General features: G+C 45.3%; 3 protein-coding genes across 3 annotated transcripts; 2 read left to right on the top strand and 1 right to left on the bottom strand.

Annotated features, from left to right (window-relative positions):
• Positions 1–6,267: 6,267 nt before the first annotated feature.
• Positions 6,268–10,591, top strand: LOC311119738 (uncharacterized protein; the record flags this gene model as incomplete). The annotated part of the gene is made up of 4 exons (XM_084194400.1): positions 6,268–6,712; positions 6,878–7,014; positions 7,234–7,343; positions 10,435–10,591. Coding segments are annotated over 4 exons (825 nt in total), but the record flags the coding sequence as incomplete, so codon positions are not given.
• A 16,877-nt stretch (positions 10,592–27,468) lies between these two features.
• On the bottom strand, positions 27,469–31,998 carry LOC311119737 (uncharacterized protein; the record flags this gene model as incomplete). Its single annotated transcript, XM_084194399.1, has 5 exons — positions 27,469–28,785; positions 30,662–30,771; positions 30,937–31,073; positions 31,286–31,591; positions 31,875–31,998. 5 exons carry the CDS (start codon positions 31,996–31,998, stop codon positions 28,653–28,655), a joined length of 810 nt encoding a protein of 269 aa, XP_084050525.1. The 3' UTR covers positions 27,469–28,652.
• A 14,418-nt stretch (positions 31,999–46,416) lies between these two features.
• On the top strand, positions 46,417–52,184 carry LOC311119724 (uncharacterized protein). The gene is made up of 6 exons (XM_084194386.1): positions 46,417–46,572; positions 48,588–48,689; positions 48,999–49,724; positions 49,937–50,073; positions 50,307–50,416; positions 52,001–52,184. The coding sequence occupies exons 1-6, from the start codon at positions 46,425–46,427 to the stop codon at positions 52,131–52,133; spliced, it is 1,356 nt and encodes a 451-aa protein (XP_084050512.1). The 5' UTR covers positions 46,417–46,424; the 3' UTR covers positions 52,134–52,184.
• The last annotated feature ends 19,905 nt before the right edge of the window (positions 52,185–72,089 follow it).

Below are 72,089 nucleotides of genomic sequence, written 5' to 3'. Positions count from 1 at the left end.
GTCTTCTGGACAAGTCTTGAATGTCCTTGAGTGGCCCAGCCAGAGCCCGGACTTGAACCTGATCGAATATCTCTGGAGAGATCTGAAAATAGCTGTGCAGTGACGCTCCCCATCCAACCTGACAGAGCTTGAGAGGATCTGCAGAGAAGACTGGGAGAAACTCCCCAAATACAGGTGTGCCAAATGTTGTAGCGTCATACCCAAGAAGACTCGAGGCTGTAATCGCTGCCAAAAGTGCTTCAACAAAGTACTGAGTATAGGGTATGAATACTTATGTAAATGTAATATTTCATATTTTTATAAATTATAAATTTGCAAACATTTGTAAAAAACGGTTTTTGCTTTATCATTACAGGGTATTGTGTGTAGATTGATGATTTTTAATTTAAAAAAAAATACATTTTAGAATAAGGCTGTAACATAAGAAAATGTGGGAAAAGTCAAGGGGTTTGAATGCTTTCCGAATGCACTGTAATATACAATACTACACTACTGCACTACTAGACTTATTTTGACTTGTTATTCTTCTGTCAGGGTTGAGTGTAGAGGTAGCGTAGAATCACACGCAGGACACACAGAGGTTTCGAACAGACGTCTTTAGTGAAGTCCAAAGAACAAGTCAACCACGGCAACAGGCAACAGGCGAACTTTACGCACAATGGTAAAGTACAAAATAAAGGCGCACAAAGTGCGGGACTCTCTCTAACAAAAATATACAGAGAGAACAGAACAACGAACTAACACAACACGTGACATCGAACAATTACACACAACACCTGACCAAACTCAAGAGAACTAAATAGGACGCATAATGAACACTAACAAGGAACAGGTGTAACAAAACAGACAAAACCAGTCAAACATAGAAACAGAACGGTGGCAGCTAGTACTCCGGAGAAGATGACCACCGAAGCCTGCCCGAACAAGGAGAAGGAGCAGCCTCGGCCGAAACCGTGACAGTACACCCCCCTTGACGCGCGGCTCCAGCCGTGCGCCGACCCCGGCCTCGGGGACGACCAGGAAGACGCGGAGCAGGGCGCGTGGGATGACCACGATGGAACTCGGTCAGAAGAGATGGATCTAGGATGTCCCTCCTCGGCACCCAGCACCGCTCCTCCGGGCCGTACCCCTCCCACTCCACGAGATATTGGAGACCCCCCATCCGGCGTCTCGAATCTAGGATGGACCGAACAGTGTACGCCGGAGCCCCCTCGATGTCCAACGGGGGCGGAGGAGTCTCTTCTATCTCATAGTCCTGGAGTGGACCAGCTACCACCGGCCTGAGGAGAGACACATGGAACGAGGGGTTAATATTCTTGTAATCAATGGGCAGTTGTAACCTGTAACACACCTCGTTCAATCTCCTCAGGACCTTAAAAGGCCCCACAAACCGCCAACCCAGCTTCTGGCAGGGCAGGCGGAGGGGCAGGTTTCTGGTCGAGAGCCAGACTCGATCTCCAGGTGCGTACACTGGCCCCTCACTGCGGTGGAGATCGGCGCTCGTCTTATGTCGACGGATGGCTCGCTGCAGATGGATGTGTGCAGCGTTCCACGTCTCCTCCGAGCGCCGCACCCACTCATCCACCGCAGGGGCCTCGATCTGGCTCTCATGCCAAGGTGCCAGAACCGGCTGGTACCCTAACACACACTGGAAAGGGGTTAGTTTAGTGGAGGAGTGGCGGAGAGAGTTCTGTGCCATCTCGGCCCAGGGAACATATCTCGCCCACTCCTCCGGCCGGCCCTGGCAATACGACCTCAGAAACCTACCCACATCCTGGTTGACACGTTCGACCTGCCCATTACTCTCCGGGTGGTAACCCGAGGTAAGGCTCACCGAAACCCCCAACCGTTCCATAAACGCTCTCCAGACTCTGGAGGTAAACTGGGGCCTCGATCAGACACTATATACTCGGGTACCCCGTAATGCCGGAAGACGTGGGTAAATAGAGCCTCAGCGGTCTGTAGGGCAGTAGGAAGACTCGGCATGGGAAGGAGACGACAGGCCTTCGAGAACCGATCCACAACGACCAGGATGGTGGTATTCCCCTGTGAGGGGGGAAGGTCTGTAACAAAATCCACCGAGAGGTGAGACCAGGGTCGTTGTGGAACGGGCAGGGGTTGTAACTTACCCCTGGGCAAGTGTCTGGGCGCCTTACACTGGGCACACACCGAGCAGGAGGAGACAAAAATCCTCACATCCATGGCTAACGTTGGCCACCAGTACTTTGTGCTAAGGCAGTGCACTGTCCGGCCAATACCTGGATGCCCAGAGGAGGGTGACGTGTGAGCCCAATAAATGAGTCGATCCCGGACCTCGAGCGGGACGTACGTCCGACCCACCGGACACTGTGGAGGGCTAGGGTCGGTGTGTAACGCCCGCTCGATCTCCGTATCGACCTCCCATACCACCGGTGCCACCAGACAAGACTTAGGTAGTATGGGAGTGGGCTCAACGGACCTCTCCTCCGTGTCATACCGCCGAGACAGGGCATCTGCCTTCCCGTTCTGGGACCCAGGGATGTAAGTGATCTTAAACACGAACCGGGCTAGAAACATAGTCCACCGAGCCTGGCGAGGATTCTGTCTCCTAGCTGCCCGAATGTATTCCAGGTTACGGTGGTCAGTCAAAATGAGAAAAGGGTGTTGAGCCCCCTCAAGCCAATGCCTCCACACCTTTAGGGCTTGTACCACGGCTAACAGCTCCCTGTCCCCTACGTCATAATTACGCTCCGCCGGACTGAGCTTTTTCGAATAAAAAGCACAGGGGCGGAGTTTAGGTGGTGTGCCGGACCGTTGTGAGAGAACGGCCCCGATACCGGCTTCAGACGCGTCCACCTCCACTTGGAATGGTAAAGCGGGATCCGGGTGCGCCAGCACCGGAGCTGAGGTAAACAGGTCCTTCAGTCTCCCAAAAGCCCTGTCCGCCTCAGCTGACCACCGCAAGCGCACCGGACCCCCCTTCAGAAGGGACGTTATGGGAGCTGCCACCTGTCCAAAACCCCGGATAAACCTCCGGTTGTAATTCACAAAACCCAAGAACTGCTGCACCTCTTTAACCGTGGTTGGGGTTTGCCAATTACGCACGGCTGACACACGGTCAACCTCCATCTTCACCCCTGACGCAGACAACTGATATCCCAAAAAGGAGACCGACTCCTGGAAGAACAGACATTTCTCTGCCTTGACATACAGGTCATGCTCCAACAGCCTCCTCAACACTTGGCGCACCAGGGCTACATGCTCGGCTCGGGTAGAACTGTACACCAGAATATCGTCTATGTACACGACTACTCCCTGCCCCTGCATGTCCCGGAAAATCTAATCTACAAAGGATTGGAAGACTGATGGAGCATTCATTAACCCGTATGGCATAACGAGATACTCGTAATGACCGGAGGTAGTACTAAATGCTGTCTTCCATTCATCGCCCTCTCTAATGCGCACCAAGTTATATGCGCTCCTGAGGTCCAATTTTGTGAAGAACCGTGCCCCGTGTAATGACTCCGTCATAGTCGCAATCAGAGGGAGTGGATAACTATATTTCACAGTAATCTGATTGAGACCGCGGTAATCAATACACGGGCGCAAACCTCCATCCTTTTTCTTCACAAAAAAGAAGCTCGAGGACGCGGGTGAAGTGGAGGGCCGTATGTATCCCTGTCTCAGAGACTCGGCAATGTATGTCTCCATCGCCCTTTTCTCCTCTTGTGACAAAGGATACACATGGCTCCGTGGGAGCGCAGCTCCTGCCTGGAGGTCTATCGCACAATCCCCCTGTCTATGAGGCGGCAATCGCGCCGCTCTCGTCTTGCTAAACACGAGTGCCAAATCCTCATACTCGGGGGGAATGTGCATTGCGGGCATTTGGTTCGGACTCTCCACCGAGGTCGCCCCTACGGAAACACCCAGACATAGCCCCTCACACTGGGCAGACCACCCCTTAAGAGCCCTCTCTCGCCACGAAATAGTAGGATCATGTGTAATCAACCAGGGAAGCCCCAGCACCACCGGATACGCAGGAGAGTCGATCAGATAGAGCTGAATCGTCTCCTCATGACCCCCCTGCGTCTCCATCCTAAGTGGCACTGTGACCTCCCTAATCAACCCGGATCCTAACGGACGGCTATCTAGGGCATGTACAGGGAAAGGATTATTTACCGGAAGGAGAGGGATCCCTAACTCTACACAGAATTTGCGATCTACAAAATTCCCAGCTGCGCCTGAATCTACTAGCGCCTTATGCTGGGAACGAGGTGCAACCTGTGGAAAACAAACAGGTATGGTTATGTGTACGACAGAAAGCTCTGGGTAAGTGGGGCGCCTACTCACCTGGGAGGACTCCCCAATGTGTGGCCTGCCTTCTCTTCCACCAGGAGACCCTCCCCAGCACCTAGCCGCGGTGTGCCCTCCACGGCCACAGTTGGTGCAGGGGACGGCCCCCCTCGGGCTCCTTCTCCTCCGTTCTCTAGCGCCAGCACCTCCGAGCTCCATAGGGCTCGGCTCGGAGGTGCTGGAGGGTGGAATGGGCGACCCCCACCCGGGACGCCCGCGGGTGGCGAGCAGGGTGTCCAGCCGAATGGCCATGTCAACCAATTGGTCAAACGAAAGCGTGGTATCCCTGCACGCCAACTCTCTACGGACGTCCTCCCGGAGGCTGCAGCGGAAGTGATCTATGAGAGCCCGCTCATTCCACCCTGCATCTGCCGCTAGAGTCCGGAACTCCAGTGCAAACTCCTGAGCGCTCCTCATCCCCTGCCGGAGGTAGAATAGACGCTTCCCCGCCGCCTTCCCCTCCGGTGGATGGTCAAACACTGCACGGAAGCGGCGGGAGAACTCCGCATAGGTGATAGTTGCGGCGTCTATTCTCCTCCATTCGGCGTTGGCCCACTCCAACGCCTTGCCGGTGAGACAGGAGATGAGGGCGGAAACGCTCTCGTGTCCCGAAGGCGCCGGGTGTACGGTGGCGAGGTAGAGTTCAACTTGCAACAGGAACCCCTGACACCCGGCAGCGGTGCCGTCGTACGCCCTCGGGAGCGAGAGCCGAATCCCACTGGGTTCCGGAAGTTGGACAGGCGGGCTGACCGATGGTGATGGTGTGGTAGGTGGGGGTGTGGGTACCCCGCTGGTCTCCCATCGATGGAGGGTGTTCATAACTCTGTCCAGAGCGTGCCCGATTTGGTTAATCCTGTCCTCCTGTCCACGAAGGCGCTCCTCGATGATCTCCGTGGGTGCGATTGCTCCTGCTGATTCCACTGTAATGGTGTGTAATTATGTCAGGGTTGAGTGTAGAGGTAGCGTAGAATCACACGCAGGACACACAGAGGTTTCGAACAGACGTCTTTAGTGAAGTCCAAAGAACAAGTCAACCACGGCAACAGGCAACAGGCGAACTTTACGCACAATGGTCAAGTACAAAATAAAGGCGCACAAAGTGCGGGACTCTCTCTAACGAAAATATACAGAGAGAACAGAACAACGAACTAACACAACACGTGACATCGAACAATTACACACAACACCTGACCAAACTCAAGAGAACTAAATAGGACGCATAATGAACACTAACAAGGAACAGGTGTAACAAAACAGACAAAACCAATCAAACATAGAAACATAGAACGGTGGCAGCTAGTACTCCGGAGACGACGACCGCCGAAGCCTGCCCGAACAAGGAGAAGGAGCAGCCTCGGCCGAAACCGTGACATCTTCTCTGTTCCTTGTATCACTATTTTAAATGTTGTATCTTTAACTCTGCATTGTTGGAGAAGGACCCATAAGTCAGCATTTCACTATTAGCCTACACCTGTTGTTTACAAAGAGCAAATGGACACAAAAGTCGATGCAAATACTACGCTGATAAAGAGCAAGTTCTTATGGTAATAATTTGTGCTTCAGTGTTTTATCAGTGGTGGAAGAGATACTCTGGAGCTGCTGCAGTGAGTCTGGGTCTGCTGTGTGTTCTCCTATTGGCTGGGATCATAGGCCTGTTGCTTTACCGTGAGTTTGATATGTTCTCAATCAAACTTTCTCTTAATCATCAGTGGTGTAATGATCAGGGATCAATTCCATTTCAACTCCATTCAATTCAATTCAGAAAGTACACCAAATTCCAATTCCAATTCCACATTGTCCTCATTGAAAAATATTGAAGAGAATTGGACTTGGAATTCCAGTGTACTTCCTGAATAGACTGGAATTGAAATGCAATTGAACCCAACCCTGGTAATGATAGATTAACTTTTCCACTGTTACCTTGGTCGTTGATGGTATTATTTCACAGAGCGAAACCAATTAACCAGATCCAACACCCTGACCAAAGAGAGAGACCAGTTACAGACCAGCGGCAACAACCTGACTGAAGAGAGAGACCAGTTACAGACTAGCAACAACACCCTGACCAAAGATAGAGACCAGTTACAGACCAGCTACAACACCCTGACCAAAGAGAGAAACCAGCTAAAGACCAAATACAACACCCTGACCAAAGAGAGAGACCAGCTACAGACCAGCAACAACACCCTGACCAAAGAGAGAGACCAGTTACAGACCAGATACAAGACCCTGACCAAAGAGAGAAACCAGCTACAGACCAGATACAACACCCTGACCAAAGAGAGAGACCAGATACAGACCAGATACAACACCCTGACCAAAGAGAGAGACCAGCTACAGAAAGAGACAGAACTTCTGAAACAATCTTTGGTTGAGAAAGGTGAGGGAAATTGTCTAATGACAGGCAATTCAACTTACATTAAAGGAAAAATCTATGACTTCCAAACCGACCATTAGTTAGTGCCCTGTCTTCCTCAAGTGTTTGATTGAGACTTAATTCAATGTGATATTAAAGTGACTAAAGCGAGACATTTTCAACTTAAAGAGTGTCCGCAAGGATGGAAGAAGCTTGGTAGCCGTTGTTACTACATCTCTACTAAGAAGAACACCTGGGAGAGGAGCAGACAGGACTGCAGAGATAGAGGAGCAGACCTGGTGATCATCAACAGCCAAGACAAACAGGTGTGTGAGAGAGAGAGAGAAAAAGAGAGAGAGAGAGAGAGAGAGAGAGAGAGAGAGAGAGAGAGAGAGAGAGAGAGAGAGAGAGAGAGAGAGAGAGAGAGAGAGAGAGAGAGAGAGAGAGAGAGAGAGAGAGAGAGAGAGAGAGAGAGAGAGAGAGAGAGAGAGAGAGAGAGAGAGAGGCTATGTATTAACAATGTTGTCTCTCTCCCACAACTACAGACATTTGTCAATTGGTTATGTGGAGTAAAGAAATATGTCTGGATTGGTCTGACTGACTCTGTTACTGAGGGGACCTGGAAATGGGTGGACGACACACCACTGACCACAAGGTAAGACATTTGTTTAAATCTGTGTCATTATGAAATCACTGTTCAGAGTATTGAAATATACAATAGAGTATATACTGACTGGACATCCTGATTCTACGTGATGTTTCTTCTACAGGTATTGGAAAGGTGGACAGCCTGATTCTATGTGTTGTTTCTTCTACAGGTATTGGAACAGTGGACAGCCTGATTCTATGTGTTGTTTCTTCTACAGGTATTGGAACAGTGGACAGCCGGATTCTATGTGTTGTTTCTTCTACAGGTATTGGAAAAGTGGACAGCCTGATTCTATGTGTTGTTTCTTCTACAGCTATTGGAACAGTGGACAGCCTGATTCTATGTCTTGTTTCTTCTACAGGTACTGGAACAGTGGACAACCTGATTCTAAGTGTTGTTTCTTCTACAGGTATTGGAACAGTGGACAGCCGGATTCTATGTGTTGTTTCTTCTACAGTTACTGGAACAGTGGACAGCCTGATTCTATGTGTTGTTTCTTCTACAGTTATTGGAACAGTGGACAGCCTGATTATATGTGTTGTTTCTTCTACAGGTACTGGAACAGTGGACAGCCTGATTATATGTGTTGTTTCTTCTACAGGTATTGGAACAGAGGACAGCCTGATTCTATGTTTTGTTTCTTCTACAGGTATTGGAACAGTGGACAGCCTGATTCTATGTGTTGTTTCTTCTACAGGTATTGGAACAGTGGACAGCCTGATTCTATGTGTTGTTTCTTCTACAGGTATTGGAACAGTGGACAGCCTGATTCTATGTGTTGTTTCTTCTACAGGTATTGGAACAGTGGACAGCCTGATTCTATGTGATGTTTCTTCTACAGGTATTGGAACAGTGGACAGCCTGATTCTATGTGTTATTTCTTCTACAGGTATTGGAACAGTGGACAGCCTGATTCTATGTGTTGTTTCTTCTACAGGTATTGGAAAAGTGGACAGACTGATTATATTTGTTGGTTCTCCTACAGGTACAGGAACATTGGACAGCCTGATTCTATGTGTTGTTTCTTCTACAGGTATCGGATCAGTGGACAGCCTGATTATATGTGTTGTTTCTTCTACATGTATTGGAACAGTGGACAGCCTGATTCTATGTGTTGTTTCTACTACAGGTATTGGAACAGTGGACAGCCTGATTCTATGTGTTGTTTCCTCTACAGGTATTGGAACAGTGGACAGCCTGATTCTATGTGTTGTTTCCTCTACAGGTATTGGAACAGTGGACAGCCTGATTCTATGTGTTGTTTCTTCTACAGGTATTGGAACAGTGGACAGCCTGATTCTATGTGTTGTTTCTTCTACAGGTATTGGAACAGTGGACAGCCTGATTGTATGTGTTGTTTCCTCTACAGGTATTGGAACAGTGGACAGCCTGATTCTCTGTGTTGTTTCTTCTACAGGTATTGGAACAGTGGACAGCCTGATTCAATGTGTTGTTTCTTCTACAGGTATTGGAACAGTGGACAGCCTGATTCTATGTGTTGTTTCTTCTACAGGTATTGGAACAGTAGAGAGCCTAATGGTGGTGTAGCTGAGAACTGTGCGTATTTCTACTCCTGGTCATCAGACACAGGAGAATGGTGGGACTATGACTGTTCCTATCAATACAGATGGATCTGTGAGAAATAGGATTCTCTGTACTGCTAGAGACCATTTCAGACATATGTTTTAAATCCTTAAACCCAGACTTGGACCAAACAAATAGCGATTGATTCTATGTGTTGTTTCTTCTACAGGTATTGGAAAAGTGGACAGACTGATTATATGTGTTGGTTCTCCTACAGGTACAGGAACAGTGGACAGCCTGATTCTATGTGTTGTTTCCTCTACAGGTATTGGAACAGTGGACAGCCTGATTCTATGTGTTGTTTCTTCTACAGGTATTGGAAAAGTGGACAGACTGATTAGATGTGTTCGTTCTCCTACAGGTACAGGAACATTGGACAGCCTGATTCTATGTGTTGTTTCTTCTACAGGTATCGGATCAGTGGACAGCCTGATTCTATGTGTTGTTTCTTCTACATGTATTGGAACAGTGGACAGCCTGATTCTATGTTTTGTTTCTACTACAGGTATTGGAACAGTGGACAGCCTGATTCTATGTGTTGTTTCCTCTACAGGTATTGGAACAGTGGACAGCCTGATTCTATTTGTTGTTTCCTCCACAGGTATTGGAACAGTGGACAGCCTGATTCTATGTGTTGTTTCTTCTACATGTATTGGAACAGTGGACAGCCTGATTCTATGTGTTGTTTCTTCTACAGGTATTGGAACAGTGGACAGCCTGATTCTATGTGTTGTTTCTTCTACAGGTATTGGAACAGTAGAGAGCCTAATGGTGGTGTAGCTGAGAACTGTGTGTATTTCTACTCCCGGTCATCAGACACAGGAGAATGGTGGGACTATGACTGTTCCTATCAATACAGATGGATCTGTGAGAAATAGGATTCTCTGTACTGCTAGAGACCATTTCAGACATATGTTTTAAATCCTTAAACCCAGACTTGGACCAAACAAATAGCGATTGATTCTATATGTTGTTTCTTCTACAGGTATTGGAACATTGGACAGCCTGATTCTATGTGTTGTTTCCTCTACAGGTATTGGAACAGTGGACAGCCTGATTCTATGTGTTGTTTCTTCTACAGGTATTGGAACAGTGGACAGCCTGATTGTATGTGTTGTTTCTTCTACAGGTATTGGAACAGTGGACAGCCTGATTCTATGTGTTGTTTCTTCTACAGGTATTGGAACAGTGGAGAGCCTGATTCTATGTGTTGTTTCTTCTACAGGTATTGGAACAGTGGACAGCCTGATTCTATGTGTTGTTTCTTCTACAGGTATTGGAACAGTGGACAGCCTGATTCTATGTGTTGTTTCTTCTACAGGTATTGGAACAGTGGACAGCCTGATTCTATGTGTTGTTTCCTCTACAGGTATTGGAAAAGTGGACAGCCTGATTATATGTGTTGTTTCTTCTACAGGTATTGGAACAGTGGACAGCCTCATTCTATGTGTTGTTTCTTCTACAGGTATTGGAACAGTGGAACGCCTGATTCTATGTGTTGTTTCTTCTACAGGTATTGGAACAGTGGAGAGCCTAATGGTGGTGTAGCTGAGAACTGTGCGTATTTCTACTCCCGGTCATCAGACACAGGAGCATGGTGGGACTATGACTGTTCCTATCAATACAGATGGATCTGTGAGAAATAGGATTCTCTGTACTGCTAGAGACCATTTCAGACAGATGTTTTCAATCTTTAAACCCAGACTTGGACGAAACAAAATAGCGATTGATTTGCAACGCTTGTAGTTAACCATTGATTCCTTCCAAACCACTCATTGTTGAATTTCTGATTTCCTACTTGATGTGTAATGGTTATGTCCAATGACGATGAGCACCGATACCTTGTATCTATAATTTGTTCTTAACTGACTTGCCTAGTTAAATTAAAAATAAATGCAAATTCTGCGGTGATATAGTGAGTGACAGAACACTGAACCAATCACGGCGCAACTAGAGAACATTACCAAAGCGTACGCTCTGTATATTCCGCTGGCTGCCCCACCACCCCAGAAAGCACTGAGCGAGGCTGAAACACCTGCATTTAGGAGCTGCCTTACTCAAGAAAGAGAACATGTCGTAGTCGGCCGCGACCGGAGACCCATGGGGCGGAGCACAATTGGCCCAGTGTCGTCCAGGGAAAGAATGGCTGGCAGGGATGTAGCTCAGTTGGTAGAGCATGGCGTTTGCAACGCCAGGGTTGTGGGTTCGATTCCCATGGGGGGCCAATATGAAAAATAAAAAAATTATGTATGGACTCACTAACTGTAAGTCGCTCTGGATAAGAGCGTCTGCTAAATGACTAAAATGTAAAAATGTATGCGGCTTCATTAACTCAAATGTATATATATATATTTACATTGTTTGCAAACTGATATGTGACATGAATTAATGCCAAAATAACATGCAAAACAGGCAAAAATATTAAATCAATGATTATTATATATATATATATATATATATATATATATATATATATATATATATATATATATATATATATATATATATATGTATATATGTGTATTTAAAAAAAAAATTCTAAACAGGTTAGGCCCTGAATTGTGTTCATTTCTTGTGGAATTGAAAAAAGTTAGCGTTTAATACGGTTGAAATGTTTACAAACTAGATGCGCTGAAATGAAAGCAACTTCTGACAATGAACACTCGGATTATAGTGATATTATGTCTCATCAAACCAAACAAACAATGTAAAGTGTGTTTAGAGATATAACCTAGAGCCAGGCTTGTTGATTTTTAATCCGAGGGTATCCTGCTATTGAGGGAGTTCTATTACGCTGGCCCGGGTTGAACTGGACAATGGGCCGTCACGTCATTGGGCTAAAGCGGGGAGGGAGGAGTACCCTTCTCAAATCAAACAGTAATCTGCGCCCCACGGTCATGTTGTCAACAAAGCAGCATCATGCATCGTCAAGAAACATACAACATCTCTTTTTCCATTAAATAAATGTTTGAATATTCAAACTAGATTTACTTTGGAAGGCATTTAAAGCCGAATGCTACTAATTTCTCCATGTGCTTATTTACGTCACTTTTGTTTTGAGCTGACTTTGCCGTCGGCCAGAGCGGAGCACCTGATTCATGCCTGGGAGGCAGCCCGGCTCCAAAAGGAATGCAATCACTTTTCACCCGGGTTCAAACTCCTCCCAACGTGGTAACCCGGGCCAGATAAACCAACCCCCTCACTGACACACTTGTTGAATTATGCAAGAGAACAAGACAACACAGTAATTCAGAGGTGACTGAAATTTTATTTTCTTTATTTAAAAAAAAAATACAAAATACCTGATACAATAACAAAATGTACATATGAGTGCATTCTTACATGAAATGAGCGCCCGAAGTTGCACAGAATGTTCACAACGTTGAAGTTTGCGGTCAGCAGACCTGAAATTTGCTCAGTGACATTATTTTTTTTGGGAGGGAACATTGCTCATCATTACCCGGGAACATGGGACTAATCTGAAATCCTTCCTCGGAATGTATCCTGCCAAGCGGAAGGATACTATATTGGAGTAATCCAATAGCTAACGTAACCGTGGTTACACATGTAAACCTTCGTTTTGTTTGTATAGCTTGTTTGACCCGAGTTGTGTCAAGTCACTCCGGATCACACTAACCGTGTGCAGAAAGTAGTCCGTCATAACTTTTTCCCCACTGATCTTTGTCGATAGCGCCTGCTAAATTCAGGGCAGCCATGTTGTTGAGAGCAGTAGCAACACTTTTGCAGTTCTCCAATGGCTAACGTTATATCTTTCAAAAAAGCAGCGGTAGCAAGGATTATCTAAGTATACTGAGCAGCTCATGTTATAGACAGAAGCATGCTACATGGCAGACCAATCCGAACTCATCTCTCGGCACGTCCGGCCCATCCATTATCTCAGCCAATCATGGCTAGCGGGAAGGTTCCTGTCTTTTTCCATGGGCTCTATGCCGACCTTCGAGGCATAACGTGGTCCCGGTTCCAGGGACATCACTGGATAGAAAAGCCAATATGGCTGCCAACGCAATGCCATATATGGACATGTGTTTGTGACGTCCGAACTCAGTAGCTCTCCTCTCATTGGTCCAAACGATTTGTTAGCTTTTTTTTTTTAGCTTGCAACACAGCCATCAAGGCGTCATAAATGAGATGAATTGATCATCAGAAATGGTTACAGTTAGATTGGCTAGTTAGTTTGAAAATACATGTAAAGTTTTTTTCAAATAAAAAAAACTAATCTGAATGCGATGCACAATAGTTCTATTCACAAAACGCTCAGCTGGCGACTGTTTAGCTAATGCTAATTAGCTAGCTACAAATAGCTAGCATTAGCTACAAATAGCTAGCTAGATGGGTGATGCATATTTAAGGTGTTAAACAGGAACTCTGGAGCTCAGGCCCAGATCAACACTGCATTTATATGGTCTAATGGCCAACACCACAATAACAAAAGACTCTATCTGTGCTATTAAGTATAGTAGGGCTGCCTATACTAGGGTTAGTAGGGATCAGACTTTCCTGACCTGTCAGTAATCTTGCTCTGATTTGTCATCCTAAGGGTCCCAGAGATAAAATGTAGCATAGTTTTGTTTGATCAAATCAATTTTTATATTCAAATCTAGGAACTGGGTTCTACAGTTTGAACCCCTGTTGTGTCTGGCTCCACACCCACCCCGCCAGGCCATCTAGATGTGTGAAAGTTAGTGTATAAGCAAATGATCCATCATGTATGACATTCCTGGGAGTTTGTAAACTTACATTTTGTTTTACCATATCATTTTTGTATGTTGTCTATAGTTATGTACTTGAAAATGTATCAATTGACCAATTCGGCACATTTGGGCAGACTTCATACAAAATAGTCCAGTATTGCAATGCTTCACTGGATCAATCTGAAACTTTGCACACACACTGCTGCCATCTAGTGGCCACAATCTAAATTGCGTCTAAACTGCAATATTATATTGTGGCCTTTCTCTTGCATTTAAAAAGTGATGGAATAAAACATATATAGAAAATGCATATTTTTTTGTTTGTATTATCTTTTACCAGATCTAATGTGTTATATTCTCCTACATTAATTTCACATTTCCACAAAGTCTATGCATATCCTTGCTTCAGGTCCTGATCTACAGGCAGTTAGATTTGGGTATGTCATTTTAGGGGCGTGGAGAGGAGGGCCTGTGGAGAGGCGGGGCCTGTGGAGAGGCGGGGCGTGGAGAGGAGGGGCGTGGAGAGGAGGGCCGGTGGAGAGGAGGGCCGGTGGAGAGGAGGGCCGGTGGAGAGGAGGGGCGTGGAGAGGAGGGGCTGTGGAGAGGAAGGGCTGTGGAGAGGAGGGGCGTGGAGAGGAGGGCCGGATGAGAGAAGGGGCGTGGAGAGAAAGATGTACGTTAAGTACCATGTCACCAATCTGAAATGGTGGCAGCATCTCACACTATGCTGTGAGATATCCACCATTCAAAGCACATTGCACAACATGGCCTGGTAGTAGCCTTCACACTGGGAGATTTCATAAGCCGATTGTTTACACTGTGTTAGCTGTAAAAACATTGGGAGAGGATACAGCCCATTCTCCTAACGTTGTTGACCCTGTCATACTATGATAGGAAAGGAGGCTTGTCTGCTGGATACGGCGTGTGAATGACAATCTAGGAATGTTAGTGGGATGCTCTGGCTTGTTTCATGGCTATATCTATTAGACATGACTAGGGCTTTGTCAATTTTTTAAATTAAATATTACAAGTTCAAATAATGTAATTCATTCACATGGCAGAATACAATTGAATTGCATGATAAAACTACAAATCTAACATAAATGCAACATACATTTAGGGAACTATTGTTGTGGATGTTGTTATGAGTTGCCGTTCAATAATGGAGTCATGTAGGGGATGGATGGTGTTCAGTTGGGGGTGAAGACTACTGGGAGTTCTGGTAACCTTTATTGTTGAGTGTTAAATGACTTTGAGATTTTTATTGTGTGATTGAGACTGAGTTTAAGCTACACTTTATGAACGGACAAACTTTGCGCGACTGATGTCACTTGAGTAGATTTGAACTCGTTTACCGGGCTGGACGGGACTTTTCTCGAGGAACCAGAGATCATTGTGTTGTGACGTTATTATGTGTGTGATCATTTCTTTTACAACCGACGCAAAAGAACACAGTGGTTTTGAAGTTATTTGCAATGTTTTAAGGGTTAATGAAAAGTTTTATTTCCATACTGACTTTTACGTGAGTCCTTTGTATTGGTGTAGACTTGACGGACCAGACGGGACTCACTCCCTCACAAACAAAAAAGGAGAAATCAATATTTTCTCTGGTAGGCACAACCTACCTGGCATCCATAACAAACAATAACTTTGAAGTCAAAACCGTTACAGCGAAACTGTCAGCCACCTTATCTCCAGAATTCCAGAATTGTTCCAGAGTTCTAGTTGTAGAACCAATCAGACTGTGTTCAGGATGATTCTTATTCTACTGGATGTTTCTTAATTATATTTACTTCTGTCTACAAGAAACCCGAGTTCCGGACAGATAAAATGAGATCCAGAAACAACGGAGGTTCCATTTGTCACGCTGGCAGTCTATTGGTCAATGTCATTATGACCATTACAATTCCACAGTAGCCTGGCAAGTACAATATAATGTGTTATTTGACAGATATAGTGACAATATACAGTGGGGGAAAAAAGTATTTAGTCAGCCGCCAAATGTGCAAGTTCTCCCACTTGTTCTTTGGATGCAACTAAGCATTCTTTGTCCTCCAAACACGACGAGTTGAGTTTTTACCAAAAAGTTCTATTTTGGTTTCATCTGCCATATGACATTCTCCCAATCCTCTTCTGGATCATCCAAATGCACTCTAGCAAACTTCAGACGGGCCTGGACATGTACTGGCTTAAGCAGGGGGACACGTCTGGCACTGCAGGATTTGAGTCCCTGGCGGGGTAGTGTGTTACTGATGGCAGGCTTTGTTACTTTGGTCCCAGCTCTCTACAGGTCATTCACTAGGTCCCCCCGTGTGGTTCTGGGATTTTTGCTCACCGTTCTTGTGATCATTTTGACCCCACGGGGTGAGATCTTGCGTGGAGCCCCAGATCGAGGGAGATTATCAGTGATCTTGTATGTCTTCCATTTCCTAATAATTGATCCCACAGTTGATTTCTTCAAACCAAGCTGCTTACCTATTGCAGATTCAGTCTTCCCAGCATGGTGCAGGTCTACAATTTTGTTTCTGGTGTCCTTTGACAGCTCTTTGGTCTTGGCCATAGTGGAGTTCGGAGTGTGACTGATTGAGGTTGTGGACAGGTGTATTTTATACTGATAACAAGTTCAAACAGGTGCCATTAATACAGGTAACGAGTGGAGGACAGAGGAGCCTCTTAAAGAAGTTGTTACAGGTCTGTGAGAGCCAGAAATCTTGCTTGTTTGTAGTTGACCAAATACTTATTTTCCACCATCATTTGCAAATAAATTCATTAAAAATCCTACAATGTGATTTTCTGGATTTTTTTTCTCTCAATTTGTCTGTCATAGTTGATGTGTACCTATGATGAAAATTACAGGCCTCTCTCATCTTTTTAAGTGGGAGAACTTGCACAATTGGTGGCTGACTAAATACTTTTTTTCCGCACTGTAGGTCTGTAAAGAAAAGCAATAAATTAAGGCTAAAATATAATTTTACTTAATCTAACTAAGAACGTTGTCAAATAGAACATATTAGATCACATTGATAAAAGGACAGGATATCTTGTGGTTCACTAAGCAGTGTCATGTATGTTAGATGACTGCATCCTCGTTCCACAAACCCTCTTCTGCTAAATGATTTTCCCCATAAACCATCTATCCGGGTGCAGAATGCCTGCAATCTTTTCTGGACTACATGCGAGAGGAAGAGCGACCTGATAACGGTGTTTTCAGAAAAGACAGGGGTATGATTTCCTCATCTCTATAAGGTTTATCAACAACCCCCCCGGGGCCACAAAAAAATAACTGGAGCTGGAGTTTATTTATGAACCTTTATTTTGACAGGGAAGACATATTGAAACCTAGGTCTCTTTTCCAAATGTGCCCTGTATAATACAATATAAAACACACATTAAACATGTATACAGCTCCCTCCACTAATATTGGCACCCTTTGGTAAATATGAGCAAAACGGGGTGTGAACAAAAAACGTCTTTATTGTTTATCCTCCTGGTCTTTCGTTCTAAATATTCACAAAAAACGAACCTTTAAGTTAAGGTACATTTTTTTTACATTTTTAGTCATTTAGCAGACGCTCTTATCCAGAGCGACTTACAGTTAGGGAATACATTTTTTTTTTAATAAAAAAAATAATAATAATAATAATTAATTTTTTTTTTTATACTGGTCAAAAAAAAAGAACCTTTAATTCAAGTAAAATTTAAAAAGAAAATGTTTATTCTTATCATAAAACAAATATTTTTTTTCTCAAATAAATGTGATGCCACAATTATCGGCACCCCTTCATTCAATACTTTGTGCAACCTCCCTTTGCCAAGATAACAGCTCTGAGTCTTCTCCTATTAATGCGTAGTGAGGTTAGAGAACACATGGCAAGGGATCTGAGACCGTTCCTCCGTACAGAATCTCTCCAGATCCTTCAGATTCCGAGGTCCACGCTTGTGGACTCTCCTCTTCAGCTCATCCCACAGGTTTTCTATGGGGTTTAGGTCAGGGGACTGGGAGGGCCATGGCGAAACCTTGATTCTGTGGTCAGTGAACCATGTTTTTGTGTTGATTTTGAGGTGTGCTTTTGGATCATTGTCCTGGTGGAAGATCCAACCACGGCCCAGTTTAAGGTTCCTAGCAGAAGCAGTCAGGTTTTGATCTAATATCTGCTGGTACTTGATGGAGTCCATGATACCATGTATCCTAACAAGTTGTCCAGGGCCTTTGGAAGAAAAACAGCCCCACAACATCAAATATCCACCACCATACTTCACAGTGGGGATGAGGTACTTTTCAGCATGTCTATCTTTCTGTCTACGCCAAACCCACCTCTGGTGTTAGTTTCCAAAAAGCTCTATTTTGATCTCGTCTGACCATAGAACCCGGTCCCATTGAAAGTTCCAGTAACGTTTTGACAAACGCTTGAGTTTATTGTTTGATGACAGCAAAGGCTTTTTTATGGCAACCCTCCCAAACAACTTGTGGTTATGTAGGTGGCGTCTGATCGTAGTTTTGGAAACTCTCTGACCCCAAGACCCAACTAACGACTGCAATTTTCCAGCTGTGATCCTTGGAGATTTTTTGGCGACTCGACCCATCCTCCTCACTGTGCGTGGGGTCAATATAGACACACGTCCTCTTCCAGGCTGATTGTTAACATCTCCAGCTGCTTTAAACGTCTTAATTATTATTATTATTATTATTATTTTTATTTATTTATTTTTTATTTTTTTCTTGGGGGGATGGATCAGCTTAATATTGCAGATATATTGTATCTTCTATCAATGTAATTGTCTGCATCACTTCCAATCCCCCATGTTTTTTATATATATACTCCCCTTTATTACTTTTCAACCCCGTCATCCTTTCCCTACTTGGAGTAAATTAGTGAACAACAATGCCCAGGCCTCTACTTCCGGTCTATACTTACTATCTACACCTTATGGACAAAGTTAATTTTACAATAATTCTATTATATATATATATATACATACATTTTTTATTTGCTCCTGAACTTCTTCTACTCTCAACCTCTCCGATCATTTTCATGATGTCCATCTGGTTTGCTTCTATATGCCATATCTTTCTAACTGTGCTGATTGTTAACATCTCCAGCTGCTTTAAACTTCTTAATTATTGCCCTGATAGTGGAAATGGGCATTTTCAACCGTTGAGCTATTTTTTTTATAGCCATTTCCAGATTTGTGCAGCTCAACAACCTTTTGTCGCACATCAGTACTGTATTACATTTACATTTACATTTAAGTCATTTAGCAGACGCTCTTATCCAGAGCGACTTACAGGAGCAATTAGGGTTAAGTGCCTTGCTCAAGGGCACATTTACGTCATTTAGCAGACGCTCTAGTCCAGAGCGACTCACAAATTGATGCATTCACCCTATAGCCAGTGGGATAACCACTTTACAAATTTTTTTTTTTTGGGGGGGGGGGGGGGTAGAAGGATTGCTTTATCCTATCCCAGGTATTCCTTAAAGAGGTGGGGTTTCAAATGTCTCCGGAAGGTGGTGAGCGACTCCGCTGTGTGTGGGGGGGGGGGGTAGAAGGATTACTTTATCCTATCCCAGGTATTCCTTAAAGAGGTGGGGTTTCAAATGTCTCCGGAAGGTGGTGAGTGACTCCGCTGTCCTGGCGTCGTGAGGGAGCTTGTTCCACCATTGGGGTGCCAGAGCAGCGAACAGTTTTGACTGGGCTGAGGGGGAACTATGCTTCCGCAGAGGAAGGGGAGCCAGCAGGCCAGAGGTGGATGAACGCAATGCCCTCGTTTGGGTGTAGGGACTGATCAGAGCCCGAAGGTACAGAGGTGCCGTTCCCCTCGCTGCTCCAAAGGCAAGCACCATGGTCTTGTAACGGATGCGAGCTTCAACTGGAAGCCAGTGGAGTGTGCGGAGGAGGGGGGTGACGTGAGAGAACTTGGGAAGGTTGAACACCAGACGGGCTGCGGCATTCTGGATGAGTTGTAGGGGTTTAATGGCACATGCAGGGAGGCCAGCCAACAGCGAGTTGCAGTAATCCAGACGGGAGATGACAAGTGCCTGGATTAGGACCTGTGCCGCTTCCTGTGTGAGGCAGGGTCGTACTCTCCGAATGTTGTAGAGCATGAACCTGCAGGAGCGGGTCACCGCCTTGATGTTAGCGGAGAACGACAGGGTGTTGTCCAGGGTCACGCCAAGGCTCTTCGCACTCTGGGAGGAGGACACAACGGAGTTGTCAACCGTGATGGCGAGATCATGGAACGGGCAGTCCTTCCCCGGGAGGAAGAGCAGCTCCGTCTTGCCAGGGTTCAGCTTGAGGTGGTGATCCGTCATCCATACTGATATGTCTGCCAGACATGCAGAGATGCGATTCGCCACCTGGTTATCAGAAGGGGGAAAGGAGAAGATTAGTTGTGTATCGTCAGCGTAGCAATGATAGGAGAGGCCGTGTGAGGATATGACAGAGCCAAGTGACTTGGTGTATAGGGAGAAAAGGAGAGGGCCTAGAACTGAGCCCTGGGGGACACCAGTGGTGAGAGCACGTGGTGCGGAGACAGCTTCTCGCCACGCCACTTGGTAGGAGCGACCGGTCAGGTAGGACGCAATCCAGGAGTGAGCCGCGCCGGAGATGCCCAGCTCGGAGAGGGTGGAGAGGAGGATCTGATGGTTCACAGTATCAAAGGCAGCAGACAGGTCTAGAAGGACAAGAGCAGAGGAGAGAGAGTTAGCTTTAGCAGTGCGGAGAGCCTCCGTGACACAGAGAAGAGCAGTCTCAGTTGAATGACCAGTCCTGAAACCTGATTGGTTTGGATCAAGAAGGTCATTCTGAGAGAGATAGCAAGAGAGTTGGCTAAAGACGGCACGCTCAATAGTTTTGGAAAGAAAAGAAAGAAGGGATACTGGTCTGTAGTTGTTGACATCAGTGGGATCGAGTGTTGGTTTTTTGAGAAGGGGAGCAACTCTCGCTCTCTTGAAGACGGAAGGGACATGGCCAGCGGTCAAGGATGAGTTGATCAGCGAGGTGAGGTAGGGGAGAAGGTCACCGGAGATGGTCTGGAGAAGAGAGGAGGGGATGGGGTCAAGCGGGCAGGTTGTTGGGCGGCCTGCAGTCACAAGTCGCAGGATTTTATCTGGAGAGAGAGGGGAGAAAGAAGTCAAAGCATAGGGTAGGGCAGTGTGAGCAGGACCAGCAGTGTCATTAGACTTAACAAACGAGGATCGGATGTCGTCAACCTTCTTTTCAAAGTGGTTGACGAAGTCATCCACAGAGAGAGAGGAGGGGGGGGGGGGGGGAGGATTCAGGAGGGAGGAAAATGTGGCAAAGAGCTTCCTAGGGTTAGAGGCAGATGCTTGGAATTTAGAGTGGTAGAAGGTGGCCTTAGCAGCAGAAACAGATGAAGAAAATGTAGAGAGGAGGGAGTGAAAAGATGCCAGGTCGGCAGGGAGTTTAGTTTTCTTCCATTTCCGCTCCGCTGCCCGGAGCTCTGTTCTGTGAGCTCGCAATGAGTCATCAAGCCACGGAGCTGGAGGGGAGGACCGAGCCGGCCGGGAGGATAGGGGACACAGAGAGTCAAAGGATGCAGAAAGGGAGGAGAGGAGGGTTGAGGAGGCAGAATCAGGAGATTGGAGGGAGAAGGATTGAGCAGAGGGAAGAGATGATAGGATGGAAGAGGAGAGAGTAGTGGGAGAGAGAGAGCGAAGGTTGCGGCGGCGCATTACCATCTGTGTAGGGGCAGAGTGAGTAGTGTGGGAGGAGAGCGAGAGAGAAAAGGAAACAAAGTAGTGGTCGGAGACATGGAGGGGAGTTGCAGTGAGATTAGTAGAGGAGCAGCATCTAGTGAAGATGAGGTCAAGCGTATTGCCTGCCTTGTGAGTAGGGGGGGACGGTGAGAGGGTGAGGTCAAAAGAGGAGAGGAGTGGAAAGAAGGAGGCAGAGAGAAATGAGTCAAATGTGGACATAGGGAGGTTGAAATCCCCCAAAACTGTGAGGGGTGAGCCATCCTCAGGAAAGGAACTTATCAAGGCGTCAAGCTCATTGATGAACTCTCCAAGGGAACCTGGAGGGCGATAGATGACAAGGATATTAAGCTTAAATGGGCTAGTGACTGTGACAGCATGGAATTCAAATGAGGAGATAGACAGATGGGTTAGGGGAACAATTGAGAATGTCCACTTGGGAGAGATGAGGATTCCTGTACCACCACCCCTCTGACCAGATGCTCTCGGGGTATGCGAGAACACATGGTCAGACGAGGAGAGAGCAGTAGGAGTAGCAGTGTTTTCAGTGGTAATCCATGTTTCCGTCAGCGCCAGGAAGTCGAGGGACTGGAGGTTGGCATAGGCTGGGATGAAGTCAGCTTTGTTGGCAGCAGAACGGCAGTTCCAGAGGCTGCCTGAGACCTGGAACTCCAGGTGTGGGGTGCGTGCAGGGACCACCAGGTTAGAGAGGCAGCAGCCACGCGGTGTGGTGCGTTTGTGTAGCCTGTGCAGAGAGGAGAGAACAGGGATAGGCAGAGGCATAGTTGACAGGCTGTAGCAAATGGCTACAAAAATGCAGAGGAGATCGGAATGAAATGAGCTAAGCATCTGGGAGAGGAGAGAGCAGGGCCTCCCTCACCAAAAACTTCTACCTCAGAAACTAAAATTGTTTCACTGAACCACCCGAACAAAAACTCTCCCAACTTCCACCTTTAGAAATCAGAATTGTTGTGAACCACAGCGGTTCAATGTTTAAAGGAATAGACTCAACCCACTTTATTCAGCTAGCTAACTATGACACCATAGCTAACTAGCATGATAGCATCCAATAACAATAACACACAGTTTAGCACCAACACTTGGTCACAACAAACCACCAATAGTGTGTTAACTAGCTAACTAGCATGCTAGCATCCAGTAACACACAGTTTAGCACCAACACTTGGTCACAACAAACCACCAATAGTGAGTTAACACACTAAACAGATCATTCGTGTCTGTGTCAAGTTCCTTTCATGACGCAGCAATGATTAAACGTTGGCTAGCTAGGACAAGTATATTGTATTTAGCTACTACAGTACAGTTAGCTGGTCGTGTTGGGTAGCTAGCAATGGCCACTGTGTTGACTTTGTTTGGAGAACGGCTAGCTAGCTAGCTTCGTGCTACACCCGGCACACAATGGCTACTGTGTTGACTCTGACTCTGTTCGAAAAACGGCTAGTTAGCTCGCTTCGTGCTACAGCCGGCACGGCCGAAGACACTGCCAACCTACAGTAACTACCCACAACAACCCACGATGCCTAGCTATGACGCCATAGCTAACTAGCATGCTAGCATCCATTAACACACAGTTTAGCACCAATACTTGGTTACAACAAACTGCCAAGAGTGTGTTAACACACTAAACAGATAATTCATGTCCGTGTCTAGTTCCTTTCATAACGCATAACGCAGCAAAAATTAAACGTTGGCTAGCAGCACATTAACATTGGAAACAGCTCTCCACCGTTGCTAAACGTTACCAGTAGCTACCCGCTAGCTAGCTAGCCTCGTGCTTCGATACTAACCTACAATAATTACCTACGGAAACCTACAATAACAACAATACTAACCTACAATAACTACAATACCTAACTACAACTAACTACCTACCTACGATCTAATACATGGTTTAAGCTTTACTCAACGCCATATGAGAAGCTTACCTCCTGCTAGAGAAAAACACAACCTCTCCCGATGGCTCACTCACAGGGAGTATTCTCGGGTCTTTCCCATAGTGATGGATGACTATGGGAACTTGGCCTGTGTGTCACCTCATATTTATACCCCAGTGAAACAGGAAGTCATGGCTGGGGGGCCAATATTAGTGGAGGGCACTGTATATATTAGAATACAAAAATAGTCATGGTAAGCACAAATAAGACGTCACAAATCACCCAGAAAAAGTTACATTCCTACACAAATAAATCCCTAATCAATACATTAAATTGCCCAAACGGCACAAGAACTTCAAGATGAAAAGTATTTAGAATTTTGTTCTTCGTATCCTCAGTACTCGTAACACATATAGATGAGGTAAAAACAAATGAAACAGATTGACCAATGGTGTTTATATAACTAGTGAAGAGAACAGGTTGCAAAATCGACCCCTGTGGTACACCTTTATGTACTTCAAGAAAGTCAGACTTCAACCCCATCAATCACGATGGCCTGAGTTCTGTCACTAAGATAATCATGAACAGGCGTCAGAGCTCAGGCCTATCGAGCACAACTTATTCAATATAATAGCATGACCAACAGTATCAAAAGCTTTTGACCAATCCAGAAACAAAGCACTTGAAGTCAGGTCCAAAAGGATTGGAACCCTTGATAAAGATGAGCAAAAAAAACATTTCCTAAAATGTTTTCTGAGATGTGAAAAGTGGATCATTTATGTTAGATTTGTAGTTTTATTTTTGTCATGCAATTCAATTGTATTCTGCCATGTGAATTTGAACTTGTAATATCTAATAAAAAATGTGGACAAAGCCCTAGTCATGTCTAATAGATATAGCCATGAAACAAGCCAGAGCATCCCGCTAAAATTCCTAGATTGTCATTCACACGCCGTATCCAGCGGACAAGGCTCCTTTCCTATCATAGTATATGACAGGGTCAACAACGTTAGGAGAATGGGCTGTATCCTCTCCCAATGTTTTTACAGCTAACACAGTGTAAACAATCGGCTTATGAAATCTCCCAGTGTGAAGGCTACTACCAGGCCATGTTGTGCAATATGCTTTGAATGGTGGATATCTCACAGCATAGTGTGAGATGCTGCCACCATTTCAGATTGGTGACATGGTACTTAACGTACATCTTTCTCTCCACGCCCCTTCTCTCACCCGGCCCTCCTCTCCACAGCCCCTCCTCTCCACGCCCCTCCTCTCCACGCCCCTCCTCTCCACAGCCCCTCCTCTCCACGCCCCTCCTCTCCACCGGCCGTCCTCTCCACCGGCCCTCCTCTCCACGCCCCTCCTCTCCACACCCCTCCTCTCCACGCCCCTCCTCTCCACCGGCCCTCCTCTCCACCGGCCCTCCTCTCCACAGGCCCTCCTCTCCACGCCCCTAAAATGACATACCCAAATCTAACTGCCTGTAGCTCAGGACCTGAAGCAAGGATATGCATAGACTTTGTGGAAATTTGAAATTAATGTAGGAGAATATAACACATTAGATCTGGTAAAAGATAATACAAACAAAAAAATATGTGTTTTCTATATATGTTTTATTCCATCACTTTTTAAATGCAAGAGAAAGGCCACAATATAATATTGCAGTTTAGACGCAATTTAGATTGTGGCCACTAGATGGCAGCAGTGTGTGTGCAAAGTTTCAGATTGATCCAGTGAAGCATTGCAATACTGGACTATTTTGTATGAAGTCTGCCCAAATGTGCCGAATTGGTCAATTGATACATTTTCAAGTACATAACTATAGACAACATACAAAAATGATATGGTAAAACAAAATGTAAGTTTACAAACTCCCAGGAATGTCATACATGATGGATCATTAGCTTATACACTAACTTTCACACATCTAGATGGCCTGGCGGGGTGGGTGTGGAGCCAGACACAACAGGGGTTCAAACTGTAGAACCCAGTTCCTAGATTTGAATATAAAAATTGATTTGATCAAACAAAACTATGCTACATTTTATCTCTGGGACCCTTAGGATGACAAATCAGAGCAAGATTACTGACAGGTCAGGAAAGCCTGATCCCTACTAACCCTAGTATAGGCAGCCCTACTATACTTAATAGCACAGATAGAGTCTTTTGTTATTGTGGTGTTGGCCATTAGACCATATAAATGCAGTGTTGATCTGGGCCTGAGCTCCAGAGTTCCTGTTTAACACCTTAAATATGCATCACCCATCTAGCTAGCTATTTGTAGCTAATGCTAGCTATTTGTAGCTAGCTAATTAGCATTAGCTAAACAGTCGCCAGCTGAGCGTTTTGTGAATAGAACTCTTGTGCATCGCATTCAGATTAGTTTTTTTTATTTGAAAAAAACTTTACATGTATTTTCAAACTAACTAGCCAATCTAACTGTAACCATTTCTGATGATCAATTCATCTCATCTATGACGCCTTGATGGCTGTGTTGCAAGCTAAAAAAAAAAAGCTAACAAATCGTTTGGACCAATGAGAGGAGAGCTACTGAGTTCGGACATCACAAACACATGTCCATATATGGCATTGCGTTGGCAGCCATATTGGCTTTTCTATCCAGTGATGTCCCTGGAACCGGGACCACGTTATACCTCGAAGTTCGGCATAGAGCCCACGGAAAAAGACAGGAACCTTCCCGCTAGCCATGATTGGATGAGATAATGGATGGGCCGGACGTGCCGAGAGATGAGTTCGGATTGGTCTGCCATGTAGCATGCTTCTGTCTATAACATGAGCTGCTCAGTATACTTAGATAATCCTTGCTACCGCTGCTTTTTTGAAAGATATAACGTTAGCCATTGGAGAACTGCAAAAGTGTTGCTACTGCTCTCAACAACATGGCTGCCCTGAATTTAGCAGGCGCTATCGACAAAGATCAGTGGGGAAAAAGTTATGACGGACTACTTTCTGCACACGGTTAGTGTGAACTGGAGTGACTTGACACAACTCGGGTCAAACAAGCTATACAAACAAAACGAAGGTTTACATGTGTAACCACGGTTACGTTAGCTATTGGATTACTCCAATATAGTATCCTTCCGCTTGGCAGGATACATTCCGAGGAAGGATTTCAGATTAGTCCCATGTTCCCATGGTAATGATGAGCAATGTTCCCTCAAAAAAAATATGGCACTGAGCAAATTTCAGGTCTGCTGACCGCAAACTTCAACGTTGTGAACATTCTGTGCAACTTCGGGCGCTCATTTAATGTAAGAATGCACTCATATATACATTTTGTTATTGTATCAGGTATTTTGTAATTTTTTTTTAAATAAAGAAAATGAAATTTCAGTCACCTCTGAATTACTGTGTTGTCTTGTTCTCTTGCATAATTCAACAAGTGTGTCAGTGAGGGGGTTGGTTTATCTGGCCCGGGTTACCACGTTGGGAGGAGTTTGAACCGGGTGAAAAGTGATTGCATTCCTTTTGGAGCCGGGCTGCCTCCCAGGCATGAATCAGGTGCTCCGCTCTGGCCGACGGCAAAGTCGGCTCAAAACAAAAGTGACGTAAATAAGCACATGGAGAAATGAGTAGCATTCTGTGTTTTCACATGCAAATTAAGTGATTGCTTTTGATAAAAAGGCTTTAAATGCCTTCCAAAGTAAATCTAGTTTGAAAATTCAAACGTTTATTTTATGGAAAAGAGATGTTGTATGTTTCTTGACGATGCATGATGCTGCTTTGTTGACAACATGACCGTGGGGTGCAGATAACTGTTTGATTTGAGAAGGGTGCTCCTCCCTCCCCGCTTTAGCCCAATGACGTGACGGCCCATTGTCCAGTTCAACCCGGGCCAGCGTAATAGAACTCCCTCAATAGCAGGATACCCTCGGATTAAAAATCAACAAGCCTGGCTCTAGGTTATATCTCTAAACACACTTTACATTGTTTGCGAGATGAGACATAATATCACTATAATCCAAGTGTTCATTGTCAGAAGTTGCTTTCATTTCAGCGCATCTAGTTTGTAAACATTTCAACCGTATTAAACGCTAACTTTTTTCAATTCCACAAGAAATGAACACAATTCAGGGCCTCACCTGTTTAGATAAAAAAAAAAATATATATATATATATATATATATATATATATATATATATATATATATAATAATCATTTATTTTATTTTGTCACGAACGTTGAGAGACGGGTCAGACCAAGGTGCAGCGTGGTATACGAACATGTTTATTAAACTCAATAAACAACGTAACGTGATGTCCTCAGGCTATACACATACAAACCTAAACACGGAACAAGATCCCACAACTAAGGTAGGCAAACAGGCTACTTAAGTATGATCCCCAATCAGAGACAACGAGCGACAGCTGTCTCTGATTGGGAATCACACCCGGCCAAACATAGAAATACAATACATAGAACATAAACATAGAATTTCTAGCATAGATTTTCAGTTTGCAAACAATGTAAAAAAAATAATAATAAAAAAAATTAAGTTAATAAAGCCGCATACAAACGTGTTCTCTTTCTTGAGTAAGGCAGCGCCTAAATGCAGGTGTTTCAGCCTCGCTCAGTGCTTTCTGGGGTGGTGGGGGAGCCAGCGGAATATACAGAGCGTACGCTTTGGTAATGTTCTCTAGTTGCGCCGTGATTGGTTCAGTGTTCTGTCACTCACTATATCACCACAGAATTTGTTTTTATTGTTAATTTAACTAGGCAAGTCAGTTAAGAACAAATTCTTATTTACAATGACGGCCTACACCGGCCAAACCAGGACGACGCTGGGCCAATTGTGCGCCGCCCTATGGGACTCCCAATCACAGCCGGATTATGATACAGCATGGAATCGAACCAGCGGGTCTGTAGTGACGCCTCTAGCACTGAGATGCAGTGCCTTAAACCGCTGTACCAATCGGGAGAATGTACAGGGAGAGTTAGGCAGTTCAAGCCCCCTTGGGTTCTGCCATAGAGTTACATTAGAAGAGCCCATCCAAGAAGGCTCAAGGTCATTGGCCACAGATAAAATGACGTCAAATCACGTTATATCTACCGTAGCTTTGATTGGACTGATCATGTTACTTTCAAAATCTTAGCTAACAAGCTAAACAAGCAGTCATCATCATGAATAACTTTGACAATCTACTGGCAAATCCTTTTCAATCCTTGTCAGATGAAGATAAACTATAGTTAAAGGTATTGGTGTTCATCACCATTGGACATAAACATTACACAACAAGTAGGAAATCACAAATTCAACAATGAGCGGTTTGGAAGGAATCAGTGGCTAACTGCAAGCGTTGCAAATCAATCGCTATTTTGTTTGCACCAAGTCTGGGTTTAAGGATTTAAAACATCTGTCTGAAATGGTCTCTAGCAGTACAGAGAATCCTATTTCTCACAGATCCATCTGTATTGATAGGAACAGTCATAGTCCAACCATTCTCCTGAGTCTGATGACCGGGAGTAGAAATACGCACAGTTCTCGTACACACCACCATTAGTATCTCCACTGTACCAGTACCTGTAGAGGAAACAACACATAGAATCAGGCTGTCCACTGTTCCAATACCTGTAGAGGAAACAACACATAGAATCAGGCTGTCCACTGTTCCAATACCTGTAGAGGAAACAACACATAGAATCAGGCTGTCCACTGTTCCAGTACCTGTAGAAGAAACAACACATAGAATCAGGCTGTCCACTGTTCCAATACCTGTAGAGGAAACAACACATAGAATCAGGCTGTCCACTGTTCCAATACCTGTAGAGGAAACAACACATAGAATCAGGCTGTCCACTGTTCCAATACCTGTAGAGGAAACAACACATAGAATCAGGCTGTCCACTGTTCCAATACCTGTAGAGGAAACAACACATAGAATCAGGCTGTCCACTGTTCCAATACCTGTAGAAGAAACAACACATAGAATCAGGCTGTCCACTGTTCCAGTACCTGTAGAAGAAACAACACATAGAATCAGGCTGTCCACTGTCCCAATACCTGTAGAGGAAACAACACATAGAATCAGGCTGTCCACTGTTCCAATACCTGTAGAAGAAACAACACATAGAATCAGGCTGTCCACTGTTCCAATACCTGTAGAAGAAACAACACATAGAATCAGGCTGTCCAAAGTTCCAATACCTGTAGAAGAAACAACAAATAGAATCAGGCTGTCCACTGTTCCAATACCTGTAGAGGAAACAACACATAGAATCAGGCTGTCCACTGTTCCAGTACCTGTAGAAGAAACAACACATAGAATCAGGCTGTCCACTGTTCCAATACCTGTAGAGGAAACAACACATAGAATCAGGCTGTCCACTGTTCCAATACCTGTAGAAGAAACAACACATAGAATCAGGCTGTCCACTGTTCCAATACCTGTAGAGGAAACAACACATAGAATCAGGCTGTCCACTGTTCCAATACCTGTAGAAGAAACAACACATAGAATCAGGCTGTCCACTGTTCCAGTACCTGTAGCAGAAACAACACATATAATCAGGCTGTCCACTGTTCCAATACCTGTAGAGGAAACAACACATAGAATCAGGCTGTCCACTGTTCCAATACCTGTAGAAGAAACAACACATAGAATCAGGCTGTCCACTGTTCCAATACCTGTAGAAGAAACAACACATAGAATCAGGCTCTCCACTGTTCCAATACCTGTAGAAGAAACAACACATGGAATCAGGCTGTCCACTGTTCCAATGCCTGTAGAAGAAACAACACATGGAATCAGGCTGTCCACTGTTCCAATACCTGTAGAAGAAACAACACATATAATCAGGCTGTCCACTGTTCCAATACCTGTAGAAGAAACAACACATAGAATCAGGCTGTCCACTGTTCCAATACCTGTAGAAGAAACAACACATAGAATCAGGCGGTCCACTGTTCCAATACCTGTAGAAGAAACAACACATAGAATCAGGCTGTCCACTGTTCCAATACCTGTAGAAGAAACAACACATAGAATCAGGCTGTCCACTGTACCAGTACCTGTAGAAGAAACAACACATAGAATCAGGCTGTCCACTGTTCCAATACCTGTAATAGAAACAACACATAGAATCAGGCTGTCCACTGTTCCAATACCTTTAGAAGAAACAACACATAGAATCAGGCTGTCCACTGTTCCAATACCTGTAGAAGAAACAACACATAGAATCAGGCTGTCCACTGTTCCAGTACCTGTAGAGGAAACAACACATAGAATCAGGCTGTCCACTGTTCCAGTACCTGTAGAAGAAACAACAAATAGAATCAGGCTGTCCACTGTTCCAATACCTGTAATAGAAACAACACATAGAATCAGGCTGTCCACTCTCAGAGCCTACTACTCCAGACAGTGATTTCATGGTAACACAGAACTCATTAAATGTCTTACGTTGTGGTCAGTGGTGTGTCGTCCACCCATTTCCAGGTCCCCTCAGTAACAGAGTCAGTCAGACCAATCCAGACATAGTCCTTTACTCCACATAACCAATTGACAAATGTCTGTAGTTGTGGGAGAGAGACAACATTATTAATACTTAGCCATTACCTCTCTCTCTCTCTCTCTCTCTCTGTATCGCTCTCTTCCACACACACACACACACACACACACACACACACACACACACACACACACACACACACACACACACACACACACACACACACCTGTTTGTCTTGGCTGTTGATGATCACCAGGTCTGCTCCTCTATCTCTGCAGTCCTGTCTGCTCTTCTCCCAGGTGTTCTTCTTAGTAGAGATGTAGTAACAACGGCTACCAAGCTTCTTCCATCCTTGAGGACACTCTTTAAGATGAAAATGTCTCGCTTTAGTCACTTTAATATCACATTGTATTAAGTCTCAATCAAACACTCAAGGAAGACAGGGCACTAACTAATGGTCGGTTTGGAAGTCATAGATTTTTCCTTTAATGTAAGTTGAATTGCCTGTTTATAAGTGGCATGTGAACTGATACAGAGACTGTCAAACAGAACAGTCATTAGACAATTTTACTCACCTTTCTCAACCAAAGATTGTTTCAGACGTTCTGTCTCTTTCTGTAGCTGGTCTCTCTCTTTGGTCAGGGTGTTGTAGCTGGTCTGTAACTGGTCTCTCTCTTTGGTCAGGGTGTTGTATCTGGTCTGTAGCTGGTTTCTCTCTTTGGTCAGGGTGTTGTAGCTGGTCTGTAGCTGGTCTCTCTCTGTAGTCAGGGTGTTGTTGCTGGTCTGTAGCTGGTCTCTCTCTTCAGTCAGGTTGTTGCCGCTGGTCTGTAACTGGTCTCTCTCTTTGGTCAGGGTGTTGGATCTGGTTAATTGGTTTCGCTCTGTGAAATAATACCATCAACGACCAAGGTAACAGTGGAAAAGTTAATCTATCATTACCAGGGTTGGGTTCAATTGCATTTCAATTCCAGTCTATTCAGGAAGTACACTGGATTTCCAAGTCCAATTCTCTTCAATATTTTTCAATGAGGACAATGTGGAATTGGAATTGGAATTTGGTGTACTTTCTGAATTGAATTGAATGGAGTTTAAATGGAATTGATCCCTGATCATTACACCACTGATGATTAAGAGAAAGTTTGATTGAGAACATATCAAACTCACGGTAGAGCAACAGGCCTATGATCCCAGCCAATAGGAGAACACACAGCAGACCCAGACTCACTGCAGCAGCTCCAGAGGATCTCTTCCACCACTGATAAAACACTGAAGCACAAATTATTACCATAACAACTTGCTCTTTATCAGCGTTGTATTTGAGTCGACTTTTGTGTCCATTTGCTCTTTGTAAACAACAGGTGTAGGCTAATAGTGAAATGCTGACTTACGGGTCCTTCTCCAACAATGCAGAGTTAAAGATACAACATTTAAAATAGTGATACAAGGAACAGAGAAGATGTCACGGTTTCGGCCGAGGCTGCTCCTTCTCCTTGTTCGGTTAGGCTTCGGCGGTCGTCGTCTCCGGAGTACTAGCTGCCACCGTTCTATGTTTCTATGTTTGATTGGTTTTGTCTGTTTTGTTACACCTGTTCCTTGTTAGTGTTCATAATGCGTCCTATTTAGTTCTCTTGAGTTTGGTCAGGTGTTGTGTGTAATTGTTCGATGTCACGTGTTGTGTTAGTTCGTTGTTCTGTTCTCTCTGTATATTTTTGTTAGAGAGAGTCCCGCACTTTGTGCGCCTTTATTTTGTACTTTACCATTGTGCGTAAAGTTTGCCTGTTGCCTGTTGCCGTGGTTGACTTGTTCTTTGGACTTCACTAAAGACGTCTGTTCGAAACCTCTGTGTGTCCTGCGTGTGATTCTACGCTACCTCTACACTCAACCCTGACAGAAGAATAACAAGTCATAATAAGTCTAGTAGTGCAGTAGTGTAGTATTGTATATTACAGTGCATTCGGAAAGCATTCAAACCCCTTGACTTTTCCCACATTTTCTTATGTTACAGCCTTATTCTAAAATGTATTTTTTTTTAAATTAAAAATCATCAATCTACACACAATACCCTGTAATGATAAAGCAAAAACCTTTTTTTACAAATGTTTGCAAATTCATAATTTATAAAAATATGAAATATTACATTTACATAAGTATTCATACCCTATACTCAGTACTTTGTTGAAGCACTTTTGGCAGCGATTACAGCCTTCGAGTCTTCTTGGGTATGACGCTACAAGCTTGGCACACCTGTATTTGGGGAGTTTCTCCCAGTTCTCTCTGCAGATCCTCTCAAGCTCTGTCAGGTTGGATGGGGAGCGTCACTGCACAGCTATTTTCAGATCTCTCCAGAGATATTCGATCAGGTTCAAGTCCGGGCTCTGGCTGGGCCACTCAAGGACATTCAAGACTTGTCCAGAAGACACTCATATGTTGTCTTGGCTGTGTGCTTAGGGTCGTTGTCCTGTTGGAAGGTGAACCTTCGCCCCAGTCTGAGGTCCTGAGCGCTCTGCAGCAGGTTTTCATCAGGGATCTCTCTGTACTTTGCTCCTTTCATCTTTCCCTCGATCCTGACTAGTCTCCCAGTCCCTGCCACTGAACCCCCCCCATGTATTTATCCCCTTATTTTAGGCACTAAACTATCTCCATATATACTTCCATAAATGTTTTAAACTGGTTCCGGGGACCTTCAGAGTCTTGTGAGGCTTGTGGACATCCTAAATGGAGAACCCCATCACATTTGTGAGTCTCATCTTTCAATAGAGTGGTTTTAATAGTTTGTAGGCCAAACCGTTCGGACGCTACATACGATTTTGTGAGAGGACCGATTTTCAGGATGTCTCATGGTCTGACAAACACCGCTTTAGCTCTGCCACCTTCAACTGCAGATGCGGAAGGGCGATATCGGTGGATGTAGTGGATTGAGACGCAGCCCATGCTAAAAAAACATATCTCTTTCTTAAACTAACGGATTTTGATGGGGATTTTTGTACTATGTTAATTAGATTTCCGTTGGGGCGCGACCATTGTAAGCTAAGGGTTAACATGATTTTTGAATGACTACCTCATCTCTGTACCCCACACATACAATTATCTGTAAGGTCCCTCAGTCAAGCAGTGAATTTCAAACACATTTTCGATCACAAAGACCTGGGTGGTTTTCCAATGCCTCGCAAAGAAGGGCACCTTTTGGTAGATGGGTACAAAAAAAAGCAACCAGTCTCTACAAAGCTACAGGCCTCCTTTCAAACTAAGTTGCTAGAAAGGAAGGAAACAGCTCCGGGATTTCACCATGAGGCCAATGATGACTTTAAAACAGTTACAGTGTTTAATGGCTGTGATAGGGGAGAACTGAGGATGGATCAACATTGTAGTTACTCCACAATACTAACCTAAATGACAGAGTGAAAAGGAAGCTTGTACAGAATAAAAATATTCCAAAACATGTTTGCAACAAGGCACTAAAGTAATACAGCAAATAATGTTGCAAAGCAATTCACTTTTTGTCCTGAATAAAAAGTGTTATGTTTGGGGAAAATACAATACAACACATTACTGAGTCCCACTCTCCATATTTTCAATCATAGCGGTGGCTGCGTCATGTTATGGATATGCTTGTAATCGTAAAATCCTAGAGGAAAATCTGGTTCAGTCTGCTTTCCACCAGACACTGGGAGATGAGTTTGCAGTTACAGTTTTGACTTTAATCTGTTTGAAAATCTCTGGCAAGACTTGGAAAGGGTTGTCTAGGAATGATCAACAAACAATTTGACAGAGCTTATTGAATTTTGAAAATAATAATGTGCAAATATTGAACAGTCCAGGTGTACAAAGCTCTTAGAGTCTCACCCAGAAACTCACAGCTGTAATCGCTGCCATTGACACAGGGGTGTGAATATTGATGTAAATGAAATATTTCTGTATTCATGTGTGTGTGGGCATATGTCGTGTGTGTGCGTGTGTGTGTATGTGTGTGTGTGTGTGTGTGTGTGTGTGTGTGTGTGTGTGTGTGTGTGTGTGTGTGTGTGTGTGGGCATATGTCGTGTGTGTGCGTGTGTGTGTGTGTGTATGTGTGTGTGTGTGTGTGTGTGTGTGTGTGTGTGTGTGTGTGTGTGTGTGTGTGTGTGTGTGTGTGTGTGTGTGTGTGTGTGTGTGTGTGTGTGTGTGTGTGTGTTGGGGTATACGTATGTGTCAGTATCAAGCACTATACCAGGATAAACTGTTACCTGATGGTTGATCAACAACTCCATCCTTCCTGCAGGGCTTGATGGGTGTTTCGTTGGTGTATATACAAACAGCAATATCCATGGTCTTTATTTCATTAGGTTTTTTGTAACTTCTTCTCTTGTAACTTCTACTGTTGTAACGTCTACTGTTGTAACTTCTACGGTTGTAACTTCTACGGTTGTAACTTCTACGGTTGTAACTTCTACGGTTGTAACTTCTACGGTTGTAACTTCTACTGTTGTAACGTCTGCTGTTATCTCAGTTGTAGGTTTGTGTCTCCTCACTTCACCGCTGGAGCCTCTGTGTGACTCAGCCTAATGTAAGAGACAGTTTTAACTGTCAACCTCATTAAAGGGGAAACTGTCTAACCAATAGTATGACACTAACCACCACCACGTGACTCCAACCTTATTTTCTTTGTTTTCCACAGTGTAGATTAGTTTTACCATGAGATTAAAGCGTTGAAGTGAAAATGTGACCCGTTTCAGGAAGCTAAGCGTATGTCGCACATCACCTCTTCACATGAGAGGCATTTGAACGTAATAGTTTTTTATTTTATCAAAGTTTTTTTGTTGTTGCAGAAATTGAACTTCAACAAACGTAATAACAAACTTATAAAAACTGTAAATACGATTAGGCTCTATGATATAGATATATCTATTATACATGTATGTATGAAAATGTATGCACTCACTAACTGTAAGCCGCTCTGGATAAGAGCGTCTGCTAAATGACTAAAATGTAAATGTAAATAATATATACTGCTCTATGCCGAAGGTATAACGTGGTCCCGGTTCCAGGGAGATCACCGGATAGAAGATCCAACATGGCTGCCAACGCAATGCCGTATATGGCCATGTGTGTGTGACGTCAGTAGCTCTACTCTCATTGGTCCAAACAATTTGTTTACTTTTTTTTTGTTGCATTTAGCTTGCAACACAGCCGTCAAGACGTCATGGATTAGATCAATAGATCATCAGAAATGAATAGATAGATAGATAGATAGATAGATAGATAGATAGATAGATAGATAGATAGATAGATAGATAGATAGATAGATAGATAGATAGATAGATAGATAGATAGATAGATAGATAGATAGATAGATAGATAGATAGATAGATAGATAGATAGATAGATAGATAGATAGATAGATAGATAGATAGATAGATAGATAGATAGATAGATAGATAGATAGATAGATAGATAGATAGATAGATAGATAGATAGATAGATAGATAGATAGATAGATAGATAGATAGATAGATAGATAGATAGATAGATAGATAGATAGATAGATAGATAGATAGATAGATAGATAGATAGATAGATAGATGATAGATAGATAGATAGATAGGATAGTTAGTTTGAACAAATATTTCAAGTAAAAAAAAAAATTTGAATGCGATGCAGCTGGCAATTGTTTAGATAACGCTAGACTAGCTAGCTACAAATAGCTAGCGTTAGCTACAAATAGCTAGCTAGATGGGTGATGCATATTTAAGGTGTTAAACAGAGCAAATAGTGTTAGAAAGTGTTGTATTATATTTACCTGCATGTATACCTAACTACCTGCATGTATACCTAACTACCTGCATGTATACCTAACTACCTGCATGTATACCTAACTACCTGCATGTATACCTAACTACCTGCATGTATACCTAACTACCTGCATGTATCTACAGTGCATTTCGGAAAGTATTCAGACCCCCTTGACTTTTTCCACATTTTGTTAAGTTACAGCCTTATTCTAAAATTGATTAAATAAATAAAAATCCTCATCAATCTACACACAATGCCCCATAATGCATGGAGAGGCTTGGAGAGGAGGGGCGTGGAGAGGAGGGGCGTGGAGAGGAGGGGCGTGGAGAGGAGGGGCTTGGAGAGGAGGGGCGTGGAGAGGAGGGGTGTGGAGAGGAGGGGCGGTGGAGAGGAGGGGCGTGGAGAGGAGGGGCGTGGAGAGGAGGGTGGGTGGAGAGGAGGTGCTTGGAGAGGAGAACCGGTGGAGAGGTGGTGCTTGAAGAGGAGAACCTTGGAGAGGAGGGGCGTGGAGAGGAGGGCCGGTGGAGAGGAGGGGCTGTGGAGGGGAGGGGCTGTGGAGAGGAAGGGCTGTGGAGAGGAGGACCGGTGGAGAGTAGGGGCGTGGAGAGGAGGGGCGTGGAGAGGAGGGGCGTGGAGAGGAGGGGCGTGGAGAGGAGGGCTGGTGGAGAGGAGGGGCTTGGAGATGAGAGCCGGTGGAGAGGAGGGGCCTGGAGGAGGGGCTGTGGAGAGGAGGGGCTGTGGAGAGGAGGGGCTGTGGAGGGGAGGGGCTGTGGAGAGGAGGGGCTGTGGAGAGGAAGGCCGGTGGAGAGGAGGGGCGTGGAGAGGAGGAGCTTGGAGAGGAGGGGCGTGGAGAGGAGGGGCGTGGAGAGGAGGGGCGTGGAGAGGAGGGCCGGTGGAGAGGAGGGGCGTGGAGAGGAGGGCTGGTGGAGAGGAGGGGCTTGGAGAGGAGGGGTGTGGAGAGGAGGGGCGTGGAGAGGAGGGGCGTGGAGAGGAGGAGCGTGGAGAGGAGGGCCGGTGGAGAGGAGGGGCGTGGAGAGAAAGAGGTACGTTAAGTACCATGTCACCAATCTGAAATGGTGGCAGCATATCACACTATGCTGTGAGATATCCACCATTCAAAGCACATTGCACAACATGGCCTGGTAGTAGCCTTCACACTGGGAGATTTCATAAGCCGATTGTTTACACTGTGTTAGCTGTAAAAACATTAGGAGAGGATACAGTCCATTCTCCTAACGTTGTTGACCCTGTCATACTATGATAGCAAAGGAGCCTTGTCCGCTGCATATGGCGTGTGAATGACAATCTAGGAATGTTAGCGGGATGCTCTGGCTTGTTTCATGGCTATATGTATTAGACATGACTAGGGCTTTGTCAATGTTTTTAATTAAATATTACAAGTTCAAATAATTTAATTCATTCACATGGCAGAATACAATTGAATTGCATGATAAATTTACAAATCTAACATAAATGCAACATACATTTAGGGAACTATTGTTGTGGATGTTGTTATGAGTTGCCGTTCAATAATGGAGTCATGTAGGGGATGGATGGTGTTCAGTTGGGGGTGAAGACTACTGGGAGTTCTGGTAACCTTTATTGTTGAGTGGTAAAAGACTTTGAGATTTTGATTGTATGATTGAGACTGAGTTTAAGCTACACGTTATGAACGGACAAACTTTGCGCGACTGATGTCACTTGAGTTGATTTGAACTCATTTACCGGGCTGGACGGGACTTTTCTCGAGGAACCAGAGATCATTGTGTTGTGACGTTATTATGTGTGTGATCATTTATTTTACAACCGACGCAAAAGAACACAGTGGTTTTGAAGTTATTTGCAATGTTTTAAGGGTTAATGAAAAGTGTATTTCCATACTGACTTTTACGTGAGTCCTTTGTATTGGTGTAGACTTGACGGACCAGACGGGACTCACTCCCTCACAAACAAAAAAGGAGAAATCAATATTTTCTCTGGTAGGCACAACCTACCTGGCATCCATAACAAACAATAACTTTGAAGTCAAAACCGTTACAGCGAAACTGTCAGCCACCTTATCTCCAGAATTCCAGAATTGTTCCAGAGTTCTACAGCTGTAATGCCCTGTAGAACCAATCAGACTGTGTTCATGATGATTCTTATTCTACTGGATGTTTCTTAATTATATTTACTTCTGTCTACAAGAAACCCGAGTTCCGGACAGATAAAATGAGATCCAGAAACAGCGGAGGTTCCATTTGTCACGCTGGCAGTCTATTGGTCAATGTCATTATGACCATTACAATTCCACAGTAGCCTGGCAAGTACAATTTAATGTGTTATTTGACAGATATAGTGACAATATAGGCTAAAATCTAATTTGACTTAATCTAACTAAGAACGTTGTCAAATAGAACATATTAGATCACATTGATAAAAAGTACAGGATATCTTGTGGTTCACTAAGCAGTGTCATGTATGTTAGACGACTGCCTCCTCGTTCCACAAACCCTCTTCTGCTAAATGATTTTCCCCATAAACCATCTATCCGGGTGCAGAATGCCTGCAATCTTTTCTGGACTACATGCGAGAGGAAGAGCGACCTGATAACGGTGTTCCAGAAAAGACAGGGGTATGATTTCCTCATCTCTATAAGGTTTATCAAAACCCCCCCGGGGCCACAAAAAAATAACTGGAGCTGGAGTTTATTTATGAACCTTTATTTTGACAGGGAAGACATATTGAAACCTAGGTCTCTTTTCCAAATGTGCCCTGTATAATTACATTTACATTTTACATTTTAGTCATTTAGCAGACGCTCTTATCCAGAGCGACTTACAGGAGCAATTAGGGTCAAGTGCCTTGCTCAAGGGCACATAATACAATATAAAACACACATTAAACATATATACAGCTCCCTCCACTAATATTGGCACCCTTTGGTAAATATGAGCAAAACGGGGTGTGAACAAAAAACGTCTTTATTGTTTATCCTCCTGGTCTTTCGTTCTAAATATTCACCAAAAAAAACGAACCTTTAATTCAAGTAAAATTGAAAGAAAATGTTTATTCTTATCATAAAACAAATAATTTTTCTCAAATAAATGTGTGCCACAATTATCGGCACCCCTTCATTCAATACTTTGTGCAACCTCCCTTTGCCAAGATAACAGCTCTGAGTCTTCTCCTATTAATGCGTAGTGAGGTTAGAGAACACATGGCAAGGGATCTGAGACCGTTCCTCCGTACAGAATCTCTCCAGATCCTTCAGATTCCGAGGTCCACGCTGACGGACTCTCCTCTTCAGCTCATCCCACAAGTTTTCTATAGGGTTTAGGTCAAGGTCTGCTAAATGGCATATTATATTATATTATATTATATTATTATTATTATTATTATTATTATATTAAGGGGACTGGGATGGCCATGGCAAAACCCTTGATTCTGTGGTCAGTGAACCATGTTTTTGTGTTGATTTCGAGGTGTGCTTTTGGATCATTGTCCTGGTGGAAGATCCAACCACGGCCCAGTTTAAGGTTCCTAGCAGAAGCAGTCAGGTTTCTATGTAATATCTGCTGGTACTTGATGGAGTCCATGATACCATATATCCTAACAAGTTGTCCAGGGCCTTTGGAAGAAAAACAGCCCCACAACATCAAAGATCCACCACCGTACTTCACAGTGGGGATGAGGTACTTTTCAGCATGTCTGTCTTTCTGTCTACGCCAAACCCACCTCTGGTGTTTGTTTCCAAAAAGCTCTATTTTGGTCTCGTCTGACCATAGAACCCGGTCCCATTGAAAGTTCCAGTAACGTTTTGACAAACTGTAGGCGCTTGAGTTTATTGTTTGATGACAGCAAAGGCTTTTTTATGGCAACCCTCCCAAACAACTTGTGGTTATGTAGGTGGCGTCTGATCGTAGTTTTGGAAACTCTCTGACCCCAAGACCCAACTAACGACTGCAATTCTCCAGCTGTGATCCTTGGAGATTTTTTTGGCGACTCAACCCATCCTCCTCACTGTGCGTGGGGTCAATATAGACACACGTCCTCTTCCAGGCTGATTTTTAACATCTCCAGCTGCTTTAAACTTCTTAATTATTTTTATTATTATTATTATTTATTTTTATTTTATTTTTTTCTTGGGGGGATGGATCAGCTTAATATTGCAGATAGATTGTATCTTCTATCAATGTAATTGTCTGCATCACTTCCAAATCCCCCATGTTTTTTATATATATACTCCCCTTTATTACTTTTCAACCCCGTCATCCTTTCCCTACTTGGAGTAAATTAGTGAACAACAATGCCCAGGCCTCTACTTCCAGTCTATACTTACTATCTACACCTTATGGACAAAGTTAATTTTACAATAATTCTATTATATATATATATATATATATACACAAATTTTTTTTTTGCTCCTGAACTTCTTCTACTCTCAACCTCTCCGATCATTTTCATGATATCCATCTGGTTTGCTTCTATATGCCATATCTTTCTAACTGTGCTGATTGTTAACATCTCCAGCTGCTTTAAACTTCTTAATTATTGCCCTGATAGTGGAAATGGGCATTTTCCAGATTTGTGACCACCTCCAGCGCACCAGCACCTCATCATCTCATCACCACCCCTATATAGCCCTGAGCACTTCACCATCTCATCACCACCCTATATAGCCCTGGGCACCTCATCATCTCATCACCACCCCTATATAGCCCTGGGCACCTCATCATCTCATCACCACCCCTATATAGCCCTGGGCACCTCATCATCTCATCACCACCCCTATATAGCCCTGGGCAACTCATCATCTCATCACCACCCCTATATAGCCCTGGGCACCTCATCACCTCATCACCACCCCTATATAGCCCTGGGCACCTCATCATCTCATCACCACCCCTATATAGCCCTGGGCACCTCATCACCTCATCACCACCCCTATATAGCCCTGGGCACCTCATCATCTCATCACCACCCTTATATAGCCCTGGGCTGTTCATCTCATCACCACCCCTATATAGCCCTGGGCACCTCATCACCTCATCACCACCCCTATATAGCCCCTGGGCACCTCATCACCTCATCACCACCCCTATATAGCCCTGGGCACCTCATCACCTCATCACCACCCCTATATAGCCCTGGGCACCTCATCACCTCATCACCACCCCTATATAGCCCCTGGGCACCTCATCACCTCATCACCACCCCTATATAGCCCTGGGCACCTCATCACCTCATCACCACCCCTATATAGCCCTGGGCACCTCATCACCTCATCACCACCCCTATATAGCCCCTGGGCACCTCATCACCTCATCACCACCCCTATATAGCCTTGGGCACCTCATCATCTCATCACCACCCCTATATAGCCCTGGGCACCTCATCATCTCATCACCACCCCTATATAGCCCTGGCCTGTTCAGTATCCCATCACCACCCCTATATAGCCCTGGGCACCTCATCATCTCCTCACCACCCCTATATAGCCCTTGGGCACCTCATCATCTCATCACCACCCCTATATAGCCCTGGGCACCTCATCATCTCCTCACCACCCCTATATAGCCCCTGGACACCTCATCATCTCATCACCACCCCTATATAGCCCTGGGCACCTCATCATCTCCTCACCACCCCTATATAGCCCTGGGCACCTCATCACCTCATCACCACCCCTATATAGCCCTGGGCACCTCATCATCTCCTCACCACCCCTATATAGCCCTGGGCACCTCATCATCTCATCACCACCCCTATATAGCCCTGAGCACCTCATCATCTCATCACCACCCCTATATAGCCCTGAGCACCTCATCATCTCATCACCACCCCTATATAGCCCTGGGCACCTCATCATCTCATCACCACCCCTATATAGCCCTGGGCTGTTCAGTCATTGTTGTGTGTAATTGTTTAGCGCCGTGTCGTTTACTCACACTGTGTTATTCTCAGTGTTTAGTAAACCTTTACCTTGTTGATTCCTGTAGCTGTGTCCTGCCTCTTCCTATCCTCAGTACTCGTAACAATCCTCCACATATAGATGATGTAAAAACAAATGAAACAGATTGACCAATGGTGTTTATATAACTAGTGAAGAGAACAGGTTGCAAAATCGACCCCTGTGGTGCACCTTTATGTACTTCAAGAAAGTCAGACTTCAACCCCATCAATCACGATGGCCTGAGTTCTGTCACTAAGATAATCATGAACAGGCGTCAGAGCTCAGGCCTATCGAGCACAACTTATTCAATATAATAGCATGATCAACAGTATCAAAAGCTTTTGACCAATCCAGAAACAAAGCACTTGCAGTCAGGTCCAAAAGGATTGGAACCCTTGATAAAGATGAGCAAAAACATTTCCTAAAATGTTTTCAGAGATGGGAAAAGTGGATCATTTATGTTAGATTTGTAGTTTTATTTTTGTCATGCAATTCAATTGTATTCTGCCATGTGAATGAATTACATGAATTTGAACTTGTAATATCTAACAAAAAATGTGGACAAAGCCCTAGTCATGTCTAATAGATATAGCCATGAAACAAGCCAGAGCATCCCGCTAACATTCCTAGATTGTCATTCACACGCCGTATCCAGCGGACAAGGCTCCTTTGCTATCACAGTATGACAGGGTCAACAACGTTAGGAGAATGGACTGTATCCTCTCCCAATGTTTTTACAGCTAACACAGTGTAAACAATCGGCTTATGAAATCTCCCAGTGTGAAGGCTACTACCAGGCCATGTTGTGCAATGTGCTTTGAATGGTGGATATCTCACTGCATAGTGTGAGATGCTGCCACCATTTGAGATTGGTGACATGGTGCTTAACGTACATCTTTCTCTCCACGCCCCTCCTCTCCACGCCCCTCCTCTCCACACCCCTTCTCTCCACACCCCTCCTCTCCACGCACCTCCTCTCCACGCACCTCCTCTCCACGCTCCTCCTCACCACGCCCCTTCTCTCCACGCTCCTCCTCTCCACGCCCCTCCTCTCCATGCCCCTCCTCTCCACGCCCCTCCTCTCCACGCCCCTCCTCTCCACGCCCCTCCTCTCCACGCACCTCCTCTCCACGCACCTCCTCTCCACGCCCCTCCTCTCCACGCCCCTCCTCTCCACGCCCCTCCTCTCCATGCTCCTCCTCTCCACGCCCCTCCTCTCCACGCCCCTCCTCTCCACGCCCCTCCTCTCCATGCTCCTCCTCACCACGCCCCTCCTCTCCACGCCCCTCCTCTCCACGCCCCTCCTCTCCACGCCCCTCCTCTCCACACTCCTCCTCTCCACGCCCCTCCTCTCCATCCTCCTCCTCTCCATCCTCCTCCTCTCCACGCCCCTCCTCTCCACGCCCCTCCTCTCCATGCCCCTCCTCTCCACGCCCCTCCTCTCCAAGCCCCTCCTCTCCAAGCCCCTCCTAATAATAATAATAATAATATGCCATTTAGCAGACGCTTTTATCCAAAGCGACTTACAGTCATGCGTGCATACATTTTTGTGTATGGGTGGTCCCGGGGATCGAACCCACTACCTTGGCGTTACAAGCGCCGTGCTCTACCAGCTGAGCTACAGAGGACTCCTCTCCACCGGCCTTCCTCTCCACAGCCCCTCCTCTCCACAGCCCCTCCCCTCCACAGCCCCTCCTCTCCACAGCCCCTCCTCTCCACAGCCCCTCCTCCACGCCCCTCCTCTCCACCAGCCCTCCTCTCCACGCCCCTCCTCTCCACGCCCCTCCTCTCATCCGGCCCTCCTCTCCACGCCCCTCCTCTCCACAGCCCTTCCTCTCCACAGCCCCTCCCCTCCACAGCCCCTCCTCTCCACCGGCCCTCCTCTCCACGCCCCTCCTCTCCAAGGTTCTCCTCTTCAAGCACCACCTCTCCACCGGTTCTCCTCTCCAAGCACCTCCTCTCCACCCACCCTCCTCTCCACGCCCCTCCTCTCCACGCCCCTACTCTCCACCGGTCCTCCTCTCCACAGCCCCTCCTCTCCACAGCCCTTCCTCTCCACAGCCCCTCCCCTCCACAGCCCCTCCTCTCCACAGCCCCTCCCCTCCACGCCCCTCCTCTCCACGCCCCTCCTCTCCACCGGCCCTCCTCTCCAAGGTCCTCCTCTCCACACCCCTCCTCTCCACGCCCCTCCTCTCCACACCCCTCCTCTCCACGCCCCTCCTCTCCACCGGCCCTCCTCTCCACGCCCCTCCTCTCCACCGGCCCTCCTCTCCAAGGTCCTCCTCTCCACACCCCTCCTCTCCACGCCCCTCCTCTCCACGCCCCTCCTCTCCACCGGCCCTCCTCTCCAAGGTCCTCCTCTCCACACCCCTCCTCTCCACGCCCCTCCTCTCCACACCCCTCCTCTCCACGCCCCTCCTCTCCACGCCCCTCCTCTCCACCGGCCCTCCTCTCCAAGGTCCTCCTCTCCACACCCCTCCTCTCCACGCCCCTCCTCTCCACCGGCCCTCCTCTCCAAGGTCCTCCTCTCCACACCCCTCCTCTCCACGCCCCTCCTCTCCACGCCCCTCCTCTCCACGCCCCTCCTCTCCACGCCTCTCCATGCATTATGGGGCATTGTGTGTAGATTGATGAGGATTTTTATTTATTTAATCAATTTTAGAATAAGGCTGTAACTTAACAAAATGTGGAAAAAGTCAAGGGGGTCTGAATACTTTCCGAAATGCACTGTAGATACATGCAGGTAGTTAGGTATACATGCAGGTAGTTAGGTATACATGCAGGTAGTTAGGTATACATGCAGGTAGTTAGGTATACATGCAGGTAGTTAGGTATACATGCAGGTAGTTAGGTATACATGCAGGTAGTTAGGTATACATGCAGGTAAATATAATACAACACTTTCTAACACTATTTGCTCTGTTTAACACCTTAAATATGCATCACCCATCTAGCTAGCTATTTGTAGCTAGCTAGTCTAGCGTTATCTAAACAATTGCCAGCTGCATCGCATTCACATTTTTTTTTTTACTTGAAATATTTGTTCAAACTAACTATCCTATCTATCTATCTATCTATCTATCTATCTATCTATCTATCTATCTATCTATCTATCTATCTATCTATCTATCTATCTATCTATCTATCTATCTATCTATCTATCTATCTATCTATCTATCTATCTATCTATCTATCTATTCATTTCTGATGATCTATTGATCTAATCCATGACGTCTTGACGGCTGTGTTGCAAGCTAAATGCAAAAAAAAAAAGTAAACAAATTGTTTGGACCAATGAGAGTAGAGCTACTGACGTCACACACACATGGCCATATACGGCATTGCGTTGGCAGCCATGTTGGATCTTCTATCCGGTGATCTCCCTGGAACCGGGACCACGTTATACCTTCGGCATAGAGCAGTATATAATATTTACATTTACATTTTAGTCATTTAGCAGACGCTCTTATCCAGAGCGGCTTACAGTTAGTGAGTGCATACATTTTCATACATACATGTATAATAGATATATCTATATCATAGAGCCTAATCGTATTTACAGTTTTTACAAGTTTGTTATTACGTTTGTTAAAGTTCAATTTCTGCAACAACAAAAAAACTTTGATAAAATAAAAAACTATTACGTTCAAATGCCTCTCATGTGAAGAGGTGATGTGCGACATACGCTTAGCTTCCTGAAACGGGTCACATTGTCACTTCAACGCTTTAATCTCATGGTAAAACTAATCTACACTGTGGAAAACAAAGAAAATAAGGTTGGAGTCACGTGGTGGTGGTTAGTGTCATACTATTGGTTAGACAGTTTCCCCTTTAATGAGGTTGACAGTTAAAACTGTCTCTTACATTAGGCTGAGTCACACAGAGGCTCCAGCGGTGAAGTGAGGAGACACAAACCTACAACTGAGATAACAGCAGACGTTACAACCGTAGAAGTTACAACAGAAGAAGTTACAACAGTAGAAGTTACTGCATTTGAGCACAAGTCTGTAAAGATGTCAGAGGCAAACTATGACAACAGAGATGGATTTAAAGGCAAAACACCTAATGAAATAAAGACCATGGATATTGATGATTGTATATACAGCAACGAAACACCCATCAAGCCCTGCAGGAAGGATGGAGTTGGTGATCAACCATCAGGTAACAGTTTATCCTGGTATAGTGCTTGATACTGACACATACCCCAATACTGACACATACCCCAACACACACACACACACACACACACACACACACACACACACACACACACACACGCACACACACACACACACACACACACACACACACACTGTTGCTACTGTCTATTATCTATCCTGTTGCCTAGTTACTTGACCCTTACCTCCATGTACAGTTCTTTCAGAAAGTAACGTTAGTGTCATGTCTCCTCCATTTTGCTCGTATTAAGCACACGTTTTGAAATCAGCAAGGGATTCCTGCATAGCTTTAAAATCTGACCGTAGTTTTGACACAGCCAGATCACCAGTCGGGGCCACAGCATACATAGTAGTATCCTCTGTCACGTCTCCTCCCGTTGCTCCCCTCCGGCGCTCTGATTCGCAGGTCTACTGAGCCACCGGTCTGAGCGCACCACCTCGGCAAACACAGGAATGGAAACCCAACGCACCCTAAACACCTCCAGCGCACCTGCACCTCATCATCTCATCACCACCCCTATATAGCCCTGGGCTGTTCAGTGTTGTGTTGTGTGTGATTGTTAGTGTCATGTCTTGTACTCCCTCGTTGTTGTTCTCTTGCTCAGTGTTAAAGTAAACCTTTACATTGTTGATTCCTGCGTCCTGCCTCTTCGTATCCTCAGTACTGCTTGCTACATAAATAGATCCGCTAGCCTATTAGCGACGTTATGACTGACTTGTGATCATTGCCCTTGCTAGTTTGATTGTATTGACATACCCAGCCTTAGTTATATTTATTCGTTTTGTCCAGAATATTGAAACGGTGCATCTTGAATGTAGTCAGCAAACAATATACCAGGCCAGCTGTGATTTACAACCAGATAGCAATATTTTTTTTGGTGCCCAAAAGTTCCCAAACGGCCCACCCCAGTGAAGGAAAGCCACCCTGTGTGAATATATTTCACGTGCTTTACGATTGTGTTGTCTACTTTGTGAATGATTTCTCTATTGTACTACATAATTGATAAGTCGCATACCTCCATGATACGCATCAGTAGGGATTAAAAGTGAGTATACCACTGAAACAAAAGTGGGCGTATCCCCTCCACTACACCACTGGCCCTTTGTGTTTTACAAAAAGTCTCTTACATGAGTGGTTACGGTTGCTGTCCTTTAAGAATCACGAACCTGTCACAAACTGAAGGCCTATAGGTTTGCGCAAACATTGTCTGTAATAGATAAGGCTGTTAAGATATTAATGTATCAAGAAAGGAGTGTATATATTTGGCCTGGCGAAGCGGTTTTATGCTGATCTCAGGAAGAAAAGTACGAGTCCTCACTGTCCAAGACAGAGCCAAGACCAAAAGTACAAATGTATCCAACATCGAGCCAAGCACGAGACACTGTGTTGTCTCGAGACCGGATGAGTACTACAACACTGGAATTCAAAATGGACAAAATCTAACCACATTTGACAGATGAAAAGAATAAATGGGCAGATATTGTACAATCCAGGTGTGTAAAAGCTCTTAGAGACTTACCCAGAGACTCACAGCTGTAATCGCTGCCAAAGGTGATTCTAACATGTATTGACTCAGGGGTGTGAATACATATGTAAATTAGATATTTCATTTTCAATACATTTGCAAAAATGTCTTACATGTTTGCACTGCGTCTTTGTGTTTTTTCCTCGGTGCTTCAAAGAGCAAATGGACACAAAAGTAGACTCAAATACAACGCTGATTACACCACCCTGGTCTTTGTGGTTGAATCTGTGTACTGTGCCAGTACTCATTTTGGGTGCCTGAACTCTGCAATATGTTTAAGCCAGTGTTCTATAAGAGGTTCTGGAACTCAAGCAGTATAAAGTGTGAGGTGCTGGAACTCAGTTCTGGTGTTCTGTCCCATGTCAAGTTTGTGTTTTTTCCTCGGTGCTTCAAAGAGCAAATGGACACAAAAGTAGACTCAAATACAACGCTGATAAAGAGCAAGTTCTTATGGTAATAATTTGTGCTTCAGTGTTTTATCAGTGGTGGAAGAGATACTCTGGAGCTGCTGCAGTGAGTCTGGGTCTGCTGTGTGTTCTCCTATTGGCTGGGATCATAGGCCTGTTGCTCTACCGTGAGTTTGATATGTTCTCAATCAAACTTTCTTAATCATCAGTGGTGTAATGATCAGGGATCAATTCCATTTCAACTCCATTCAATTCAATTCAGAAAGTACACCAAATTCCAATTCCAATTCCACATTGTCCTCATTGAAAAATATTGAAGAGAATTGGACTTGGAAATTGGAATTGTACTGCAAATTGGAATTGTACCAGTGTACTTCCTGAATAGACTGGAATTGAAATGCAATTGAACCCAACCCTGGTAATGATAGATTAACTTTTCAACTGTTACCTTGGTCGTTGATGGTATTATTTCACAGAGCGAAACCAATTAACCAGATCCAACACCCTGACCAAAGAGAGAGACCAGTTACAGACCAGCGGCAACAACCTGACTGAAGAGAGAGACCAGCTACAGACCAGCAACAACACCCTGACCAAAGAGAGAGACCAGCTACAGACCAGATACAACACCCTGACCAAAGAGAGAGACCAGCTACAGACCAGAAACAACACCCTGACTACAGAGAGAGACCAAATACAGACCAGAAACAACACCCTGACCAAAGAGAGAGACCAGTTACAGACCAGCTACAACACCCTGACCAAAGAGAGAGACCAGCTACAGACCAGTTACAACACCCTGACCAAAGAGAGAGACCAGCTACAGACCAGAAACAACACCCTGACTACAGAGAGAGACCAGCTACAGACCAGAAACAACACCCTGACCAAAGAGAGAGACCAGTTACAGACCAGCTACAACACCCTGACCAAAGAGAGAGACCAGCTACAGACCAGTTACAACACCCTGACCAAAGAGAGAGACCAGTTACAGACCAGCTACAACACCCTGACCAAAGAGAGAAACCAGCTACAGACCAGATACAACACCCTGACTACAGAGAGAGACCAGATACAGACCAGTTACAATACTCTGACTAAAGAGAGAGACCAGATACAGACCAGATACAACACCCTGACCAAAGAGAGAGACCAGCTACAGAAAGAGACAGAACGTCTGAAACAATCTTTGGTTGAGAAAGGTGAGTAAAATTGTCTAATGACTGTTCTGTTTGACAGTCTTTGTATCAGTTCACATGCCACTTACAAACAGGCAATTCAACTTACATTAAAGGAAAAATCTATGACTTCCAAACCGACCATTAGTTAGTGCCCTGTCTTCCTCAAGTGTTTGATTGAGACTTAATTCAACGTGATATTAAGATGACTAAAGCGAGACATTTTCAACTTAAAGAGTGTCCTCAAGGATGGAAGAACTTTGGTAGCCGTTGTTACTACATCTCTACTAAGAAGAACACCTGGGAGAAGAGCAGACAGTACTGCAGAGATAACGGAGCAGACCTGGTGATCATCAACAGCCAAGACAAACAGGTGTGTGTGTGTGTGTGTGTGTGTGTGTGTGTGTGTGTGTGTGTGTGTGTGTGTGTGTGTGTGTGTGTGTGTGTGTGTGTGTGTGTGTGTGTGTGTGTGTGTGTGTGTGTGTGTGTGTGTGTGTGTGTGTGTGTGTGTGTGGAAGAGAGCGATACAGAGAGAGAGAGAGAGAGAGAGAGAGAGAGAGGTAATGGCTAAGTATTAATAATGTTGTCTCTCTCCCACAACTACAGACATTTGTCAATTGGTTATGTGGAGTAAAGGACTATGTCTGGATTGGTCTGACTGACTCTGTTACTGAGGGGACCTGGAAATGGGTGGACGACACACCACTGACCATAACGTAAGACATTTAATGAGTTCTGTGTTACCATGAAATCACTGTCTGGAGTAGTAGGCTCTGAGAATGGACAGCCTGATTCTATGTGTTGTTTCTACTACAGGTACTGGAACAGTGGACAGCCTGATTCTATGTGTTGTTTCTTCTACAGGTACTGGAACAGTGGACAGCCTGATTCTATGTGTTGTTTCTTCTACAGGTACTGGAACAGTGGACAGCTTGATTCTATGTGTTGTTTCTTCTACAGGTACTGGAACAGTGGACAGCCTGATTATATGTGTTGTTTCTTCTACAGGTATTGGAACAGTGGAGAGCCTGATTCTATGTGTTGTTTCTTCTACAGGTACAGGAACAGTGGACAGCCTGATTCTATGTGTTGTTTCTTCTACAGGTATTGGAACAGTGGACAGCCTGATTCTATATGTTTCTTCTACAGGTATTGGAACAGTGGACAGCCTGATTCTATGTGTTGTTTCTTCTACAGGTACTGGAACAGTGGACAGCTTGATTCTATGTGTTGTTTCTTCTACAGGTATTGGAACAGTGGACAGCCTGATTCTATGTGTTGTTTCTTCTACAGGTATTGGAACAGTGGACAGCCTGATTCTATGTGTTGTTTCTTCTACAGGTATTGGAACAGTGGACAGCCTGATTCTATGTGTTGTTTCTTCTACAGGTATTGGAACAGTGGACAGCCTTTTCTATGTGTTGTTTCTTCTACAGGTATTGGAACAGTGGACAGCCTGATTCTATGTGTTGTTTCCTCTAAAGGTATTGGAACAGTGGACAGCCTGATTCTATGTGTTGTTTCTTCTACAGGTATTGGAACAGTGGACATCCTGATTCTATGTGTTGTTTCTTCTACAGGTATTGGAACAGTGGACAGCCTGATTCTATGTGTTGTTTCCTCTACAGGTATTGGAACAGTGGACAGCCTGATTCTATGTGTTGTTTCTTCTACAGGTACAGGAACAGTGGACAGCCTGATTCTATGTCTTGTTTCTTCTACAGGTATTGGAACAGTGGAGAGCCTGATTCTATGTGTTGTTTCTTCTACAGGTACTGGAACAGTGGACAGCCTGATTCTATGTGTTGTTTCTTCTACAGGTGTTGGAACAGTGGACAGCCTGATTCTATGTGTTGTTTCTTCTACAGGTACTGGAACAGTGGACAGCCTGATTCTATGTGTTGTTTCTTCTACAGGTACTGGTACAGTGGACAGCCTGATTCTATGTGTTGTTTCTTCTACAGGTATTGGAACAGTGGACAGCCTGATTCTATGTGTTGTTTCTTCTACAGGTATTGGAACAGTGGACAGCCTGATTCTATGTGTTGTTTCTTCTACAGGTACTGGAACAGTGGACAGCCTGATTCTATGTGTTGTTTCTTCTACAGGTACTGGTACAGTGGACAGCCTGATTCTATGTGTTGTTTCTTCTACAGGTATTGGAACAGTGGACAGCCTGATTCTATGTGTTGTTTCTTCTACAGGTATTGGAACAGTGGACAGCCTGATTCTATGTGTTGTTTCTTCTACAGGTACTGGAACAGTGGACAGCCTGATTCTATGTGTTGTTTCTTCTACAGGTACTGGTACAGTGGAGATCCTAATGTTGGTGTGTACGAGAACTGTGCGTATTTCTACTCCCAGTCATCAGACTCAGGAGAATGGTTGGACTATGACTGTTCCTATCAATACAGATGGATCTGTGAGAAATAGGATTCTCTGTACTGCTAGAGACCATTTCAGACAGATGTTTTAAATCCTTAAACCCAGACTTGTACCAAACACCCTTTCCACCGAATAGCAGGCAGGCAAAACAAAATAGTGATTGATTTGCATCACTTGCAGTTAGCCAGTGATTCCTTCCAAACCGCTGAATGTTGAATTTGTGATTTCTGACTTGTTGTGTAATGTGTATGTCCAATGGTGATGAACACCAATACCTTTAACTATAGTTTATCTTCATCTGACAGGGATTGAAAAGGATTTGCCAGTAGATTGTCAAAGTTATTCATGATGATGACTGCTTGTTTAGCTTGTTAGCTAAGATTTTGAAAGTAACATGATCAGTCCAATCAAAGCTACGGTAGATATAACGTGATTTGACATCATTTTATCTGTGGCCAATGACCTTGAGCCTTCTTGGATGGGCACTTCTAATGTAACTCTATGGCAGAACCCAAGGGGGCTTGAACTGCCTAACTCTCCCTGTACATTCTCCCGAGTGGCACAGCGGTTTAAGGCACTGCATCTCAGTGCTAGAGGCGTCACTACAGACCCGCTGGTTCGATTCCATGCTGTATCATAATCCGGCTGTGATTGGGAGTCCCATAGGGCGGCGCACAATTGGCCCAGCGTCGTCCTGGTTTGGCCGGTGTAGGCCGTCATTGTAAATAAGAATTAGTTCTTAACTGACTTGCCTAGTTAAATTAACAATAAAAACAAATTCTGCGGTGATATAGAGTGACAGAACACTGAGCCAATCACGGCGCAACTAGAGAACATTACCAAAGCGTACGCTCTGTATATTCCGCTGGCTGCCCCACCACCCCAGAAAGCACTGAGCGAGGCTGAAACACCTGCATTTAGGCGCTGCCTTACTCAAGAAAGAGAACACGTTTGTATGCGGCTTTATTAACTTAATTTTTTGTAAATATTTTTTTTTTACATTGTTTGCAAACTGAAAATCTATGCTAGAAATTCTATGTTTATGTTCTAGGTATTGTATTTCTATGTTTGGCCGGGTGTGATTCCCAATCAGAGACAGCTGTCGCTCGTTGTCTCTGATTGGGGATCATACTTAAGTAGCCTGTTTGCCTACCTTAGTTGTGGGATCTTGTTCTGTGTCTAGGCTTGTATGTGTATAGCCTGAGGACTTCACGTTACGTTGTTTCTTGTTTTGTTTATTGAGTTTAATAAACATGTTCGCATACCACGCTGCACCTTGGTCTGACCCGTCTCTCAACGTTCGTGACAAAATAAAATAAATGATTATATATATATATATATATATATATATATATATATATATATATTTTATCTAAACAGGTGAGGCCCTGAATTGTGTTAATCTCTTGTGGAATTGAAAAAAGTTAGCGTTTAATACGGTTGAAATGTTTACAAACTAGATGCGCTGAAATGAAAGCAACTTCTGACAATGAACACTCGGATTATAGTGATATTATGTCTCATCAAAACAAACAAACAATGTAAAGTGTGTTTAGAGATATAACCTAGAGCCAGGCTTGTTGATTTTTAATCCGAGGGTTTCCTGCTATTGAGGGAGTTCTATTACGCTGGCCCGGGTTGAACTGGACAATGGGCCGTCACGTCATTGGGCTAAAGTGGGGAGGGAGGAGTACCCTTCTCAAATCAAACAGTAATCTGCGCCCCACGGTCATGTTGTCAACAAAGCAGCATCATGCATCGTCAAGAAACATACAACATCTCTTTTTCCATTAAATAAACGTTTGAATTTTCACACTAGATTTACTTTGGAAGGCATTTAAAGCCTTTTTATCAAAAGCAATCACTTCAATTGCATGTGAAAACACAGAATGCTACTCATTTCTCCATGTGCTTATTTACGTCACTTTTGTTTTGAGCCGACTTTGCCATCGGCACCTGATTCATGCCTGTGAGGCAGCCCGGCTCCAAAAGGAATGCAATCACTTTTCACCCGGTTCAAACTCCTCCCAACGTGGTAACCCGGGCCAGATAAACCAACCCCCCTCACTGACACACTTGTTGAATTATGCAAGAGAACAAGACAACACAGTAATTCATGAAACAACAGAGGTGACTGAAATATCATTTTCTTTATTTAAAAAAACAAAAACAAAATACCTGATACAATAACAAAATATATATATGAGTGCATTCTGACATGATTTTTATTTGAAATTGTACAATAAATGTAATACCTGAATTCACACCAAAATCCCTGAACTCCATTCATTATTTGTCCGTGCCAGAAAAAATTGTATGTTCTGTAATTCAGAACATATCTGATGGATTATACAAATGCTAAAAGTTTGGAGTATCTTCAGCCATTGGCCATTTATTAGAATTGCTTCTAAAACCTTTTAAAAAAATTTATGACTGAGAGTGTGTTTCCCTCTACCCCCACTAGTTGCCTCCATGGTAACAGCTAGCCTAACGATATGACTGAGAGTATGTATCCCTCTACCCCCACTAGTTGCCTCCATGGTAACAGCTAGCCTAACGATATGACTGAGAGTGTGTATCCATGGTAACAGCTAACCTAACGATATGACTGAGAGTGTGTATCCCTCTACCCCCACTAGTTGCCTCCATGGTAACAGCTAGCCTAACGATATGACTGAGAGTGTGTTTCCCTCCAACCCCACTAGTTGCCTCCATGGTAACAGCTAGCATAACGATGTGACTGAGAGTGTGTATTGTCACGAACCGGCTCAAGTTCGTAACAAAAGGGAGACACGTGGAGACAAGGAGTACTCAAAGTATATATTTATTAATTAAAGTAAACTAACTGAAATAACAATGGGGTGTGTAATCAGTAATCAGTAGTGTAAGTGAGTGTTTGCTTGCATAAATGTAATATAGAAAAGTGTTGAAAAGTGCCAAAGCAAACAACCCAAAAAGGCCACAAAAATATCACAACCAAAATCAAAGTATCTGCCTGGAGAGAGTCTCCTTAATGAATGTGGAAGAGGTCCATTTATCCTGGGACACACCCGGCCCAGGTGTTTCCCATGTAGCTGACGACCCTCCCAACTCCGCCCACCGGCATACTAATAAGGAAACAAGAGCAAAGAGAGAATACGGCAGACAGAGTGGGAGGGTCGTCACACCCCCCCCCATAAGACCGGGGACCAACAAGGACCCCGGACCAACGTACCAGCCCCTGCATCCCAAACCGACAATTTGTACATGTTCACCCCTCCACTTGCCCCACCCATCATCCTCCTCTCCAGACCTCAGCAACCTTTACACAGGAAGCAACCTTTAAGAGGAAAGAAAAACACAAGACTAGGAGGGGACAAACAGGAAAGATAGAACATGACAAAATCAAACACTGGTCGGTCACATCAATATTCATGAACAGGGCGCACGAGAGAGCGCATCAGCAATCACGTTATCAGTCCCCCGGATGTGCCGCACATCTAGATGGAAAGATTGTAAAAATAAACACCATCTCATTATCCTCTGATTAGGACACCTCATGGACCTCAAAAATGTGAGAGGGTTATGGTCGGTGTAGACCACAATAGGTACTACACCCGATCCAACATACACTTCAAAGTGTTGTAGCGCCCATATAAGTGCTAATGCTTCTTTTTCAATGACCGAATAGTTCAACTGATAATGGTTAAACTTTTTGGAAAAGAAACTAACAGGCCTCTCAACCCCAGCCACATCTGCTTGCAGCAACACTGCACCCGCCCCCACATGACTAGCATCCACCTGCAAGGTAAATGACAAATCCACACGAGGAGCAGCCAGTACCGGAGTTGAAGTAAGCAACCTCTTTGCATCTTCGAAAGCCTGTTGACAATGAGAAGACCATACGTACACAGCCTTAGCTTTCAGCAAATCTGTCAAGGGAGCGACCACAGTAGAGAAGTTCCTACAAAAACCACGATAATTCCCAATCATTCCCAAGAAACGCATCAGTTCCTTTTTAGTAGTTGGTAGTGGAAAAGCATCAATAGCTACCACTTTAGCCCGAACAGGACGCACTTCACCCTGCCCAACCACCTTTCCAAGGTATGTAACAGTCGCCTGAGCAAACTCACATTTAGCCAAATTTATCGTGAGACGACCCGCAGCCAGACGTTCGAACAAGGCTTGAATACGGGACAGATGTTCCTCCCAAGTATCTGCATATATCACTACATCGTCCAGATAAACAGCGCACCCGGCCAGACCAGAGACAACCCTGTTCATAAGTCGCTGAAAAGTTGCAGGCGCATTACGCAGCCCGAAACTCATAACCGAATACGAGTACAGACCAAAAGGTGTAATAAAGGCAGAGATTTCACGTGCCCTACTCGTCAGTGGCACCTGCCAATAGCCCTTTAACAGGTCAAATTTGCTCACAAACTTAGCTGCGCCGACTTGATCAACGCAGTCCTCCATCCGAGGAAGAGGAAATGAATCCGGCTTAGTGACATCGTTTACCTTACGGTAGTCCGTACAAAATCTGTTTGTTCCATCCGATTTACTGACCAAGATACAGGGAGAAGCCCAACTGGAGAAAGAAGGCTCTGCTATTTTACTCTCCAGCATGTACCTGACCTCAGCATCCAGACAACGCAGTTTCTCTGAAGAAACTCTATAGAACCGTTGACGAATGGGGTCAGCATCTCCAATGTCAATATCATGTTCTATTAAGTTTGTACGTGTTGGTGTATCAGAAAACAACCCTGGAAATCTCCGAATCAGACCCACCATCTCTTTCCGCCCATCAACAGGTAGATGAGTAAGAAGACTATCTAAAATCTCCAGTGTCTCTGAATTCTTCAATCTACCCTGCAGTATGCAATCGTCGGGACCAGAAACATCTTCCTGCTCCTGCACAGACCTAGCATGACCAGAATCCAGGGAATAAACAGTATCAGCCAAAAGAACAGCCTTACCGTCCTCTGTAGACTCCCCCTGTTCAGTCTCAGAGGAACGTGCATAATAGGGTTTTAACAAATTTATATGGCACAGTTGGTGTGCTTTCCTCCGTTCTGGAGTGGCAACTAGATAATTTTGCTCAGTGTACTGGCGCACCACTGTATATGGACCTTGAAACTTGGCTTGAAAAGGAGAACCAACAATTGGCAGCAGAGCCAGAACCTGATCACCTGGACTAAAGTGACGAGGCTCAGCTCGCCGATCATATATGCTCTTCATCCTGTCCTGTGAAGATGATAGCTTCTCTTTAGCCATTTCACCAGCGGCATACAAGCGTCGCCGAAAATCACACACATATGATAACAGGGACTGAGGAGGCTCGGGAGACTTCCAGTCATCCTGGAGAACAGATAAAAGCCCACGCACCTTATGTCCAAACACTAGGTCATTTGGGCTAAAACCTGTGCTCTCCTGTGAAACCTCCCTAGCAGCTAACAGTAACCAAGGCAACCCCTCCTCCCAATCCTTATCCATCTCAGTACAATAAGCTCTCAACAAAGACTTAAGCGTTTGATGGAAACGTTCCAGTGCTCCTTGACTTTGGGCATGATAAGCGCTAGACAAGTTGTGTTTAATATGGAGTTGTTGGAGAACCTGTCCAAAGAGATTAGAGGTGAAATTAGATCCTTGATCACTTTGAATGACCTTAGGGATTCCAAACAGTGAGAAAAACTGAGTCAAAGCTTTTAACACAGACTTAGTCGTGATAGACCGGAGAGGATAGGCAGCAGGAAACCTAGTGGTCTGACACATCACAGTCAACAAATAATTACTACCCTTTCTGGAACGAGGCAGAGGACCAACACAGTCAATAATCAGATACTCAAAAGGTTTACTGAGTACAGGAATAGGGAACAGTGGTACCGGCTTAATAGCTTGATTAGGTTTACCAGTTAATTGACAGGTGTGACAAGTTTTGATGAAATCAGAAACATCTCTCTTTAATCTTGGCCAAAAAAAATGTCGTAATATGCGATTGTAGGTTTTTCTCACACCCATATGCCCAGCAACGTCGTTGTGAGAAGTTGTCAGCACCAACTCACGAAGCTTAACTGGTACCACAACCTGACTAATCGCCTCCCCCAGAAAACAACTACCATGAGACATCCACTTTCTCATCAGGACCTCCTCTTGGAGAAAATAGCCCTGTGCGACATCTCCCAACTGTTCCACAGGCACAATTTGGTCCCGCAACTCTTCTAATGTAGGGTCAGTCCGTTGCGCCTCGATTAAATCGGAGCGGGATACAGATAACGGGATAACAGGGAAAACAGTAACAGACTTCTTTATGGTATTCTCGTTAGCCAGCTCCGTGACCAGGTCGTCATGGATCATAGAACGCGTCACTGCACACGCAGAAAACACCTCTGGGAAATTCTGCGCACTCTCATCAGGAATCCCTACAATTGACGGCTTAGTGGAAACCACTAAAGATGGAGACACGATAGGCCACACACGCTCCCCAGCCAAGTTATTTCCAAGGATCACGTAATACCCTCAATAGGCAATGAAGGACGCACCCCCACAACAACCTCACCTTTCACCAATCCACAATCCAACATCAGTTTATGCAATGGAACTGACAGAGTGTTCAAACCTATTCCCCTAATTAGAACACTATTCCCCGAATCAGTCTCCGCAGAGAAGGGTAACACAGATTTCAACACAAATGATTCAGAGGCACCTGTGTCTCTTAGGATCTTTACTGGCACTAGGTTCTTACTTCCTACCATAGACACAAAACCCTCCGTAACGAAAGGTAAATAGTCGGGATCAATATAACCCTTCACCTGGCTCCGGGCATGAGACAATGCGTCATGAGTGAACTGATGTGGAACAGGCGCGGCTAACGCTGCAGGCCTCGATTTACCATAAGCACCTGTACTGAATTTACCCCTAGACCTAAGAATCGGACATTCATTTTTCCAATGACCTAATTCTTGACAGTAGTGACACTCTTGACCAACGTCAGTTTTACCACGGGTATCAGGCTCAACCCTATTTGAATGAAACTCTGCCCGGGAACCGAAGTATCTCGGCGAGCGAGGCCCAAATCTCTGCGAACGCCCCCACTCACTCCGAATACGGGGTTCTGCAAAAACATTTTTGTGAGTCAACACATATTCATCTGCCAAAACCGCAGCTTCAGCAACAGTCTTTATTTTTCGTTCGTTAATGTACGTCGCTATACGATCAGGGATTGTGTCCTTAAATTGTTCTAACATAATCAGATCACACAGCCCTTGGAAAGTCATAACTGCAGAGGCGGAACACCAGCGATTGAACTGTGAAGATAATATTCGCGCAAACTCAACATGAGTCTGCTGATCATCCCTTTTTAAAGTTCTAAATCGTTGGCGGTAAGCCTCAGGGACCAATTCGTAACTCTGTAACACAGCCGTTTTAACCTTCTCATAACTAACACTGTCTGCTACACTAAGAGCTGAATATGCTTCTTGCGCTTTACCAGTCAGCACACACTGCAACATCAAAGTGCGATCAGAATCAGGCCAACTCCTAGCGTCAGCAACACGCTCAAACAACGAAAAGAATGTCTCCGGGTCCTTTTCATTAAACTGGGGCAACAACCGTAAATTCCCAACAATATCAAATGTGTCTGGATTACGACCAAAAGAGGAACGACCCCTAGGTAACTCTGGGTCACCTTCCCAGAGCAAACTCTCCCCTGAGAGCTTTCCTTCCCTAACCAACTCTAGTCGCTCTTGTTGCAGCTTGATTTTAGCACGCTCCATATCCTGTTTAAATTCCAATTCCCTTTCATATTTTACACGATCATGCTCCATTTTAGCTTGTTCATGCTCCATTTTAGCTCTCTGTCCATTTCGTTCATGCTCCATTTTAGCTTGTTCATACTCCATTTTAGCTCTTTGTCCATGCTCTAGCTGTAACAGAAGCAGTTCTTTCTGCTGTTCAAAAAGAAGACTACTATGACTAACCGATGGAGCGGTCATTGTAACATATCGGGGAGACAACGTGTCCTCAGCAGAGGCTGCCCCAGTGGTAACATCCAGAATACCACTCTCCATCAAATTGGCCTTCAATATTAACCTAATAGAATTTTTTAGGCGTTTATCACTAATTTCAACCTTGTAGTGTTCAGCAACCTTCAACAGCTGTTCTTTAGTACATAATTCTAACAGTTATTCTGATGGAAAGCGAATGAACTCATCTACATTAGACGCCATAATCAGGAAAAAAGAATATATATATATAGATCATAATAATCTTGCTCAACCCCTCTGCTGAGCACACCAGACACAAGAGAATTGACAATCACACCGAGCACCACAGAAGAGAGCTGGGATATGGAGCTTCCCCAAAACCTACAATAACTCAACCCTAGTCTTCGTGCAGATTCGCGGTGGGTAATTACGCACTGTAGCCCGCTGGCAAGGAATTAAACCCCCCAGCACGCTGGTAGATTTCCCCAAGCCACGGATGTGCCCCCGAGACAACTGCTCAGTCCACTGACACCACACAAAAATAACAAACATTTAACCATGCCCAACGTATCCCAAAACAAAACACGTCACTAAGCCTATCAGGGGAAAAAGTTATAGCTCCGGGTAGCAAATGTCACTACCCTACCCAATCTCCCACTGAGGTACACAGCCGATTGTACTCACCTCAGACCGATGTCCCAACAGCGAGTAGAGCAAGAGTTTCCAGGCTGGGCAGGGACTGGAAACTAACCAATGTACTCTCTCCAACGCAGTACAAAACCCAAAGGCAACCAATACTGGCCTATCAAACTCAAACAAACTAACAAAATTTACAAAGAAAGACCCTACAGAATTGGACATTAACTCCACGTTCTCCCAAACACAACCAGTTCAAAATCCCGGACGAGCCCCCACTTGTCACGAACCGGCTCAAGTTCGTAACAAAAGGGAGACACGTGGAGACAAGGAGTACTCAAAGTATATATTTATTAATTAAAGTAAACTAACTGAAATAACAATGGGGTGTGTAATCAGTAATCAGTAGTGTAAGTGAGTGTTTGCTTGCATAAATGTAATATAGAAAAGTGTTGAAAAGTGCCAAAGCAAACAACCCAAAAAGGCCACAAAAATATCACAACCAAAATCAAAGTATCTGCCTGGAGAGAGTCTCCTTAATGAATGTGGAAGAGGTCCATTTATCCTGGGACACACCCGGCCCAGGTGTTTCCCATGTAGCTGACGACCCTCCCAACTCCGCCCACCGGCATACTAATAAGGAAACAAGAGCAAAGAGAGAATACGGCAGACAGAGTGGGAGGGTCGTCACAGTATCCATGGTAACAGCTAGCCTAACGATATGACTGAGAGTGTGTATCCCTCTACCCCCACTAGTTGCCTCCATGGTAACAGCTAACCTAACGATATGACTGAGAGTGTGTATCCCTCTACTCCCACTAGTTGCCTCCATGGTAACAGCTAGCCTAACGATATGACTGAGAGTGTGTATCCCTCCACCCCCACTAGTTGCCTCCATGGTAACAGCTAACCTAACGATATGACTGAGAGTGTGTATCCCTCTACCCCCACTAGTTGCCTCCATGGTAACAGCTAGCCTAACGATATGACTGAGAGTGTGTTTCCCTCTACCCCCACTAGTTGCCTCCATGGTAACAGCTAGCCTAACGATATGACTGAGAGTGTGTATCCCTCTACCCCCACTAGTTGTCTCCATGGTAACAGCTAGCCTAATGATATGACTGAGTGTGTGTTTCCCTCCACCCCCACTAGTTGCCTCCATGGTAACAGCTAGCCTAACGATATGACTGAGAGTGTGTATCCCTCTACCCCCACTAGTTGCCTCCATGGTAACAGCTAGCCTAACGATATGACTGAGAGTGTGTATCCCTCCACCCCCACTAGTTGCCTCCATGGTAACAGCTAGCCTAACGATATGACTGAGAGTGTGTATCCCTCCACCCCCACTAGTTGCCTCCATGGTAACAGCTAGCCTAACGATATGACTGAGAGTGTGTATCCCTCCACCCCCACTAGTTGCCTCCATGGTAACAGCTAGCCTAACGATATGACTGAGAGTGTGTATCCATGGTAACAGCTAGCCTAACGATATGACTGAGAGTGTGTATCCCTCCACCCCCACTAGTTGCCTCCATGGTAACAGCTAGCCTAACGATATGACTGAGAGTGTGTTTCCCTCTACCCCCACTAGTTGCCTCCATGGTAACAGCTAGCCTAACGATATGACTGAGAGTGTGTATCCATGGTAACAGCTAGCCTAACGATATGACTGAGAGTGTGTATCCCTCCACCCCCACTAGTTGCCTCCATGGTAACAGCTAGCCTAACGATATGACTGAGAGTGTGTATCCCTCCACCCCCACTAGTTGCCTCCATGGTAACAGCTAGCCTAACGATATGACTGAGAGTGTGTATCCATGGTAACAGCTAGCCTAACGATATGACTGAGAGTGTGTATCCCTCCACCCCCACTAGTTGCCTCCATGGTAACAGCTAGCCTAACGATATGACTGAGAGTGTGTATCCCTCCACCCCCACTAGTTGTCTCCATGGTAACAGCCAGCCTAACGATATGACTGAGAGTGTGTATCCCTCCACCCCCACTAGTTGTCTCCATGGTAACAGCCAGCCTAACGATATGACTGAGAGTGTGTATCCCTCCACCCCCACTAGTTGTCTCCATGGTAACAGCTAGCCTAACGATATGACTGAGAGTGTGTATCCCTCTACCCCCACTAGTTGCCTCCATGGTAACAGCTAGCCTAATGATATGACTGAGAGTGTGTATCCCTCCACCCCCACTAGTTGCCTCCATGGTAACAGCTAGCCTAACGATATGACTGAGAGTGTGTATCCCTCCACCCCCACTAGTTGCCTCCATGGTAACAGCTAGCCTAACGATATGACTGAGAGTGTGTATCCATGGTAACAGCTAGCCTAACGATATGACTGAGAGTGTGTATCCATGGTAACAGCTAGCCTAACGATATGACTGAGAGTGTGTATCCCTCCACCCCCACTAGTTGCCTCCATGGTAACAGCTAGCCTAACGATATGACTGAGAGTGTGTTTCCCTCTACCCCCACTAGTTGCCTCCATGGTAACAGCTAGCCTAACGATATGACTGAGAGTGTGTATCCATGGTAACAGCTAGCCTAACGATATGACTGAGAGTGTGTATCCCTCCACCCCCACTAGTTGCCTCCATGGTAACAGCTAGCCTAACAATATGACTGAGAGTGTGTATCCCTCCACCCCCACTAGTTGCCTCCATGGTAACAGCTAGCCTAACGATATGACTGAGAGTGTGTATCCATGGTAACAGCTAGCCTAACGATATGACTGAGAGTGTGTATCCCTCCACCCCCACTAGTTGCCTCCATGGTAACAGCTAGCCTAACGATATGACTGAGAGTGTGTATCCCTCCACCCCCACTAGTTGTCTCCATGGTAACAGCCAGCCTAACGATATGACTGAGAGTGTGTATCCCTCCACCCCCACTAGTTGTCTCCATGGTAACAGCCAGCCTAACGATATGACTGAGAGTGTGTATCCCTCCACCCCCACTAGTTGTCTCCATGGTAACAGCTAGCCTAACGATATGACTGGGAGTGTGTATCCCTCTACCCCCACTAGTTGCCTCCATGGTAACAGCTAGCCTAATGATATGACTGAGAGTGTGTTTCCCTCTACCCCCACTAGTTGCCTCCATGGTAACAGCTAGCCTAACGATATGACTGAGAGTGTGTATCCCTCTACCCCCACTAGTTGCCTCCATGGTAACAGCTAGCCTAACGATATGACTGAGAGTGTGTTTCCCTCTACCCCCACTAGTTGCCTCCATGGTAACAGCTAGCCTAACGATATGACTGAGAGTGTGTTTCCCTCTACCCCCACTAGTTGCCTCCATGGTAACAGCTAGCCTAACGATATGACTGAGAGTGTGTATCCATGGTAACAGCTAGCCTAACGATATGACTGAGAGTGTGTATCCCTCCACCCCCACTAGTTGCCTCCATGGTAACAGCTAGCCTAACGATATGACTGAGAGTGTGTATCCATGGTAACAGCTAGCCTAACGATATGACTGAGAGTGTGTATCCATGGTAACAGCTAGCCTAACGATATGACTGAGAGTGTGTATCCATGGTAACAGCTAGCCTAACGATATGACTGAGAGTGTGTATCCATGGTAACAGCTAGCCTAACGATATGACTGAGACATGGATGCTAAGACCACACACACACATTTTCAACCTTCCTCTTCCTCTTCCTCTTCCTCTTCCTCTTCCTCTCTCTCTTTCCTATTTAGTCACACATACACACGTACACAAATACACACACACACACACACACACAGGAGAAAGAGGCAGAAAGAGAGAAGAGGAGAGAGAGGGAGAAAGAGAGGAGAGGAGAGAGAGAGAGAGGGTGGAGAGGAGAGGAGAGGAGAGGAGAGGAGAGGAGAGGAGAGGAGAGGAGAGGAGAGGAGAGGAGAGGAGAGGAGAGGAGAGGAGAGGAGAGGAGAGGAGAGGAGAGGAGAGGAGAGGAGAGGACACATACACATTGAGAGGTCATCAAGGTCGGATAAATAACTAACTGTCCACTATCTGATGACCGGATCAATAACTAACTGTCCACTATCTGATGACAAGATCAATAACTAACTGTCCACTATCTGATGACAAGATCAATAACTAAATGTCCACTATCTGATGACAGGATTAATAACTAACTGTCCACTATCTGATGACAAGATCAATAACTAAATGTCCACTATCTGATGACAGGATTAATAACTAACTGTCCACTATCTGATGACAGGATCAATAACTAACAGTGGTGAACCGGTGTTCTGAGGTGGTGAACCCGGTGTCCTGAGGTGGTGAACTGGTGTTCTGAGGTGGTGAACCGGTGTTCTGAGGTGGTGAACTGGTGTTCTGAGGTGGTGAACTGGTGTTCTGAGGTGGTGAACCGGTGTTCTGAGGTGGTGAACTGGTGTTCTGAGGTGGTGAACTGGTGTTCTGAGGTGGTGAACTGGTGTTCTGAGGTGGTGAACCAGTGTTCTGAGGTGGTGAACCGGTGTTCTGAGGTGGTGAACTGGTGTTCTGAGGTGGTGAACTGGTGTTCTGGGGTGGTGAACTGGTGTTCTGAGGTGGTGAACCGGTGTTCTGGGGTGGTGAACCGGTGTTCTGACGTGGTGAACTGGTGTTCTGGGGTGGTGAACCGGTGTCCTGAAGTGGTGAACCGGTGTTCTGGGGTGGTGAACCGGTGTCCTGAGGTGGTCAACCGGTGTTCTGAGGTGGAGGTGTCCTGAGGTGGTCAACCGGTGTCCTGAAGTGGTGAACCGGTGTTCTGGGGTGGTGAACCGGTGTCCTGAGGTGGTCAACCGGTGTCCTGAAGTGGTGAACCGGTGTCCTGAGGTGGTGAACCGGTGTTCTGAGGTGGTGAACCGGTGTTCTGGGGTGGTGAACCGGTGTCCTGAGGTGGTCAACCGGTGTCCTGAAGTGGTGAACCGGTGTCCTGAGGTGGTCAACCGGTGTCCTGAAGTGGTGAACCGGTGTTCTGGGGTGGTGAACCGGTGTCCTGAGGTGGTCAACCGGTGTCCTGAGGTGGTAAATCGGTGTTCTGAGGTCAATACACACTGCCACAAATGGTCATGTTAACCATCCAGAGATGTGGGGGTCAATGGGAGTCTTATGCAAATGATCAACATACAATTTCCAGTAAGTCATTTGCCTTTTTTCCAGTAAGAAGCATGTGACACGCTGACTCCCACACAGAGCTGTAGTCACACCCATTCACACTTCTACACTTCTGTGACACCATACAGTCCTCTGATAAACAGGGAGATGTTAGAGTAGTGTGCAGTGCGTTGTTTTGATGTAGATAGAGAATGAGGAAGAGGAAGTGAGAGTAAATGTAGACCGTAGAAAGACAGAGTCATCTCTGAATAACTCTTCTCACTGAGACAGCATAGATTAAAATAACTCTACATGGCCATCGATGGTGTTCAAGGTGAAATGTGTGTGAAGCGTCAGACTAAGCTGTTTAGGTCCTGCAGCTATCACGTTGCAGCGGTGTGAAGAACAGTCTTGCATCTAACTATCTGCAGTTCATCACAAACAGACAAACAGACAACAAACAGAGTGGGGGGAGTGAGAGGGAGATACAGAGAGAGACACAGAAAGACAGATATGGAAGGAGAGAGATGGAGAGAGAAAGAAAATATTTGTGAAAACCTTAGACATTTAGACCTCCCTCCCTCACTCTCTCCCTCCCCGGAAGAAGAAAGGAGAAGTGTGAGTAAACATCTCTGAATAACTCTTCACTCTTGTGCCAATGTCACACAGGAGACAGCATAGTTAAATAAGTAGAAGTAGTAGAACAGTAGAAGTTACAACAGTAGAAGTTACAACAGTAGAAGTTACAAGAGTAGAAGTTACTGCATTTGAGCACAAGTGTGTAAAGATGTCAGAGGCAATCTATGAAAACAGAGATGGATTTAAAGGCAAAAAACCTAATGAAATAAAGACCATGGATATTGATGATTGTATATACAGCAACGAAACACCCATCAAGCCCTGCAGGAAGGATGGAGTTGGTGATCAACCATCAGGTAACAGTTTATCCTGGTATAGTGCTTGATACTGACACATACGTATACCCCAACACACACACACACACACACACACACACACACACACACACACACACACACACACACACACACACACACACACACACACACACACACACACACACACACACACACACACACACACACACACACACGACATATGCCCACACACACATGAATACAGAAATATTTCATTTACATCAATATTCACACCCCTGTGTCAATGGCAGCGATTACAGCTGTGAGTTTCTGGGTGAGACTCTAAGAGCTTTGTACACCTGGACTGTTCAATATTTGCCCATTATTATTTTCAAAATTCAATAAGCTCTGTCAAATTGTTTGTTGATCATTGCTAGACAACCATTTCCAAGTCTTGCCAGAGATTTTCAAACAGATTTAAGTCAAAACTGTAACTGCAAACTCATCTCCCAGTGTCTGGTGGAAAGCAGACTGAACCAGATTTTCCTCTAGGATTTTACGATTACAAGCATATCCATAACTTGAAGCAGCCACCGCTATGATTGAAAATATGGAGAGTGGGACTCAGTAATGTGTTGTATTGGATTTTCCCCAAACATAACACTTTTTATTCAGGACAAAAAGTGAATTGCTTTGCAACATTATTTGCTGTATTACTTTAGTGCCTTGTTGCAAACATGTTTTGGAATATTTTTATTCTGTACAAGCTTCCTTTTCACTCTGTCATTTATGTTAGTATTGTGGAGTAACTACAATGTTGATCCATCCTCAGTTTTCTCCTATCACAGCCATTAAACTCTGTAACTGTTTTAAAGTCATCATTGGCCTCATGGTGAAATCCCTGAGCTGTTTCCTTCCTTTCTAGCAACTTAGTTTGAAAGGAGGCCTGTAGCTTTGTAGAGACTGGTTGCTTTTTTTTGTACCCATCTACCAAAAGGTGCCCTTCTTTGCGAGGCATTGGAAAACCACCCAGGTCTTTGTGATTGAAAATGTGTTTGAAATTCACTGCTTGACTGAGGGACCTTACAGATAATTGTATGTGTGGGGTACAGAGATGAGGTAGTCATTCAAAAATCATGTTAACCCTTAGCCTACAATGGTCGCGCCCCAACGGAAATCTAATTAACATAGTACAAAAATCCCCATCAAAATCCGTTAGTTTAAGAAAGATATATGTTTTTTAGCATGGGCTGCGTCTCAATCCACTACATCCACCGATATCGCCCTTCCGCATCTGCAGTTGAAGGTGGCAGAGCTAAAGCGGTGTTTGTCAGACCATGAGACATCCTGAAAATCGGTCCTCTCACAAAATCGTATGTAGCGTCCGAACGGTTTGGCCTACAAACTATTAAAGCCACTCTATTGAAAGATGAGACACACAAATGTGATGGGGTTCTCCATTTAGGACGTCCACAAGCCTCACAAGACTCTGAAGGTCCCCGGAACCAGTTTAAAACATTTATGGAAGTATATATGGAGATAGTTTAGTGCCTAAAATAAGGGGATAAATACATGGGGGGGGTTCAGTGGCAGGGACTGGGAGACTAGTCAGGATCGAGGGAAAGATGAAAGGAGCAAAGTACAGAGAGATCCTTGATGAAAACCTGCTCCAGAGCACTCAGGACCTCAGACTGTGGCGAAGGTTCACATTCCAACAGGACAACGACCCTAAGCACACAGCCAAGACAACATATGAGTGTCTTCTGGACAAGTCTTGAATGTCCTTGAGTGGCCCAGCCAGAGCCCGGACTTGAACCTGATCGAATATCTCTGGAGAGATCTGAAAATAGCTGTGCAGTGACGCTCCCCATCCAACCTGACAGAGCTTGAGAGGATCTGCAGAGAAGACTGGGAGAAACTCCCCAAATACAGGTGTGCCAAATGTTGTAGCGTCATACCCAAGAAGACTCGAGGCTGTAATCGCTGCCAAAAGTGCTTCAACAAAGTACTGAGTATAGGGTATGAATACTTATGTAAATGTAATATTTCATATTTTTATAAATTATAAATTTGCAAACATTTGTAAAAAACGGTTTTTGCTTTATCATTACAGGGTATTGTGTGTAGATTGATGATTTTTAATTTAAAAAAAAATACATTTTAGAATAAGGCTGTAACATAAGAAAATGTGGGAAAAGTCAAGGGGTTTGAATGCTTTCCGAATGCACTGTAATATACAATACTACACTACTGCACTACTAGACTTATTTTGACTTGTTATTCTTCTGTCAGGGTTGAGTGTAGAGGTAGCGTAGAATCACACGCAGGACACACAGAGGTTTCGAACAGACGTCTTTAGTGAAGTCCAAAGAACAAGTCAACCACGGCAACAGGCAACAGGCGAACTTTACGCACAATGGTAAAGTACAAAATAAAGGCGCACAAAGTGCGGGACTCTCTCTAACAAAAATATACAGAGAGAACAGAACAACGAACTAACACAACACGTGACATCGAACAATTACACACAACACCTGACCAAACTCAAGAGAACTAAATAGGACGCATAATGAACACTAACAAGGAACAGGTGTAACAAAACAGACAAAACCAGTCAAACATAGAAACAGAACGGTGGCAGCTAGTACTCCGGAGAAGATGACCACCGAAGCCTGCCCGAACAAGGAGAAGGAGCAGCCTCGGCCGAAACCGTGACAGTACACCCCCCTTGACGCGCGGCTCCAGCCGTGCGCCGACCCCGGCCTCGGGGACGACCAGGAAGACGCGGAGCAGGGCGCGTGGGATGACCACGATGGAACTCGGTCAGAAGAGATGGATCTAGGATGTCCCTCCTCGGCACCCAGCACCGCTCCTCCGGGCCGTACCCCTCCCACTCCACGAGATATTGGAGACCCCCCATCCGGCGTCTCGAATCTAGGATGGACCGAACAGTGTACGCCGGAGCCCCCTCGATGTCCAACGGGGGCGGAGGAGTCTCTTCTATCTCATAGTCCTGGAGTGGACCAGCTACCACCGGCCTGAGGAGAGACACATGGAACGAGGGGTTAATATTCTTGTAATCAATGGGCAGTTGTAACCTGTAACACACCTCGTTCAATCTCCTCAGGACCTTAAAAGGCCCCACAAACCGCCAACCCAGCTTCTGGCAGGGCAGGCGGAGGGGCAGGTTTCTGGTCGAGAGCCAGACTCGATCTCCAGGTGCGTACACTGGCCCCTCACTGCGGTGGAGATCGGCGCTCGTCTTATGTCGACGGATGGCTCGCTGCAGATGGATGTGTGCAGCGTTCCACGTCTCCTCCGAGCGCCGCACCCACTCATCCACCGCAGGGGCCTCGATCTGGCTCTCATGCCAAGGTGCCAGAACCGGCTGGTACCCTAACACACACTGGAAAGGGGTTAGTTTAGTGGAGGAGTGGCGGAGAGAGTTCTGTGCCATCTCGGCCCAGGGAACATATCTCGCCCACTCCTCCGGCCGGCCCTGGCAATACGACCTCAGAAACCTACCCACATCCTGGTTGACACGTTCGACCTGCCCATTACTCTCCGGGTGGTAACCCGAGGTAAGGCTCACCGAAACCCCCAACCGTTCCATAAACGCTCTCCAGACTCTGGAGGTAAACTGGGGCCTCGATCAGACACTATATACTCGGGTACCCCGTAATGCCGGAAGACGTGGGTAAATAGAGCCTCAGCGGTCTGTAGGGCAGTAGGAAGACTCGGCATGGGAAGGAGACGACAGGCCTTCGAGAACCGATCCACAACGACCAGGATGGTGGTATTCCCCTGTGAGGGGGGAAGGTCTGTAACAAAATCCACCGAGAGGTGAGACCAGGGTCGTTGTGGAACGGGCAGGGGTTGTAACTTACCCCTGGGCAAGTGTCTGGGCGCCTTACACTGGGCACACACCGAGCAGGAGGAGACAAAAATCCTCACATCCATGGCTAACGTTGGCCACCAGTACTTTGTGCTAAGGCAGTGCACTGTCCGGCCAATACCTGGATGCCCAGAGGAGGGTGACGTGTGAGCCCAATAAATGAGTCGATCCCGGACCTCGAGCGGGACGTACGTCCGACCCACCGGACACTGTGGAGGGCTAGGGTCGGTGTGTAACGCCCGCTCGATCTCCGTATCGACCTCCCATACCACCGGTGCCACCAGACAAGACTTAGGTAGTATGGGAGTGGGCTCAACGGACCTCTCCTCCGTGTCATACCGCCGAGACAGGGCATCTGCCTTCCCGTTCTGGGACCCAGGGATGTAAGTGATCTTAAACACGAACCGGGCTAGAAACATAGTCCACCGAGCCTGGCGAGGATTCTGTCTCCTAGCTGCCCGAATGTATTCCAGGTTACGGTGGTCAGTCAAAATGAGAAAAGGGTGTTGAGCCCCCTCAAGCCAATGCCTCCACACCTTTAGGGCTTGTACCACGGCTAACAGCTCCCTGTCCCCTACGTCATAATTACGCTCCGCCGGACTGAGCTTTTTCGAATAAAAAGCACAGGGGCGGAGTTTAGGTGGTGTGCCGGACCGTTGTGAGAGAACGGCCCCGATACCGGCTTCAGACGCGTCCACCTCCACTTGGAATGGTAAAGCGGGATCCGGGTGCGCCAGCACCGGAGCTGAGGTAAACAGGTCCTTCAGTCTCCCAAAAGCCCTGTCCGCCTCAGCTGACCACCGCAAGCGCACCGGACCCCCCTTCAGAAGGGACGTTATGGGAGCTGCCACCTGTCCAAAACCCCGGATAAACCTCCGGTTGTAATTCACAAAACCCAAGAACTGCTGCACCTCTTTAACCGTGGTTGGGGTTTGCCAATTACGCACGGCTGACACACGGTCAACCTCCATCTTCACCCCTGACGCAGACAACTGATATCCCAAAAAGGAGACCGACTCCTGGAAGAACAGACATTTCTCTGCCTTGACATACAGGTCATGCTCCAACAGCCTCCTCAACACTTGGCGCACCAGGGCTACATGCTCGGCTCGGGTAGAACTGTACACCAGAATATCGTCTATGTACACGACTACTCCCTGCCCCTGCATGTCCCGGAAAATCTAATCTACAAAGGATTGGAAGACTGATGGAGCATTCATTAACCCGTATGGCATAACGAGATACTCGTAATGACCGGAGGTAGTACTAAATGCTGTCTTCCATTCATCGCCCTCTCTAATGCGCACCAAGTTATATGCGCTCCTGAGGTCCAATTTTGTGAAGAACCGTGCCCCGTGTAATGACTCCGTCATAGTCGCAATCAGAGGGAGTGGATAACTATATTTCACAGTAATCTGATTGAGACCGCGGTAATCAATACACGGGCGCAAACCTCCATCCTTTTTCTTCACAAAAAAGAAGCTCGAGGACGCGGGTGAAGTGGAGGGCCGTATGTATCCCTGTCTCAGAGACTCGGCAATGTATGTCTCCATCG

This window comes from Coregonus lavaretus, assembly GCF_964263955.1.
Source record: "Coregonus lavaretus genome assembly, contig: HAP1_SCAFFOLD_336, whole genome shotgun sequence".
Classification (NCBI taxonomy): domain Eukaryota; kingdom Metazoa; phylum Chordata; class Actinopteri; order Salmoniformes; family Salmonidae; genus Coregonus; species Coregonus lavaretus.
This window is presented reverse-complemented; position numbering and strand designations above follow the sequence as displayed.

Excerpts from the sequence above, each read along its gene's own strand:
- LOC311119724 (XM_084194386.1), top strand. The coding sequence starts at position 46,425 with ATGTCAGAGGCAAACTATGACAACAGAGATGGATTTAAAGGCAAAACA. Across the intron at positions 48,690-48,998 it reads CATAGGCCTGTTGCTCTACC|AGCGAAACCAATTAACCAGA; the intron begins GTGAGTTTGATA and ends ATTATTTCACAG. Across the intron at positions 50,417-52,000 it reads GACACACCACTGACCATAAC|GTACTGGTACAGTGGAGATC; the intron begins GTAAGACATTTA and ends TTTCTTCTACAG.